This window comes from Colius striatus, chromosome 12 (assembly GCF_028858725.1).
Source record: "Colius striatus isolate bColStr4 chromosome 12, bColStr4.1.hap1, whole genome shotgun sequence".
Taxonomy (NCBI): Eukaryota; Metazoa; Chordata; class Aves; order Coliiformes; family Coliidae; genus Colius; species Colius striatus.
In genome coordinates, this window is record NC_084770.1 from 8,127,712 (window position 1) to 8,199,800 (window position 72,089).

General features: G+C 42.8%; 1 protein-coding gene across 1 annotated transcript; it reads right to left on the reverse strand.

Moving 5' to 3' along the window:
• Positions 1-10,139: 10,139 nt before the first annotated feature.
• GMNC (geminin coiled-coil domain containing) lies at positions 10,140-17,025 on the reverse strand. The gene is made up of 5 exons (XM_062006028.1): positions 16,861-17,025; positions 14,065-14,221; positions 13,824-13,909; positions 12,316-12,432; positions 10,140-10,781 (listed from the first exon to the last, which is right to left on the reverse strand). The coding sequence occupies exons 1-5, from the start codon at positions 17,023-17,025 to the stop codon at positions 10,140-10,142; spliced, it is 1,167 nt and encodes a 388-aa protein (XP_061862012.1).
• Between the last annotated feature and the right edge of the window lie 55,064 nt (positions 17,026-72,089).

The window sequence follows — 72,089 nt, forward strand, 5'->3', positions numbered from 1 at the left end:
TATTCTGTGTGCTCAGTACGGTGCATTGGACTTGAGGGTCTGGAAATGTATTCCCTTGCCAACATGCCTTTCAAGAAAGCAAGGCAAAAAGAAATAACTTCAATACAGCTATCCTGCAAGCCTGGTTCTGCAGAGAATTGTCATTTTTTTGGCACCAAGGAGAGCATTTTAAGCTGATGAGGAAATGCAATAGGCTGATTTACTTGGATGCTTTAGTGTTTCTTTGACTTTAGCCAGGGGAGGCCATAAGAGGGGTAGAGAAAACCAAAATCTAATGCTGTTCAAGGCTTGTTTGTATGCACTGGGGCTTGCAGACACTTGCTGAACTTCTACCTGCACATGGGCCAAGTGGAAAAGGAGGGCGGATTTCTCCAATCAGCTCTTGCAAAAGAATAACTTCCACTGTGAGCAGCCCTGAGTGAGGCCATGCAGCTTGGAAAAGTTTGAGAATAGTGTGGAAGGGGTTTTGCCTGCCTTCACTGTGTTTATGCTTTCTCACAGAGGATTTCAACTGGTCCAGGAGGCCTTTTGGCTGCTCCCTCCTCCTTTTACCCATGGGTGTTGAGATGAGGCTCGCCAGGTGGCACTGGTGAGATGAAGTGTCCTGAAGCAGGGAGCATCAACCCCAAGCTGTAAAAGGATGGAAATAAACCCATTTCTCAACTTTTTGTGAGCAAGCTTTGCTCTCCTCTCCACTAAAGTATTAATTCCAGAGCAAAGCAAAGGGTGTGCAGAGGCACTGAGTGAGGTGCTTCTGGGTAATGTGTTGTTGTCAGGGTTGGACACACTTTTCTGGTAGGAGTGTCCCACTCCTTTATTTTCTGAAGATAGCTGGTTCCTTGGCTCTTTGACCCTTTCAAGACTACAGCGGAGCCCTATAAGCTACTGTGGTGACACTAATTGCTCTTCTGGCTGAAGTGTTTTGGTGGCAGAGGATGGCACAGGCAGAAATGTGGATGTGATGATAAAGTCCTGACAGAAAACACCAGCGAGCAGTAGCATTAGGTATCTCTTAGAAATGTGGAAGTGTAACCCATCATCCTGGCCCAAGAGCTGTCATAAAGGCTTGTACATTAGAAGGCCAAAGAAAGGGTATTGACAGGGTGGGTTCACTGAAGAATGGTGACAGTGATTCAGTCCTTGATGACTGTTGCTGAAGCTGAGCACTGAGTCCATGCATTTGCAGTTGTTTTTCCTCACTGAAAAGGCTATGTCCTTGGAGACTCTTTCAATTTGCAGTGCATTTAGGAAATGAGATGTGACAAAACTCATGTCTCTCTTCCGATGGGGGAGCCCAGCAGTGCATTTCCAGAGTAACACCACATAGAATGGCTGTTCCTGTGGCAATTCTTGGGTCTTTATTAGTATCTGGGGGCTCAAACTCAATAGCACCTGCTCTCTCAGGTTTTTCTCATGTTCTGATCACGTCTTCTGGAGAAGATTGGGTGCTGGTAGCTTCTTCCTTTCTGGCTGATATAGTAAAAATGTCTGGAAGTGCTCTTGGCATCTGGAGTTGTGGAACACTGCTAGTCTTCCTCCTGTGAATACTGAATTTAATTAGGACTTGCTTTACAGGAAATTTTAGGGGATGTTTGCCTGTGTTCACAGCTCAGTTCTTTGGGTGTAGCCTAGCAGTCTGAACAGCCTGTGATTTACTGCCACCAGTGGAATGAAACAGAATCACTTTCTCTGATTTATATTCTCTATTGTAGTTAAATATTTACACAGTATCAAGATCTTAGTAATTGAATGGCTAACAGATAGGTAGCAAGTGTTTATATACCTCTGAAATGGCCACAGGGCCATTGAGGCAATGATATTTCATCCTGATAAAAGGCTTTTTAGTAAGAAGAAACTTAAAGCTCTTTCTGCTCCACTTTTGTTCTCGAGGTAGTAGTAACTCACGCTGACTTCAGTGGGTGAGTTCAGGTTTTACAGATGGCAGAAATTACCTATTTATTTCAGAAAAATACTTCTGTTGAAGCAATTGTAGCTTCTTTCACACAGCAGTACTGTTGATTGCTTCAAGTAGGGAGGCAAGAAAAAAATACCAGGCTAATATCAATCTTTGCAGGAAAATGAAACTGGCAGGTTTAAACAATACCTACCAGTGTTAAATCAGGACTTCTTCATTCACTTGCAGAAAGGTATCATTAAATATTTCATGACCTATAGGTAATCAAAATTAGCCCTGTTTCCTGAAGCAAATAAGGATCCTGTCATTTTCACCTGTTCTGTTTAATTCTATGTCCAATTGAGGTAACTGGAATTTAAAGTATGTGCAACAGTTCTAACTGAGTGTGAATATTACTGAGTCAAATTGCCATTTCACAGCAACATTCAGAACTTGTAACTGACTTGGGTTACACTAGACCGTCTAGGCCTGGCCAGGAGCTTGTACTTTTAGCAAGAGGAGTTACTTGTCTTGGAACCGTGTGAATTTATAACCAAAAAAGTAAACTTCTAAGAGAAGCCAAATGTGCATAAAAGCTTTCTATCTACATAGGGGGTTTTTTTTATACATTGTTTGAAATCAAATGATTTTGTGCTACTGGATATCAAATGGGACTGGATGGGCAAAAGGTAAGAAAGCAGGAGCATCAAGGTAGCTCATTTCTTCTGTTCTGTCTCTTACCGAAAGACATTTTAGCAGCTGTCTGTCATGTAATTCCAGAGTGAATGTTGGGAAAAAGAATAATGCTATGTACTTCAAGTCCCACTTATAATAGTGTAACTTGAAAAAAACTTTTTAGAAAAGAGGGAGGCAATTTGAGAACAGACTCAGTGGAAATGAGAGCAGAATTCACTACAGAGTGGTTAATGGTTTTGAATACAATTTCCAATATACTGGAGGCTCTATTCCTATCTGGATAGTTTACATAACCCTATAACACAGTAATGATTATTTCACTTGTCCAATTACAAAGAAGTTTCTGTAGTATCAAGCTTAATACCTAGAGCTTGATACTCAGTAAAACATGCAGTGCTTCAGAGATTACAAAGGATGCTGCTTCTTAAGGATTTCTTATTTTGTCTACCTTAGCTGGGAGGCAGTTGATAATATCTTCCTTCTGTATCTGGAATAAGATACAATTTGTAACACTGATTAAGGGTAGCTTTCCAGTTTATACTTTCTCCACATGCAGTCATATGTAGTAGGATTCCTGGCTGTGCATGCAACCTCTGGAATGAGCCTGCCAGTTACCCAGCTACCTCACATCCTGAGCAGAAGAGCCCAGCACTGTTTGTACCTATAAACAGTGTCAGTTACATTTACCAAGGATGTAGCCCTGTTCACATAGCTTTCTCTTTGTCATGTCATCAGACAGAGATTATCTCCAGATTAAAGAAAAGTCTTGTGGCCAAGAAGGCCAATGGCATTGTGGGGTGTCTTAAGAAGAGTGTGGCCAGCATGTTGAGAGAGGTTCTCCTCCCTCTCTGTCCTAGTGAGACCTCATGCAAAATACTGCATCCAGTTCTGAACTCCCCAGCTCAGGAGATGGGGAACTTCATAGCCCTCTGTTGGACTCTCTCTAGAAGATGTTCAGGGGACTGGAACATCTCTCTTATGAGGAAAGGCTGCAGGATCTGGAGATGCTTAGCCTAGATAAGAGAAGATGGAGGAGAGACCTCATCAACACTTATAAGTATCTAAAAAGTGGATGTCAAGAGGATGGAGTGACTTTTTTTTTTATATAGTGCCCAGTGACAGGACTTGGGGTAATGGACATAAGTTGGAACACAAAGTTCCACTTAAACACAAGGAAAAACTTCTTTACTGTGAGAGTGAGGGAGCCCTGGCAAAGGCTGCCCAGGGAGGCTGTGTTCTCTGGAGGTTTCAAAACCCACCTGGAAGTATTCTGGTGTGACCTGATCCAGGTTAACCTGCTTTAGCAGGGGGTAGGAGTGGATCTTCCAACCTCTACTATTCTGTGACTTGGTCCCTAACCAAAGGCTATCTTGTGTGACAGTGTCCTTCGAGCTGCAAGTAATCGGGCAGGAGTGTTCCTCCCGCCTTAACTCGTGCTGGTGGCACAACCTTTGGGGCTGATCTCTGGTGCGGACGCTCGCTTGCTCGCCGCGACGCTTTGGCAGCCGAGGGGCGCAGAGGAGGCGGCGGCCGCGGCCGTTTCAGCACCCTGGCCAGAGGCTGCCGCTGCTGCCGCCCCCGGCACACGCAGCCGGGCAGCGTCGGCCCGCAGCCGCGCTTCAGTTGGAAAAGACCTTTAAGATCACTGAGTCCAACCACCAGCCTCACACTGCCAAGCCCATCACTAAACCACATGCCTCAGCAACTCATCTATGCATCTTTTAAACATCCCTAGGGATACATAAATATCTCCCTCACCTCCCTGAGCATCCCAGGCCAGTGTTTAACAACTCTCCCAGTAAAAATTTCTTTCTAATCTCCAATCTAAACCTTCCCTGGCACAACCTGAGAGCACTTCCTCTTGTCCCATCACTTCTTATTTGGGAGAAGAGACTGACCCCCACCACTCTACACTCTCCTAGATGCAGAAAGTGGTCATGTCTCCTCTCAGCCTCCTCTTCTCCAGGCTAAACAACCCTGGTGCTCTTTTTGTATTCATCTATTTTTAAATAAGGAAAATAAGAACTTCAGACCTCCTAGATCTCCATGTCCATACTGATTTTTTTTTAATAACCTGTTTTTTGAGCACCATTATTATACTGATTTCCTTGGACTGCACTCTGTGTAAATATTAAGCCTTGAAATAATTTGATGATGCACAGCTAAAGTAGCAGAGAAATGGCTGAAGAGATGGCATTTTAGAGGAATCGCAGCTCATTCCACAAGTTATTTATAGACTGATATCTCTTTACCATTCTGTGATTCTTTATGACAGGATGTCAGCTACCTGCCATCAAGCCCCAGAGTGTTTATGAATCATCTAGTAGACTCATTGTGGCTCCTAGAGGAGGGCAAAATAGATTAAAGAAGGCTCACTCTGTGTCTGTTCATAAGCAATAAACAAACATTCCAACAAAAAATAGACTTCTGGTCCCAGTTGGTGCATGGTTACTAATAAACCTACCCATGATCAGAAAGGGAAGTTAATAAGTAACACAGCTTTATTTCTGTTGTCAAGTATAGCTGATTAAACAGAGGTTTGAATTCTTTGCTCATGCTTTTCTCTCTCATCTCTAGTCTCTTTACACATCACCTCAGCGTCATTTGATAATTCATTTCAGAGCCAACATCAGGAGTACTCAGAGTACTGTGATGAGCCAGGTTGCCCCAGGATGTCTAGCTGCCTAAGAAAAAAGGTATAATTCTACAAAGTGAGAGCACCTGATACGGCACAAGTAACAGAAGAAAAGCACAACACTTGCCTCTGCCTAAGAATTGTGTTGCATGGAATGTATTTGAGTCAAAACAATAATGAATTACTGCAAGATGCTGTGCAAGCCCAGATTGAAATGAGCATACCTCTGGCTGTTACATCTTTACCTGTGTTATATTATGATCAAAAATTACACCTCCACGTGTGGACTCTTGTGCTTGCAGGAAGTAAAGGTTCCTTTCAGACCTCTGTAGATGGTGGGTATGGTGCTGTGCAGTGTGAGCAACAGCCACATGGTTTAATAGATGCTGAAGTGGGCAGAAAGAATTGTATCAATTAGATGTTAAGTTTTATTGGACATAATGAGACTGGTAAAATTGACATATACATATAATCATGGCCTTTTTCAATCACAAATCATCAACTTCAACATATTAAGTGTTAAATTAACTTTCATTTCTGTTAGCATACCTTTCTAAAACCATGGTTTGTTTTGAGGTGTGCAGCTGCACCTGTTACATTCACATAAAGCAAACTAACTTCAGATAAAAAAATAAAACAAATGTTATACTTCCTCATCCCAGAGCCATCTGGGCCTGGTATTTCTCCTTGGTGAAAGGGAACTTCTCACACAGTTTGCAGCAGCAAGAATCATGTCATCCTGTTCAATTGCTATGAACTGATCCAGTGGTGGATTTCACAGAAACCAAAGCACAGAAATTAAGTGTCATTCTAGAAGTAATATCAGAATCCAGAACTCTGTCTCCTGATGCTCTATTCTAGCTGCTTGGTTTGTTTTTGAAGTACAGTACCAAGCTGAAACTCATTTCTGCTGTCTCCTGGCTACTTATTTGAGATTGCTATGTGAAGAATTGGAGTTTTTTTTCTATTTTCTGCTTTTGTTTTTATTGATCTCTGGCTCCCTCTGTGGCATGAGAATGTCACAGGCTTCCCTGGGCTTTACCTCACACTTTTCATGAGTAGCAGGGTGGCTTTGTCTCTGATTTGCCTACTGGGAATGGATACAAAAGGACAAACAGTCAGCCTAGGGCACAAAACAGGACTGAAACCCCACCTCAAGGCCTAGTCTAGGCTTTTTACAAAGAAGACCTTCTCTCCCATGTCTTCTCAGGCCAAAGAACTATGATGCAAGCTGGACAGTAATTAAAAGCAAATAACCATTTCCAGGATTTTATCCCATAAAGAAAAATATGGTGTGTTAGGCTCCATTTCTGTGCTTGATTTTTACACCCTAAGTTGAATCTGTATCTACACCATGCACCTATGCACTGAAGAGCTCAATTCGGCTTCACTAGTACCACGTCAGCAGCAATGCTGCTGCTCCAGCCTCCATCTAAAGTAGATAAAGATTTTTACCAAGAGGTAAAAGCAGATAAGATTGCAGCAGGACCACAGCTTTACTGTTTTGGGGCCCAAGGAAGCCATGTGGACAGCAGATGAAATCAGCACCAGTCCAGTACTTTTCCTACATATTTGACAGTAATCTGCAACAAGAGGTCTTCAAGTTATTCATCACCTATTACACCTGCATGAACGTAGGTTTTTCAGAGGATTTTGGTAGTTTAGAGGTGAGTAACCTATTTGAGACTAAGTTAAGGCTTTCTCAGAGCAATAAGAGCAAAGTTTGACCAAAGGACCAATTTTGTTGCTGAGACTCATCCTCAATGAATCCACTGAATTCAGTGGGAATCTCCTGCTTTTTTTATTCTCTGTAAAAAAAAAAAGTGTCTTAGTCCTCACCTGGGGGCTGACTTATTTACTGAGGGTTGATGTTAGAGATGGAATGAGTAGCTTACTTCTATTCTTCACAATTCAGAAAATACTTGCTCAAATGATGCTGCTAGGGAAAAATATATCACCCTTAGTTATTTGCATAAATGCTTTGAAGATTTTCTTTCTGTTTCCTTTCCACTCTGCTCCCTTTGCCACAGTGATCTTTGCTCAGGCAGTTGTCTAAATCAGAATTTTAAGTTGCACATGCAAGTCCCGGAGCATTTGTCAGCTGACAGGAGCAGCACCATGGGGTCCTCAATTCAAATGAGCTCCAGTAAGTGAGCTCAGACAGAAATCTCTACCACCGGATTCAACACCTCTATGCTGAGTAAAATCCATAAACCTACATGGAAAGAAGTGGATTCATTCAGATAAATTATTCACTGAGCTATTCAATGACATCTATAATTTATTTGCTGTGAGACAAGGGGCCAGTTATCGCTTTACAAAAGGCTGGTAAAGGTTCAAGCATCAGTTTGATCCTACTGAAACTCTACTTTGAGATTGTACCAAAGACCTGACACTTTTGTTCTTGCTTTCTGTAGAAGTTCTCACATGCAGAGATATAAAAATTTGGAAAGGAAAAGTCTAACAGGTAGCAAGTTTTTCTCTCTCTTTAGAGAAAATAATCCCTTCTTTAATATTTGCTGAGAGGACAAATGTAGGTGTTACTGCTGGTGACTCCATAGGATTGAAATATACACAGAATCACAGAATCTCAAGGGTTGGAAGTGACCTTGAGAGATCATCCAGTCCAAATCTCCTGCCAGAGCAGGACTTCCCGGAGTAGGTCACACAGTAACTCGTCCGGGTGGGTTTGAATGTCTCCAGAGAAGGAGACTCCACAACCCATCTGGGCAGCTCCTTCCAGTGCTCCCTCACCTCAACAGGGAATAAATTCTTCCTTGTATTTCTTTGGAACCTCTTATATTCCAGCTTATACTCACTGCCCCTAGTCCTAGTGATAGGAGTATTCTTTTCAATCCTACCTTCTGCAGTAAGGCAAGAGGAGATTAATAGAAAACATGCCTTAAGCAAGAAGTGAGATGTTTGTAGGACAGGATGTTCCTTCTGTTTTCACTGAAAAGGAGAAAAATGCTCTAGAAACAGTGGTCTTGTCTAACCAGTCTTCATCAGCTGGTCACGTTTTCCTGGCTACAACAAAACCCATGAACAAATACTTTCATTTATTCCATGTGCATTTTTAGGGGGGGATTTTGTGGCCTTTTTTTGTTGATTGATTTTGTTTGTAGGCAATATTGCACTGGACTTTAAAACAATCAATGCTTTCAGATTGCCCATTCTGGAGGTCTGCTGTATCACTGGCTTTAAAGTAACTACCTAGAAATACAGAGGGGTTTTTTTATTTAAAAGTCTTTTGAGAAATTGCTACTGCTCCTGATGGAGAAGCCCAAATACTGCAATTCTAAGGCACAAGAGGCTATTTAGGAGATATTTTTATCCTCTAAAAATAAAGGAATATCCATTTTTCTATAGGAAAATAAGCCACTGGAAGGAGATTCTCAATTATTGTTGTTTTAACTGAAGTACCTCCTTGATGTCAGTGGGACCATTCTGAAAGCAAATCAAACCCCCCCCCCCATACTTAAGCATCAAACTACTGTAAAGCAGAAAACAAAGGTAACACAAAATATTCCTCTATGAGCATACTTCATGTCAGTTGACTTCATATCAGTAGTGTTACTAAAAGTCACGTGTAGTGCTACAGCACCTTCTCTCCAGAGATTTTGTTTGTTTGTTTTTAAAAGCATTCTCTGAGACACGGAGAGGCTGGTGTTGAGGGTTGTGGTTCCCAAAGCCTCACTCTAACCTCTAAGTGATACTCCCTCCCCAAACCAGGAGAAACCTCGCCCATTGGAAGCTTGGGGTTAAGGGAAGAGGAGGAAGCAGCTTGACTCTGGACTGATGTTGGTAGCAGATAAACCTCTGAGTACTCTCAGATCGGGACTAGGAGATCAAGAAGTTGTTCCCTAGAAAGAAAATCATCAGTTTCACACATACAGCTCTTGATGTTGCAAAAGTGCCCCACTGAAGCCACAGAAACTGCTTATGAAGCTAGGAGCAGCTTGTCATAAGGGCTTTCAACATCAGCTAGGAAGACATGGAAGAAAATCCATCAAAAGACTTGTGGAATGCTGCAGGCAAAGGGAATGCATCCTTTGCAGAAGAAAGAAGTGCTCTAAGTGTACAATGCCCACAGATGAGAACATTTCTGCTACCAATACAATGGGCCAGGGCCTTGGCTGGCCATGGCAGTGTCATTACAGCATCTCCAATTCTAGTTTCTGCACCAGGGCTAAATTTTTTTATATTCTTTTTATCTGACAGGTAAAATATGTTTACAATACAGTGTAGTAAACACATTAGTCTTTTAATCACAGCAGAAGATAATCCCCTGAACTTACTGAATTACTTGTTGTCCCCAGGCAATAGAAGCAAATCCTGTTCACTCTGAGGCATTGTCAAAGAATATGACAGCATGTGTGACTGCAAGTAGGTCAGTCTAGTGTAGCACTTTAATGAATACCCATGGTTGCCCTAACCAAGGCAATCTGTGTAGGCAAGAGAGACCTAAATCACTTAGATATTGATGATCCTCTGCCTCCTTTGTCATCTGTGGATATTTTTGAGAGAGGAGCTATTTCCAAACTGTATTCCCAAAATGCTTTCCACTTTGGTGCATGTGTAGACGATTATCAAAGATGAAACCACTCCAGCTTGGAAACTACCAGTCAACAAGGAATAGCTGATGATCAAAAAACCATGAAACAAGTACAAGCAGGTATCTGAACACAAGCACAAGTGAATGCAGTGTGTACATCAGGCCCAGGGCAGAAAATTGTCACAGTGCAATCTGGAGCAACACCTGTGAAAATTGGAGAGGCAATGAGGAGATGGGTGACAGAACAGCATTTAACAGAGCCCAGAAGCTCTCATTTTTTTATGCCTGAACCTGTCTAAAGCATAAGATGAAGTGTTGGTCTCCTACGTGCCCTATGGCTGGCCCTCAGCATAGGTGCATTACTCGGCCTGCTTGGGCACCCAGGTGAATCTCCACCCTCCGTCATCATCCCTGCACACAAAGGCTTGTCCTTGGTGGAAGGTGTGTGTCCTCACATTGCGGTGAGGACTTACAGAGGTTGTGAAGGCCACTTCTGTTTTGTTGGGTGACAAATCGCCAGTCAAATAAGGCAACCCGTAGGTTGGGAGGGAGGAAGTGCTTGGCACTGGTGAGACACATGGTGCTGAAGAAAACTGAGGAAGGAAGGGAGAGTTTTCACTGCATGGATGGGTACTGCTGTTAGCTGAGGGCATGTGGCTGCAGCTATATGCTGCTGCCACTCCTTCACTGTTGTCATAGTCTGTTGCTTCACCAGGGCTCAGGCAGTAGGTGTCTTTTCCAAAGTCTGAAGACAGGGCACTGTAGTTAGCTGAAGTTTCATCAATGGTGTTGACATCTTTTAATCCTAAAGTCTGCAAGACCCAGCTGTCCACAGCAGGGCTGGCTTGCTCTTCACAGGCAGTGAATTCATTAAAGAGGTTCCTTCTAGCTTTGGAAGCATGAGGAGTTTCTTGAGGAACAAAGCAGTAGTCTTCTTTTAATCTCCTCTTGGTACTTTTGAGAATAGCACAGTCTTTTTGGCCATGGCAGGATAGCAGTTTCTATTTAGAAAAAGGTATTAAAAAAACAAACAACAGAGGTGAAGAGAGAAGATTAAAGTCTGAATCTGTAGTTACCAAAAAGCAGCAAGTTTTAGGGCAAGATGATTACTACCGTCTTTATAAAAAACACTTTATTTTTCCAGCCTGTGCTTAAACATATGGATATGACTAATTACTTCATGTCTTTACAGTCTCTGCAACAACCTAGTCTCTGAAAGAGAAGAATTTGACACAGTGTCAATAAGGTCTGGGCTTTGGTTGCATTCTCCCTCAGTACAGCATGAAACGAGAGCTCCCGCCTGGCTGTATGGCACTCCCCTGTGCTGCTGCTGCCAGCACGCTTGGCATAGGGGTGGGGATGGGGGGAATGTGGCAGCTGGACAAAGAGGGAGGATGCAAAGGTAAGTCATACTGAGGAAGGTGTGATCCTGGCCAGGGAGAACTCAGAGCAGCAGACTATGCAGCTTTGAGCTCATTAATCTGCCTTTGTTTGCCATTATCCCAGGACAGGGGCCCTTCAGGCATCCATGGATGATCAAAGAAAGGCAGGAATAAGAAGGAAGCTCCCCACCATGTCATGAATTCACTGTTCAGCCACTTCTCATGACAGTTCCACACTGGACTCTCCTCCATGTGACACAGAGGGGTGACCATGTCTCCCTGCTGTCCCCAACAAAGAAAACCTTTTCTACTGCCAGGAGCCAGGTCTTGGCATGGGAGGGAAGACCTGTCACACTGTCAACTCGCAATAGGATGTGAAAAGAAAGTCTGCTACTTTTTTACAGGCGTTTTTTCCTTATGCCCACCGCCCAGAGCTCAGCAAATAATTAATAATTTGGTTTTATGGGCAAGTAAAATTTTCTGGAATAGTAAAAAATGTCTTTAAGTTGACAAGAAACAACTGCATTTTGGAAAAGATGCATTTTGGACCAAAATATTTCTTAACCCTGTTCACCTTTAGTTTAACAGAACGTTTCATCAACCCAAAGTGTTTCATTTTGTATTCCACTTTTAAAAAGCCCCACAAATTTGTAATTAATAAATTGGAAAAATAATAGATGAGTATTCTAAAGTAAATGAATAAAACATACCATTAGAAGATGACAAAAAAGGCAAGCCAGAAGCCACCCAAAGCATAAAAAAGGGAAAAACAATCCTTATCAAAAGGGACAACTGCCAAACAGACACATTCAAGAAATACATGTTCAAATTTGAACTTTTCACTGAAAAAATGCTTTAGATGGAATAATTTTACCTTGCTTATAAGCTTCACTTCTGTTAACTTTTACTTATAAAATAAATTTAGTTTGCCATGGAGTATAATGTCTCCACAGCCAGAACCAGAAAGGAAGTCATTCCTGGGGGAAAATGTCACCTTAGAGTCCTGACCAGCAATTTGGCACCTCTGTGAAGTTAAATAGATCTCACACTGCAGGCTGTCTACACTCTTTGACTTCCCACATATTTTAATGGCAGGTACCTATTCAACCCATTTCTTCTGCACACGTCTATACAACAGCTTAGAACACAATACCTTGGCTTTTTCTTCTAAACACTTAATCAGGGCAGAATTCAGGTATTGACGGAGGTTATTATTTTCTTCATGTAACCTAGCAAGTTCCTCTTCCTTCTGAAGCAAAGTATCTTGAAGCTGTGGAATAGAGATATTGATGAATAGGTGTTGACTCTGTAACTTAATAGCAACTGCTCTGTGGTACAGGCTGCTTGGATTTGATGATCTGGGTGTTTGCTTTGTGAACTCAACCCACCCCCTCCAGCCTCTTGTCTCTGTAAATCTAAGTGGCTTGACTGTTCAGTTTTCACTTTTGACTTCCTTTATTCTTATTGAGTGTTTAAAAAAAAACTTTACTCTGAAAAAAACCCCAATCTGTAACCATGGAATAATAACAGAAAAGAACTACAGGTAGCCCTGTGAACAGCCAGAAACAGTCATGGGCATGACAGCAGCTGCCAGATATCCTCCTGAGAACAAGCAAGCATCTCTTTGCACCCCTCTTCTATTTATATCAGGCTGGTGAGAAAGAAGAAGGAAGAGCTGCAGACTAACAATTTCTGGTGGTAGAGTATAGAAGGAAGATGCAGCTGCCATTCTTTCTGATGCAGTAGTACTCCATGATCTCTTCAATCCTGGACCCTGTTGTGCCAGTCCCAGTACTTGTACAGAGCTAAAATAATCCCTGGTCCCAAGAGCTGAACAGGTATGTTTTGATTGCAGAAATCTAACATTTTTCATACAAATTCTGTGTATTTGCAGAGAGATTTTTGCCTCCTCATCATTTGCCTCCTCTCATTTTGCTCTGGAGGCTCCTTTAGGAGGACAGAGGATGTTCTGCTAAGGACCCAAGAACCTCAGGTACCTGCTGACCATAGGCTGAAAAGCAGAGATTTAAATGATTGAGGTAGACACTGGTGTCTTGAACTAGGGTTATGATTCCAAGGACAGTGAAGTTAGTAAATAAACTTCCATCAACTTAGGTGTCAAAATATGTATCTGATCAGAGTGATCTGTCTGGGTTTCCTTCATCAAGGACTATTCAGAGTTTCTCTTGCTGCTTGATGGGATTTACAAAAAAGGAAAGAAGAGAGAAAATAAAGCATCAAGGAAATGCTTTGTTTGTCAGAATGGTTGATCCTCCATATAAGCAGATAATTCTGGTGGCATCATTTCTCCTGAAGTTGGTCCTGATGGACTCATGAGGACACACCATGAAGCCAACAGCATGAAGACTGACACCCGTGATGTTCTCTAGCTTCAAGGTAGCTGGTGGAAGATGCTTAAGGAGGGAGGGATGAATAGAGATCCCATTAGGAACGGTTGTTCCATCTTCATGGGACAACAGGGGAGAGACCAATACTTCAAGCAAGGAATAAAACCCACCCAAATAATGAGGTTTGCCACCGTTTTCCCACGTCCGTGCCAGCGTGAGGGAGGCGTCCCCTAAAGCAACCCAGGAGGTGCGGTAGGAGTTCAGGAACCTCAGGAGCAGAACCTGAGGTTGCCGGGGGTCGCGGAGCCTTTACCTGCTTGTTTCGGTAAAGCTGGGAGGACAGCTGGTCTCCTCGCCACGCCGCGTCCTGGGCACCGGGCTGCGGGCTGCAGAACTGCCCTGGGAGGGAGCAGACCCGAGGGGTTAGCCCGCTCCCAGTCCGACCCCCGTCCCCCGCAGCCGGGACGGCAGGAGCGCGCTCAGCCGGCGGCCACTCCGAGCCCGTCGCGTCCCGTCCCGTCCCGTCCCCGCAGCCCCGGCGGGCGCGCACTCACCCGGCGGCCGCTCCTCCCGCCGGCCCCGGCTCGGCAGCGGCTCCGCGGTGCAGATGGCGGCCCAAGTCTCCTTGGAAACCGCAGTGGGGGCGGACCAGGGGCAGGCGCAGCCCGGGTCCCCGGCGAAGCTCGGCTCCGGGCACGGCCGGCCGGTGCTCTGCGGAGGAAAGGGGCCGGTGGCCGTGAGGCGCTCGGCGGATTAGGTCTTGTGTGTTCCCCGTTCCTCTCCTCCAGCCCCGGGCCTCGAGGGGAGGTGGTGTCAGCTCCGCTCCGGCCCCGCCGCATCCCGGCAAAAAAGCATCCCAGCGTCGTGAGCTGGTCCCTGTTCCGCGGGGAAGCTGCGTGCCTGCCCTCCTTCCCTCCCGCTCCCGTCCCGGCTGGGGTTTGCTCAGGTACCTGTCCAGGGGAGCTCCGCGGCCGCCCTTGCCCCCTTGGGAGCTCCCAGCCCTGACCTGGGGACTTGCTTCTCCCCTCCCTCCCCGCTACGTCCCCCGCACCCCCGCAGCAGAGGGGCTCCGAGCAGATGTGTGCCAGGACGGTGGCTGCATTTTCTGCAGTCCCTTGGGAAATTTTCTGCAATTCCTACGGCTCTCAGTGGGTTTCAGGTGAAGGGAGGACCCAGGCTGTCCTTGGCCAGTCCGTTCCTCCCACCCTGGGGGCTTGATTCAGCTCTAAAGCAGAGCAAACCCAGCAGTCACCTCCAAGGCTGTTTACACTCTCCTCTGCCCCTGCAGTTCTGCAGGAGTCCTAGACCGCACGGTAGCAAAGCCTGGGGTTGTCTCTGGATTCACCCCTTTTCCCTCCTCCAAAAAAGCCTCATCTGCGGCAGCTCTAAGTCTCTGTAAAGCAACGGCAGAGCCTGGACCCTCAAGCAGACAACGCACGGGAAGGCACAGCAGCAGAGACTGCTCTTGCAGGTAGAGGAGAGCCCTCTTCCTTTTCCATCTTAAAGAGGGCACAAAACCTACTGCAAGCCCCCAAGGCAAAGGGATCGGCTTCTCCTTTTTTGTCTCCAGGTCAAGAAAAATGCAACGAGCACTTACCATGTTAGTGGCAGGATGAAATGCAGGTCTTGGGAGTATGTTTCTGTTAAAACCCCAGAGAGGTTTAAATGGCTCTGAAGGAGGGGGAGAGGGGGGAGACCGGGGAGGCGAGTTTAATCTAAAGGAGCTCCCAGTGACGCCTCAGAGCTTTCCTGAAACCCAGCGATCTGATTTGGTGTAAAGCTGTCAAACTTGTGACGTGAATAACGGCAAACTTGCTGAAATCAAAGTCATTCTGGCCCCACAAATCAACACAAGGAAGGAGGGAGAAGAAAAGGAGGAGAGAGAAAGGGAAAAAAGCCTCCATAACACTTCAGGACAGCACTGAACCGGTGTGTCTGAGTCTCATTCCAGAAAACAAGCAGGGATCCAGGGAAGCATCCCACACGTTCAGAACAGGGCTGCTGGTGTTGCTGGTGAGTTCTTTGTTTTGTTTTGTTTTCAAGCCTCGTCTGCAGTTGTAAAATCCAGCAGGAAGAAGTAAGTTTGCCCAACATGCCTGGCTAGGGAGTGGATTTTCCACAGCTTCCAAGGGGTGTGTAGAAGTAAATATGATTCAAAGCACTTCTGTGGCCAGTTCTGAGGAAGAAAATGCAGGTTTGAGAACAACACAGTCTGCAATGAGGAGCTCCTGCAAATGTCTTGCTATAGTGGGAATCAGTTTTCTGTCAAGCCCCAGGCTTCCAGAAGAAGACCGCAGGATGCAAGTGCTGTGACAGTGATTTACTATCATAAGGGGCAATGTTGCAAAAGCCAAATGCAGGTATGTGAAAGATGGGGACTGTCTGCATATAGTGACCTCTGATTCACATCAGATTCCCACAGCAATTAAAATCAACAGGTTTGAGGTTTTCCCAGGAAAAAAAACGATCAAACCAAACAGCTCTTTGCTGAGGGTCTGTCTTTGAATAGTGTAGGGGATAGTGGGAATAGATTTAATAAAAAACCAACTGTTCAGTCAGGGTCCTGCCTCCTGCCTTGGCAAAGGGCTACTCGCAGAGGCAACCCGACCTGCCTGGGGACACAGCCTGGAGGCAGCGGGGGGGTGATTCTGGCCAGGCTGCTCTAGGCAATGGGTTTCCACTTCTTCCCAGTACTGTTACCCCAAGGGCTATTTGCCTTCCATCCTTTTATTACTGCCACATTTCCCTAGGTTGCAGCCCAAGGTAAACTGGCAGCCACACCAAACTAAGTCCCTGCCATCTCCCACCTTCATTATGCCGTGGGTTGGGATTTTTTTCCCACAGAGATACTTCAAGAAGGTCTCATGCTCCAAAGTCACACCGCACCCAGCCTTGGGGCACCCTTCAGCTTTCCCAAACCCCAGCTCTGCACAGTGCACTTGACAATTGCTCTGGAAAACAACACTCTTGAGGTGCCAGCCCCTCTCCTGTGTGGCTGCGTGGAGCCGGGTGGGAGCATCTCTTGGTTAACAAGAAAGAGAAGCTGGTGTAACGACTCCGAGCCGCACCGAGGCCCAGCACTGCAGCCCTCCCTGGCTTGGTTCAGCCCCTTTGCCTGTGACTGGAGCGACTCAGGGCTTCCTGCGCTGTAGTGGCAGGGCCCCAGCCCAGGACAGCTGCCTCGGGCCGCTCAGTAACGAGCCAGGGACGGGCCCGGGGAGGCGGAGCCGGTAAAGCCAGGACGAGCCGCTGCCCCGAGGCTGCAGACAGCTGCCAGAGGAGGCTCTGTGCCAGGCGGGCCATGAGGCGGGCAACCCCAGGCTAGGCTAGTGTAGCCCTCAGGGCCGCACAGCAGCCCCGGCAGCCGCCGCGAACAGCGCGGCCTCGGCCCGGGGCCGCTCCAGGCTGCCGCCATCTTGGCTGCCCCAAAGGCGCGGGAGCGCCGGGCCCCGCCATTGGGCCAGGCGAGCCGCCCCGGTGACGTCATCATCTCGCGCCCGCCACCCCGCGGCCATGGCGGAAGGGGAAGCCGTGTCCCTCCTTGCTGCTTGGGACGAGGTTGCTCAGCGCCTCCGCTCCCGGCCACGCGGCCCCGCTCCTGGCGGCTCCAGGCAGCCTGTTAGCATGCCCGCCTGGCCAGGGGTGGGGCAGAGGAAGGTGCAGAAGAGCCTGCAGTGGGGAGGCCTGGTGGGTGAAGGGCAGGGCTGCCCCTGGCTCACCTCGTGTCTCCCTGGGAGCAGAGGGCAGCTGCAGAGAGAGGAGAGATCAGTGAACAGTACAGCTAGGGAGGGACAAGGAGCAGGTCAAAGTTTCCTTCCCACTTTGTGTGGATGTGGGTGTGGGGAGAAGCATTGCTGGTTCAAGGCTGCTCCTGGATGGAGCCATTTGCCTGGCACACTGCTGGTGGCTCTGACTCCGCTTCCTCTTGGCAGGGCTCTGTATGCTCAGGCATGCTGTTTGCCTCTGAGAAGTGGTGGGAGGAGTACAGGCACAGTCTTGGAGCAAAAAGCAGGCATGAAGAGAGCCCATGGTCACTCCATTGTTCCTTCTGCACAGCCAATATCATGTTGGTTTGGGGTTTGATAGTGCTCTGCTTTCTGAGCTCAAGGAATTCATGTCAACTCATGGTACCACTGGAGAGGAAAAGATGGTACATGGGTAAAGGACCACCAGATCAGAGCCCAAGAGCCTCGTAGATATGGGGAGACACATTTTGGGTGACTGTCATGGAAAGACAAATGGTGTCAGTGTGAGAGAGAAAGACCTAATTGTGCAAAGTTGTGCATGGGCGTTGTACACAATGGTAGAAGAGCTTCAAGTCGTCGTAGTAATTACACATTAATGTGTAGTGTAAAATAATCAAGTAACAATCACCTCTAATTCTGTTCATCTGAAACAGCCTCTCTGGAACCCTTCCTGTTTATTGTAATTATTGATGCACTTCAATTGGAAATAAGGGATGAAATGTTTGTCAAGACTACAGACTTCAGTGGGGACAGGATTTCACTTTGAGTGGCATACCAGCTCTTTTCTGAAGCTTTGAGAAGGCACTATCATGCACCGCAGTGTGTGAATCCCCGTGTATTCTTTGTACCTGTACTTTATTTATATGTTGGGGTTTTTTTTCCATGTTGAAGTAAGAGTGGTGAAGGGAATCCTTCAGATTAATAAAACTCAAACAACAAACTTGTATTTTTTTGTGGTTTATCTCTGCCTTGGTGACGTGTGATCTGGAGTCCTGTGTCCTGTTGAGTTCTGGGCTCGCCAGCTCAAGAGGGACAGGGAACTGCTGGAGAGAGTCCAGCACAGGGCCACCAAGATGCTGAGGGGACTGGAGCATCTTCCTTATGAGGGAAGGCTGTGGGATCTGGGGCTGTTCTGCCTGGAGAAGACAAGACTGAGAGGGGACCTCATTAATACTTAAAAGTATTTAATAGGTGTATGCTGGGGATGGGACAACACTTCTTCTGTAATGTCCACTGACAGGATGAGGGGTAATGGACAAAATCTGGAACACAACAAGTTCCACTTCAGGAAAAACTTTTCAAGTGAGGGAGCCCTGGCACAGGCTGCCTGGGGCGGGGTATGGAGGCTCCTTCTCTGGAGGTTTCCAAACCCACCTGGAAACATTCCTGAGTGACCCTAATCGAGGTGGATCTGCTTGAGCAGGGTGGGGTTTGACTGGATGATCTTTAGAGGTCCCTTCCAACCCCCACCATTCTGTGATTCTGTAAAACAGCAGTAGAAGCAGTATTATTTGTATTGCTTACCCTGAAACAGGATTGATTCCTAGGATAGAGGCTTTTTCCAACCACTGTGATTCTATGATTCTAACTGGTAGAAATGGCCCTAAAATTGCCTTTGAACCCTTGTGAACTGTCTCTGAGAAGAGATGATGCATAGAAGAAAAATAATAATATTTTAAAACAGTTGAATTCAACTTTTCCACCAGACTTAGTTTGTTATTTTTCATGTTAACACCTGCATGCGTGTCTAGAGCAAGTCCAAATCCTCTTCACTTATTCTGCCCTATTGCTGCTACAGTGCTTCTTAACCCTCTGAAGAAGATTTGCTGTATCAGTGGCAAAATAGAGGCTCACTTAATAACCCCAGATATTAACCTACACACAGGTGTCTGGCACTTTCCTTAATCTCTGATGATGTTTGTGAACTAAAGGTGTGATTAATTGAACTTGGTGAGACTAATTTGCAAGATGCTTCTGAATGGAAATCTATGCAGATACAGGTTCTGTTTATTCTCTCATCAGTCTTCCCTCTTGAGTGCAGGGACTAAGAGGCACTTCCCAAATCCAGTCCCCTGCTGTTGAGACATTCTTAAACTTTTCAATCTCCCTCTTAAAACTAATTAGGTTATTTTCCTTATGTTATTCCCACTGTGAGGCTATACCATACACTGAGCTCTGATGGCTAGACACTTTCTCAGTTCTAGCCTGAGTGTGTTCATAGCAGGTATAATCCCTTTTGTCCTTGTGCCAAACTCTTGCTTTAGTTTAGACCCTTCTTCTCTTCTAGTGTTTAGCCTTAATGTCTTTGCAGAGCACTGTCACATACTGTCTTTGTTTTCTAGGTCAAAGAAGGCAGGTTCTTTTACAACCTTCACTAACACAAACACACAGGAGCCCATCTCAGAGAATATTCCAGCTGATATTATGCTGCTTTTCAAGTGGATGACCAAAATTAGTCACTGTGCTGTGCATTGCACCAACGTTTGAGAGAAAATCAGTGGCATATCTTTATATTTTTTTTCAGTCTCTTCCTGGTCTGTTTTACCATTTCCATCACTGCCACACCAGTTACTAGTTTGGAATTCATTGTCAGCTGGCAGTAAATACACCTGTGGACTTAATTTGCTGTAAAAGCTGAGTCTTCAATGGGTTTGAGCTCCAGCTCTCCTGTATTGATGCTGTCTAGTACTTGTAGAGTTTTCCAAGTATTTAGGAGCAAACAAATTAAAAAGGTGACTTTGAGGTGGAAAAGCTCTAATGGACCTTTCTGGCTTTACCTTCAGTTGGTGAGTCAATGGATAGGAGCTGTCTTGCTCAACTGCAGTTCTCATGGTGGCTTCACTGGTTTGAAACAGTGGTGTGCTATGTATTTGGGTGTGAATGATTGTTTTTCTGTGTTTTCTGGTATGTACTAGATGAGGTTTATATCTTCACTAGAAGAGAATTTGATACTGCTTGTGTTTGTGTTCAGAAAAGAGTTGGTTGGGTTTTTTCTCTTTCAAGGAAATAAGTTGTATTTTAGCAGCAGTTTGGAAAATAATAACATTTTCTAGTGATCCAGAAACTTGAGTAATGAATATTATCTATTGGATTTGTATGTGTGTGGCTCTATGTAGGCTCCAATTAAATAACAAAAATCCCAGTGAACATCTCTATCAGATTCCATGAATCTTGAATTTATTTGAAACTATTTGTGGACTTCTAGAAAGTGTCTTAATGTGCTCAAAGTGCTGAGAAGTTATATTCCTCCTGATTTTATAGTCATCCTCCCCAGTTATTATCTGGGTAGCAGCTGTGCAAGGAACAGTCCTATGCAGACATCAAGATTTTGAGGGAATATTCTTTATCGAATGTGATTGTGAACTGAAAAAGCCTGTTACAATCATGTCACATTTTCCTGCAAAGATGGAGTTACTTGTTTTTGCAGCCATGTTTTGGTTTTATCTGAAAAAGCTGAAGTTTTTATTCACGGGTTGTGACATTTTTAGGTATAGAATATTCGTGCAGATGACATGTGTAAGGAGTGTGTGTGAATGACTTGGGTGGCATCTACATGTGCCATGTGTTTATATGCACGAGTGCTCACCCATCTGTCATCCCCCCTGTTCTGTTAACAGCTGATCTTGGACAAGATTGCTGCTTCAAAGAGAGATCTGTTAGGAAAAGCACAGTTAGCTACTCATGAAGATTTAGGGCTAGAAGAGACTTCTGGGTCATCTTATCCCATCTCCTACTTTAGTTAAACTGTCAGTTAATAAGATTTGAATTCCAGTCCTCCAATGCTTTCTCTTGTGATACTGGTGCTGATTCTTACTCATTGACTTGAAATGACTAACAGTTCTTACTCATTGTTACAGACTTTAACTTCTGATCTAAATTTATTTGTGGAGATGGATGGCTTTTGTGCCAGTTTAAGACTTGAGCTTTCCATTTTGATGTGTTTATAAACAAAATTCTGTGCTGGTTTTGCCTTTTTTCCCCATTTTCTCAACTATCTGTGAAGCACTTAACACACATGTAGTAGATAGACCTTGTCTTTCATCAGTGTGGGTGACCATTTAGTTTTCCCCACCACTCTAGATTGCAGTTCATTGCATGTGCAGGTACAGGAATGAGGAACCTTCTCCTGAACTGGGAAGACAAGTGGAAAAAAGTGCTGGTTTTATGAAGCACAGAGTGTGTGTATAGAATTCACTACTCCAGAATGTCATTGAGAGTCAGGGCATTGTGTTATTAAATAGAATCATGTTTTTTATCATTGTGGAGTTTTCTTTTGATTGTTTTCATTAATTCTACTGGGTATATTGGTCATGTGTCTGAGGAGGACACTAATTGCACTAGTTTAGTGTCCTGGAGGCATGTTATCTCAGAACATCTCCTAGTCCCTATGTATTACATGTGTCTTGCCCTTTGCTTTTGGATGGCTAGAATTCTGTCTGTCAGTGAAGAGTGAGGAATCCTCTTATATCTTACATTTCTGTAATCAAATTGTTCTCATGCAGCCCCTGGCCAAATGGGTTCCTTTGTTCTTGGCTGGGACTGCTGGGCTCCCCAGGAGCAATATAAATTGCAAGCAGGAAACTTTTCCTGCATTTTGGGAAGTAATGGGTGGGAGTTTTAGCATAAACCTTGATGTAGTTTTGGAACTGATGCCTACTCTTAGACTGGCACCTGCAGCATGCAGCTGCTATATTGATGTTCCTCAATCCAGAGGATACCACTGAACTGAGTTGCCATGCTGCAGCTAAGTAACCTTTTCATCACAGAAGAGTGATTCAGTGGTATAAACAAATACATTGAGGTAGTCCCATGGTTAAATAACAGATGATAGAAACAGTTTCTCTTGACTGTGGTGTGAGCGTTGACTGTCTGGTTTGGGGGAAATTGCTGAGTCTATGAGAGAGAGCCCGGTGTGCTGAAAGCCATGTTTTTTCTCCATGGTGTTTTCTATTGAAGTCAAACTATTTTGCAGGGAGACCTGCCAGAAAAGCTTAGCTCATGGGTTTCATCCAAATTAGGATGAATTTTCATGGGACCAGATGCAGAGCTGAACAGGGCCCCATGTCTAATCGGCCACTGATGCATGCATCTGCCGGCTTCACAACCTGGCCTGTGAGCTCCTCCAATGTGCACTGTGCCCATACCTATGGACTGTACTTCACCTATTTAATAGTGCTTTTCCTCTTGGCTGCTGCTCAGGAGTTGGCAGTCTGGCTCCCCTCCATCTCTTCTTGGGTGCAGAGCTGGGCACTTTCAATTCTTGGCTGGCAGTTGGGAGATTTGGCAGAGATCTCTGATCTGAGTAAATATATGTGAGGGCATTTCTTCATTGCAGAGCTGTATGGCATTGCCTTCCTTAATCAATAGTGAAAGAAAGATCCTAGGATGTGTGGAAATGTGTTGGGGGTCAGAAGGTGAAGGATGTTGGTGTCATGAGCTAAGAAAGATGTCAGGGTTTTTATGCATGCTATTCAAAGGCTGAGTTAAAACAGCAAGTCACTAGGGAGATACTCTAGTAAAAGAGCTCTGCCTGTATGTGTAAAAAACTTCCAACTCCTAGTCCATGCAGGTAGTGTTCGATGAACTGGTGATGAAAAGGAATTAGTTGGCTGGTAATTCATCTAAAAGATTGGCAGAGGATTTTGCAGGCTTACACCAGAGCTGGCTGGAGACAATAATCTCTTTTCTCGAAGAATGCTGAGGTCCTGACGCCCAGCTCGTTGGAATGAAACCTGAATGCTTTTTAATTCTCTGTGAGAGATTTTTTTTTTCTTCCCCCCTCTTTGCTTTTTGTTTTTAGGAAGGAACAAAATGTTTCATTGTGATTTTGTCAATGATTTTGATATAATGGATTAAAAGAGTAAATGTCTTCCAAATCCCAAAGCCTTTTAAAAGAAGAATTCCATTCAAAACACATCAGAGCTGTTTTCTTCCCTCAATTTTTGCTGAAATTTAATTTTAAGCAAATGCTTCCACACTTCAGTGGCAGTGTGGCTTCCCTTGCAGCATTGTTATGCAGTGGAGAATAACTGCAAACAGGATATATTTTTATGTCCACTTATACTTTATGCTATCCTAGAGGTGAACGGGGTGACACGGGTGGGGGGGGAGGTTTGCGTCCACTTGGCAGCTTTGTGCTGTGCCAAAGCAGTGTAAAAGGCCTCAGAGTGAATGAGAAACAAGAGAAATCTTTGGATTTTAACTGCCCCTGGATGAGAGAGCAGGATTCATCGATGCCTTACTGCAATTTTACAATTCTGTTGCAAACTGTAATAATAGAACAGGGAAGGAAAGAAAGAAGTTAGTACAGTGCAACAGCAGGCTTCGGAGCAGAGCCTTTTTTCCTCTTGGCTCAAGGTTCTTGTATCCTAGAGTCCTGATGGGACTGGAACAGACACTTAAATGGCAGCTATTCAGATGCCTAGAAGCTCCCATGGATTCTGTTCTGTGTTTTTTCTTTTTTCTAGTTAGACAGAAGTGAGACCTCTTGTCATCCAGAGTACCCCCAATGACTGGTCTGTCATCCATGGCTAGCAATGAAGCTCAGCAGCCTCCTAACATATGTGTTGGGACCCTTGTTGGCTCAGGCCAATGTTCACCGTCTTCTCAGAGGTAGAAAGGTGTCCTGTTTGAAAAGCAGCAGGTTCATCTGAAATGAACTAATGGAATCTGGGATGCTCCTATTAGCTGCTGGATGTTGTTTTGTGATTCTTCAAATTTCCAGGGAGTTTCTGTTCAGTGATAGGGCTTAGACCTGTCTGTGATCTCCAGCTCTCAGGAGATACTAATCTAGAAAAAAGAGTTTGAGCAAGCACACCTGATTCCTCACACACAAAGAGGATATGACCCTGTGTAACAAACACTGGAAAACTGAAAGGCTCTACAGTGCTCGTTTCTGAGTTAGCTGATGGCCTGCAAAGTGGCCTTCAATAATTCACTTTTCTGTCTGCGTTCACACCAAATATGTGATGAGGAAGATCCTGTATTAGATGTTCTTATTGAAGAGTAGCTGTCTGTAACTGCTGATTGTTTTATTATCAGGAGTAATACTGACAGTAGACTATTCTTTTGAAGATGTGGTTTGTTACCATGAATTCAGAGGGATAGCTTATTGCTGAAAATGGGTTTGTTTTCCAGTCATTTCTGTCTGCCAGTGTGTTTTACAGAAGTATGCAGTAGGTGGACACTAGAGGGCTTGCTGGCATCCCTCCCTCTGCTCCCACCAGAAGGTTGTTCAGAGTCAATCAGGGAACCTTCACTCAGGTTCTTCCAGTTGAAGTTAAGTTGAAATTTTTTTGGGGGGAGGGGTGAAGAAGAACTGAGCAATATAGGAGCATAATGCTCAGCTCACCCTCCATCTGATTTGGTGCTGTGTAAGAAAATTCTGATACTCCAAATACTAAAGCTGGGAGAAAAGTTAGTTTGGATTTGGGAGAGCCTGGGAGCAGCATGCAATTAGTTTTCATTTAGTCACTGAGCACAAGTATTCACCTGATTATTTCCATTAATAAGTCCAGACCCACAGGGTTTTTTAGTTCTCTCTCTTCCCTCCACACTGCCCCAACCCCAGCTTATACTTCCACCAGCATTTTCCAAATCCAAAATAACTGGTGAATTTTGTCTAATGATGTAAATCTGTGTATTTGCCCTCACTGGAGCAATGTTGCTGCCAACCTGCTTTGTGAATAAAAACCAAAAAAACCTTTTTTTTGATAGTGTTATCTGTGTAGAGTATAAATGATACTCCCTGCATCTTGAGGCAAACTGTAGAATAATATTATTGTTTTTACATTTCTATCTCATTGTTAGAATTACAAAAGTCTGAATTTTAAAGGGTTAGGGTTCTTTTGCATCTGAGTCCTTCTCATGTGACATTCTTAGGTAAGTGTAAATATAGTCCCAGAAAATAGAGCTTTAGGATAGCTCTTTAGTATTCTGGAATATCTCTACTAAAAACAAAACAAAACCCAAAACATAGCATGAGAGTAGCACAGAGCTGTGTACTCAGATTCTGCAGACTTTATTTTAGAGTTAAGTTCTGAAGTGTGTATTTTGATAATGATTCAAGATTTAGTAACTTCCTTTCAGTCATGTACTGAAAATAACTTCATGGAAGTCCATTTCTGCATTTCACTGAACTGTCTTATGAAGCTAGTAGCTATTACTGTTAAAAACTACCAGTTCATTTATAAATGCCTTTGAAAAAAATAAAGGAATAGACTTGATAATTAGATTTTTGTGGGTTTTATATTGGGCTCTCAGCTTCCATTTAATCATCATTTTCTTAGGGTCTGCAATTAGTGATTTCTCTTTCTTTGTGAGTGTGGTGTTAATATTGCCCATATACAGCTGCTGTGTTAATACAGTCATTTGGCCGTGTTACTCCCTGATGTGCTTGCTGAACTATTGTTTAAACTGAGCAGAATAGAGATGCCAAACTATCCCTTCCTGCAAGGAGTTCATCAGTGGTCAGATACTCTTGAGATACCAACAACCATGTTGCCATATGCTTTCCAAACTCTGTGCAATACACGCATTTTGTTTCCTCTGGGGAGAAATGAGGTTGTGTTCATCACAGAAGAGCAACCAGGATAGAAAGAAGAATGTCTGAGGCTGAAATGTGCATGTATGGGAGTTTGGCTTTGATAATCATGTTTAACTGATTTCTTGGTGATTGTTTCTGTTTGAGGGTTTGTTTTGTTTTTCCTAAAGTGGAAAGAAGCCTTTGACAAGACTACTTAATGTGAACCAAGGTTAAGGAACTCTTCAAATCCACAGGGTCTCTTTTTTATTTTCTTGTGGTTTTTAGAAGTCTGATTTTTTTGTTTGCTTTAAATGCCATTCAGGTTTTTAAAATTTAACCTTTTCCAGAGCACTGTTCTGTTTGATTTGAATTCAGGCATGTCAGTGACAAGAGAGATCGTGTTAGAGAAAGAATCGCTGCTGGTGAAGTGGCAATAGGAAGCAGTGAGGAAACAATTCTGAAATGTTTGGTTTCCCCTTTCTTGGAGTAAACTGGAAATGTCAGTTAATAAATTTGACAGATGATGTAAAACTTAGAAAAGTTTTGCTAAAATTATATAGGGAACATCCCGGGGGGGGGAAGCCTTTTGGTCTTTTCTCAGTGCATCAAAATGAAGAGCCTTCTGGTAAAGAAGGAATATTCAAACAGGACCAAGACTCCAGCCATTGGTCCCATAGCACTTGTCTGGGAGAGGGGGTTTGGGCTTTATTTCTGCAGTAGCAGCAGTTCATGGGTTTTATATAGTAAATGTTTACTGTAAAATTTAAAAGAGTGCTGGAAGCAGGACACGAGAGTTCTCTTTTTTTTTTTTTTTCCTTTCTGGGCATTCTATCTTGACTATGGGGCTGTGAAGTTATCCTTGCTTTCTTTTTGCTGTAAAGACTTGAATTCCTTTCTCTACATCTTCTGCAAGGAATTTAAGGCGTGCCTGTGGCTTTGCAGCTAGGAGCACTACTCCTGAATCCTGAAAAGGTGGTTGCAGAGTTGAGTATTTCCAAGATCAGGCAGCGGCTTCCAAGACTTTTCAGAAGTAGAGGCTGGATTTGTCACATCATGCATACAGTCTTTTCTGGAGTTTGCCTGAGCCTCAGTTGAGCCTCAGGGATAAACAATTGATTTCATAGGATTTCTGTGTGCACATACACAATGGAGAAGGGAACAGACAAATCCAAGCACCTCCATTGCAGAAGAGGTGCCAGCTTGGTGCCTTCTCAGTAATGGAAAGTAGACTGAGAAGAAGAGAGAAGCCAGCTAGCAAGAGCAGCCAGTTTCTCCTGCAAAGGAGACTGGATGGGCCAGAGCAACAGCAGATTTTCTCTGAGGAGGGAGCAGTTATGGGAAACAGCAGGAAAGCAGGTGGGACAAACAGCCCTGAAGCAGCCCGGGAAGGCTGCTGAAGGGTCAGGGCTGGCAGAGATGGGAGGCTGGTGCAGAAAGAGCAGAAGCAGAGGAAAGGATTTATTTCATGGCTGTAGCTTCATAGCTACATCAACCCTGGGAGGACAATAGCACTTCCTCCACCTTACAGCAACAACCTCTTCAAGGGCATCCATAGCCATATAAAAGTTGCCAATGGGAGCACTGCAAACACAGACTTTGTTTTAGGCAAACCTCCAGGCAGGTGGAATGATTGCCCTAGCAGTTAATTACAAGCATTTTAGACTTCAATAGTGGATGATTTCAGGTTGCCTGACTAACTCAGTCCATGGGGGTTTGAGACCTTAGGACAAATAGGCTCTGGATTCAAGTGTTGTGGATCACTTTCTAGAAGTTTCCAACACTCTGCATTGCATGGACAGAGCCTGGCTTAACACGAGACAGGTATTTCCCAAGCCAGGGATTATCTGATCTTAATCTAGTATCAAGGAACTCAAAATACAGGAGCTTTTTTTTTAGTGTGACAGATCTGGATCATCACTGGACCTATCCTAACTTGCTTTTTTTCATTCATGATTAAAAAGATCCAAAACAAACAAAACCCAAACACCTCCCTTCCCCCCCCCCCAACAAAAAAGGAGGGTTTTTTTGATATATATATATATATATATTAATAACTGCATCTCCTGAGGTCCAGAGTAGAGCAATGAGCAGAGACAGGCCTGCTGGAGGTGGAGTTGTTTGCAGGGCATACCCTAGTCACACCACTGTTTGCTCCAGCACACAGTTGAAGGCAGAGCTTTGTGCAACACACTTGCCTTGAGATGGTGTTTCCAGACAACCAGTCTTACCTTGCTGCTTTTGCTCTTGTTCTACTTCACCGGTATCTAGGCTGTTCCTTAACAATATGTTTGACTGGTTTACAATTATATCACTGGGTCCCCCCCTTCAGCGTGTAACAAGAAACCTTCCACCACAGCACTGAGGAATAACAGGCAGAATGGCTATGAAAGTTAATGTGCTGCCAACAACCAGCCTTGCAGCAATGGCTTAAGTGGGGCCATCCCTACAGACTCTTACCAGACTTTTTTTGAGTTGATTTTTCCCTCTCCTCCCACCCCTTCCTCTGTCTTTCTTTCTCTTCATTCTTGTTCTCAAGTCTCTTTTGATTTCATGCTGGCTTTTTAAATTGAGGATGAAGTTAATTCACTGCACAATGCCGCAGCTGGAATGAAACCCAGCCCGTTGTCTGTGTGGAGGGGCAGGCTCTGTGCTGACTGGGGGTGGCTCATTGCATCTCCTAAGGCCAGTAAAGGCTGTTGGGCTGTTGCTGATTTATTGATAGTGCCTCTAGCGACAAAGCAAGAAGTTAACTAATTACGAACATATGGTTCAGCTCATGCTTGACTCAGCAGCCACCTTGTTAGCCTGGAGCTGGCTAGGTGTTCGGAAGCAGGAGAAGAGGAAAGTTTTGGGTGGAAGGTGTGGTCCAAAGTCCCACTGACAAGCCAGAGGGAGACTTGATTGATCCTAATCTATTCTTTTTGTTAGGAGGCAGCATGCTGCTGTCAGGAACAGCTTGGTAATAACAGATTTGTGGCCTCTAAGTCCTTGTGGTTATAGTCAGCACGCGACACTTGGTCGGCTCCTTGCATGCTTGGTACTTAATTGGTCTCAATGGTGGGGTCTGAAATGAGACGGTAGTTCAAGGTGCAACACATGCTGTACCTGAAATTGCAGCCTGTGAGCTGCAGCACAGATGTCAGCTTTTTACTAGTGGGCTTACCACTGGGGACCCGGAGGGTCTGCACAGAAAGCAACAAGGGATGTCTGAGAGGTCCCTGCAGATTTTCAGTGCTTAGTATGGAATTAATTAGAGGGGAATTTAGTGAGAGAGTGTGACTGGTAGAGGAACAAGGAGGGACACACACAGAACTTGTTAGGAAGTTCATCAAGGTGAATTGCAATTTTGCCTGCGTTGAGTGGTCAGCATGTGTAGTCTGGACACAGGGGCATATTTAATGGGAATTGATACCAGCAAAAGGGGGGAGGAGGGTGTCTCTGTCCATCTGTTGGTCTTTCACAAGTGAATTGGGCTATGACACAGGATTCAAATCAGTGTAGTTAGAGGCTATCTTTTTTTTTCATGGGTGTACGTGGGCTTATTGCCATCTAAAGTTTTAAAACCATTTTAGGGTTCTTACAGTTTGCTTAATTGCTGAGCATAGAAAGATAGTAATAATAATCAGCAGAAAGAATTCCAGGGATTAATAATTTGACATAGCCAACAAACATTTTATGAATGTCTAGACAAAGCAGAAGTAGGCAGAGAAGGCTGGTTATATACCAGGCTGCATTATTAAAGCCACAGTTAGCAGGTTGAAGAGAGTGGTTAATGACCTCTGCTAGGCACTGGTGAAGCTGCATCTGAAGTAGTGCATCCAGTTTTGGTCTCTTGTGAGACCTCACACTGCTGCTGAAGGTGGTTTGAGCTCACCTGGCTGACCATACTGCTCAGAGTTGGGAGCATGGATGTAACTTAGAATATAAATTCCCAGTTTTGAAATGTAAACCTCTAGTTGAAAGACATCTAGAGGAAGTGGAGGAACAAATTCTTAGATTGTTAGAGCAGCTCTTACAGTGGATTTCTGACCAAAGCCTTGCTTTGTGTTTGCCTGTGGGGACCTAGTCTGGCTGAGAGCTTTGCCTGCTACATAACCAAATAGGAATCTCTTATTGAGATCCCTATGTCAGCATCTCTGTTGTGATATGTACATTAAACGAAGAACTGAGACTAAATATTCAGTCTTAAATTCTCATTTGTATCACTCTAATAGTGTGAGAGAGAGATCTGGAAAAAGTGACACTTAATCCCAGCGTAACACCTTATAAGTGTGTCTGTATGGTGCAAAACAACTTTGGAGGAAATAAGAACCAGGGTTTGATGCTTCCCTATTTCTATTTGTATCTGTCTCTGCTCTGCTATTGACTCAGTGAAGCGGCAGTGGGGAGGAAAATCTAAGCGGTACTTTTAGTGTCAACGAATGAGACCAACACATACAGATCAGAGGCAGAGACACTCAGTAGTGTGTCTCTGCAAAGTGAAAACCTGTGTTCTATGCAAGTAACACCATGTTCCTGCTGGAGTGTGTGGGGGACTTAGAGATTCTCTTCTATGAGAGTTAATAAAACTATTTGCCCTCTGGTACAGATGTTGCACAAACATTACACACCTGTAATTTTATACTCGAAAGCCTGTTTCTTTGTCTGAGGGATCTTTACATCACTGTGGGCGAACTCTTCAGATGCCTTCCCATAGATAATTCAACACTATTTCCCCATCCTCTTAATTTCCATCCTCCCAGCTGAAACCTGGATCCATGTTGATGCTCCTGTTTTGATACCAATTGTTGCTCCCTTTCCCGCCAAACACAGATGTAGCCATTAGGATGACTTGCATCCTGCTGCAAGCAATATGTCCAATCTTTACCCTACAAAGGCATTGTTTAGAGGGCTCCGAAGATTTTGAACAAACTGACCTGGCAGGGGGACTTTCAACTTCCCCTCCCTTACGGGTGCAACAGCCTGTGTTTGTAAACAGAGCCTTAGAGGAGTAGTGGGAGCCACTGGAGGACTGTCAGCTAGTTAATTGGATGTCAGCTCCCTGCTGCGATGGAGGCTAATGAGTCATCCAGCACAAAGAGAAAGGCAAAGAATTGGACAGCAATAACCACATCTACAGAGAAGCCCAGGGCCCGCCTGTTGGGATAAAGGCAGAGCAGCATTTGGGGACAGAGGGCTTCCCTGTTTGGATTTTGTTAGACAGAGATTAAGCTGGTTCCGAGTTTGTAAAGTAGAGATGTTATTACTGGTGCATGTGTTTCAACGTGTGCTCATACACATGGGTAAGGGTCTAGTATACAATATAAACACTTTCAATCCTCTATTTTGGTTGCTTTTGTTTTGTAAAAAATGCATAATCATCTTTTCAAAGTAAAGAAATCAAAAGGATATGTTAATGCAGGAATTGGCAAAAGGGAATAATGAAAGGAACATTGAAATACTTACTTCAAACTGGGAAGCTACTGTTTTCATGTGAAAAGATAAGTCAAAGATGAAGGCCTTTCTGATGAAAGAAATCCTGACTTCTAAAATGATGATCTTTTCATTGAGAACCCAGCATGAAAAAAGTGAAGTTTTTTGAAGTTAGCATTTCGTACATAAATTGATTGTATTTCCAAGAATGTTTTCATTGAAAATATTTATCAGTATGGTTACCTGGATAGAGGGAATTGTATTTACATCTTTTTTTGAGAGAAAAGATTGGATACTGGCATTAAGGTGTACAGTAAGAGCATATGTTAACATTAAGAACTCTTTTTTTTTTTGCCAAAGCAAAAGCTAGTAAGAGAGAAATAGTCAGACACACAAAGAAAGGTAATATAAACATTAAAAGAATCATAGAAAATATGACTGTAAAAGGTCCTAGGCCTGTCTCTATGCCCTAAAATGAGCTGCTCTTTGCTTAGAAAGTTCTTAGAAAGGTGAGGAGTGAAAGATCCCCTGCCAACCAGTTCCAGCGTGCCACTGTTCTTACCTGCAGAGATTTTATTTTCTTCATGTTAAATTGCAAAAAGATGATTTAAATGTAAGTGCATTGCTTCATGTCATGCACTCCTTGAATATAAAATTATTTCCCTTTCCTTTTGCAACAGCCTCTTCTAGATTTGACTCTTCTTCAGAGTATACACCATATTTGTTTGGGGTCTTTTTTTTTTTTCTTCTTCCATGGTATCTGGATCACTGATCTTTCTAGTGTCTTCCCACAGGACTTTCTGTATTTGCTATTTATTGTTTTCTGAGCAACCAAGAGAAGGGGCAGGGAAGAAAGATAAAACAGGACCTGCTGTAAAGAATATTTGTTAACCAGGAGAACTTTTGTAGATAGGAGCTACCTCCTAAGTGGAGTTGATGCAGGGTACGGCCAAGCCACAGTTGTCATCCTAAAGTTTCACCAGTTCTGTGTGGCTCACCCTCGCCTTGTCCTCTGTCGCACATAAGTCGTGTGTGGACTGATCCTATTATAATTCCTGATTATAGCACCAGGAAGACCTGTATGCCTCAGTGCTCTTAAGTCATTCAAAAATGGCAATTCATATGGGCTGACAGCCAATTGAGTAAATGAGATATTGGCTTCTCTCCAAATTTATGCAACGTGCTGGATTTTACGAGTGCTTCTCTGCGGTTTTCAGTATAGGCAAAAAAGCAAATAGGGCAAATTGTGTTTCCCTTGGTCTACAGTCATCTTTAAGTACAGTCCAAAATTGTTCTGAAACAGTTGAGGAAATACGTCATCTAGTTTCTAGACTTACTGAAATATTGCATAGTGGTCTGGAACTATGGGACTTCATAAATAGGGAAGTTTTGAAGGCTGTAGATCCCTCAGGAGTGGTGGCAATCATAGGAGCTCCTATTTGTCCTGGACTCCTGGTTTTGTCTTTTAACAGGGTGTTTGTTTTAGAGAGAAAGATTTCTAATGAGCCTATATGTACAAGACAACTTGCAGAGAGCTGGAGGGATAGTGTAGTTCCAGTTACCTAAGGGAGGATGAAGTGCCATGTCACACAGAATCAGAATTGTTTAGGCTGGAAAAGACATTTTTAGATTGAGTCTAGTAATCTAGCACTGCCATATCCACCACTAAAACATGTCCCTCAGTGCCACATCTACATGTCTTTTGAATTACCTTCATGGATGGTGACTCAACCACTTCCCTGGGCAGCCTGTGCCAATGACTGATAACCCTTTCAATGACATTTCTTCCCCCCCCCTTCCCCCCCCAAATATATAATCCAAACCTCCTTCCAGAGCAGTAGAGTGACATTAGCTGGATAGCACTGTTTATTTACCTGGCTGCCAGTCATGCTGGATCTGATCTGTGGAGTAGAATCAAAAGGCTGTCAATCCTGCACCAAATTAAAACAGAATCATGAGAATTAATGTGCTTTATAAATGCAGGTTAAGCACACTATAAGCACACTGTAATTATAGTCAGCTGCCTGGCCAGTGCAACCCAGTAGCACTGTGCTTAGGAATTAAGTTGAATTTACAATTAATAGGAGCTTATATTAAAGGCATTAGGAGAGTTACAAAAGCTTGGTAACAACAGCGTGACCCAGCCTTGGCCACAGACAATGGGGTTTTGTGTGCTATAATTAGTACACACAAAACCTCCCCATTAAATTGACAGTTTTCCATTTGTTCTTTAAAAAACTGAGCAGTGCAAAGTACTCTTGGCCCATCAGAGATGCAAAGTATACGCTCACTATGGAAGTGTAGGGGATCTCAACATTGTCTCCCTTCTGGGCAGCTTGGGCAGTGCCAGCTGATCAACTGAGACACCTAACAAAATAATTTACCTAGAAGGTCAAAGTCTGCCTCACTACCGCCTGGGTGATACCAAGGCCAGCACATAGACTTGTATCCAGCTTTCTGAAGAGCTGCTTCTTTGCCCAAAACAAGTGCACATCAGTGCAGAGGAATATTTTGACCTGTTGCAGGAACTGAGAGTGAAGGAAGAGGGGCAAATGCAGGAAAGAGAATTTTCTGTTACATGAGCTAAAGTATTGGAGGAAATACTGCATTGAATATAAGACCAACGTGGTGGTTTTTGTAATATGTGAGAGCTGGCATCTTTGAGATTACTCTCCAGGTCTAGCATAGAGCTGGAGAAAGATTGGGTGAATTAACGGTAAGAAGCTGCAGAGGTTGTGCTAATGAACAGGTCTATGTAGGACATTTGAACCTGAAGAATGGGAGAAAAGTGGAGTTTGAGGACTAAAAGAAAGCCCTTTGAAGGCGAAGAATGTTCAACAACATTTTATTTGCTTGGGGTCCCACATGCAACTTATAATTAAGATGAGATTTAACATGTAATCTTTTGGCATATTATCTACGACTTGAGGTCCATTTCAACCCTTGAGATTCTGTGGTTCTATGAGTGATGGTTAAGGAAAAAGATTTGTGTTCACCTTCAACTCAATATAGCTGTGCTAGTTAGGTACTGAGGTACTCATGAGACTTGCATCACTAGTGCTGCTGATATTTGGACTGGGCTGTCAGTGTGTGTGGATCTGTGGCTCTGAAGGACATGGCAGGGGCCCTATAGTTGCTAGGATTTACTCAGATTTACTTCCTTCAGCCACTAAAGATTGATTCATCTTCTTGCATTTTAGTAGAATAACTGTGATAAGATTATTTTCCACTAAGTAGAACTTCCCCTCATAAGAGGAGAGATGGATGAGATGCAGTGACAGGGTCTTTCTGTGCTAGGACAAATACCTTGGAAACTTGGTAAACAGATACAGAGATCATCCAGTAAGTAGTGGTTAAGCAGAAGTACTACCTGCTGACTCTTCATTCCCTGTATTTGTTGGAAGTAGAATACAGTTGATTCCTGTCTGCAGGTCTTTCATGGGAGAACCACTTCTGAGATTATTTTGCACTGGTTTGATCTATTTCTTCCCTTCAGATTTGTCTTATGCCTAATGCTCCTTCAAAACCCATCTGTATTCTTAAAGGAAACTGTTCTCTGTCCCTTTTTGCTGTCATTCAGGTCTTAATCCCAAGGAATGTTATTTCTGTCAAAACTTCCCTGACATGTGACTTTGTATGTGGACCTGAAGAGTACTCACCTGAGGCAGAAACATCTGTTTTCAGGGGACAGGTACCTCACAGACAGGGTGAAACAACTTTTGCTATGTAAAAGAACAGCCTCTTGCACTCAGGATTCAAAATTTTGTCAGTTGCAGAAAACTTCTGTGTTTCCAAGTGGCTGCACAGAAAACCAGAACCACTGGATGAAACTAATTCCTTATTGTTTCATTTCTTTTCTATCAACTATGCAGTCTGTGCTGGAGCTTTTTATAAAGAACATATTACTAGCAGGTCTCACTTTCCTGTATTATAGAATCATAGAAAGGCAGGGGTTGGAAGGGACCTTTAGAGATCACCTAGTCCAACCGCCCTGCAGAAGCAGGTTCACCTAGATCAGGTCACACAGGAACATGTCCAGGTGAGTTTGGAACCTTCCAGAGAAGGAGCCTCCACACCCTCCCTGGGCAGCCTGTGCCAGGGCTCCCTCACCTCAACAGTGAAATAGTTTTTCCTTATATTTAAAATAAACTCTTTGTGTTCCAGCTTCTTTCCATTACCCCTTGTCCTGTCACTAGATACCATAGAAAAAGTGATGCCTCAACCTCCTGGCATCCAATATTTAGATATTTGTAAATACTAATGATATCCCCCCTCAGTCTCCTCTTCTTCAGTCTAAACAGCCCCAGTTCCCACAGCCTTTCCTCATAAGGAAGATGCTCCAGTTTCCTGATCATCCCCTGTAGTGTGCTAATATGTAACACAAATGGCACCTGTCATGTTTGATTTGTTCTGATGCTTCAGTTCATGGAAGAAGAGCTCTCACTTGTGATAGGAAGTTTGGAGAATCTCCCTCTGTGTTGAACTGTCTTGCAATTTGTTCTGGTCAGTAAAGAAGGTTGCTCTTTGCTCAGGCCAAAATAAAAGTCCTAATAGTACTCTAATTGCTAGTACTAAATACAAAGGCAATGCTTGTAGAAGTTCCTGAGCTACAGATTCCTTGTGACTAGAAAAAATATATGGCTGAAGTACTGCACTGCTCTTGCATTTTTTTCTCTGAATCCTCTACTGACCACAGAAGTCAGATTGTAGAGCAAAATGCTCCATTTGTACTGTTGTATCTACATATTCATGAAGGTTAAATGATTAACTTTGTCTCTTCCCCTCAAAGTAAGGGTAGATTATCCATGTGATGATGTGTTGTTTAATTTTTCCAGTGTTTGCCACTTATCTTAAAAGTGATGATGGCTGGAGGGTTAATGTTATCTGGGGTTTTGCCAGTTCTGAGTTAGAAAAGATGACTAAACTAGAATGTCCCAGCCTAAGGATCATTTGCTGTCTTATCTTGAGCAGTGAAAAAATTTAAACATCAAAGTTCTGAGTGATATTTTAAAAATTAAATTGGAAAACGTGATTAGATTTGCTTCTTATTTTGGTCTGCCCTACAGATCTGCTCCAGGTTGTCTTAGGCTGTGTCCCTTGGTGCTGCCTGGTTCTTGGCTATCTGTCATGTGTTACTCCGTGCCTGGCATCACAGTCCATACTGGATGTGCAAAGGCTTTCTCTTGTATTGTTCTTGTGACCCATGGTTTGTTTCCTCATTACTTTTTCCCTTTTTTTTAAAAAAAAACCCCTGCCATTGCCTGAACCTCTCAGTTTCTGCTAATTCTACCTTTTGTTCCTTGGTGTTGACAATGAATAATTTTATAAAGCTGTCTGGTGGGTAATTTGTAGAAGGCATAAGCAAAGAAATTTGTCTTGTTTTGTTTAGAATTGTAGGGGAAAGCAATGAGTGTCTAGATACACCTCTGTCCATATAGATCTTAAAAGCATACACTGCTCAATTAAAAAGTGCATGCCCATGAGAGTGTATGTAGCCAATCTGTTTTAACACAGACTTGTGTGCCCTCCCATTGTCTGCCCTGAGTCCAGATAGATTTCACACACATGCTCTGACTGTCTGATCGTTGCTATTATGCTTCAGAGTATGTTTTCAAAAATAATTTCCTGCCACATTCCTGACTGTATTTGTAGGCTGAGTTTATCCTCTTCCCTGCTGTTCCATGATCTGCCCCTAGGTTACTAACAACCCCAACAGACAGCCTGGCTCATGCTACCTGCTGCTTAGACGCAGATTAACTCACTACCAGCCATATGGACTACCGACTTTACAAATTCCTCTCCTTTTGCTTTCTGCTCTCAGAAAAGTTAATGGACAGTTTGCTGGTTTAAAAAACCCCACAACAAGCAAACCATAAAACAAAACCCCCAAACCTGTGACATAATCACCTGGGCTTAACAGAACTGGCCTCTCCATCTGCCTTTACACTGGGATTTGTGCATATAAAGCAGAACATGATGCCGTGTGCAATGTGGGTTCATATTGGTGACTTTCCCTTATGGCATAGGTACTTGTTTGCAATACAATGGAATTGGACAAAGGCATTGTGCATATATTGAATATACATAACCATATAGAACTTTCTATTCTTGAAAAGATCCTCGTAGTGGTGTTGGACTTTAATCAGTAGTGACTCTCATGGTTGTTTCTTAAATGTTACCAGACTGGCAGAATGTATTTCAAGGTGATTTTTCCCAGTGAGTTTACAACATCCATACTTGGGGAAGAGTGGATATGAGGCCAGAAAAACAGATTTTTCAGGGAGTTAAGATGATGTGACATAAATATGGAGAGGACTAGAAGAAAGTCTCTGCTGCACCTCAAGATTTTATCAGAAAACTGAACTTGGAAAATCAGAAAACAAGTACTGACTATAGGGTCCTCTTTCTGAGTATTATTTCCAGTCTGTATTTTAGAACTGGGGAGCCAATATGCTCAGGAACTACTTTACTGCATCCCAGAAGTGCTTAGGGCCAGCATTAGCAAATATTAGTGGTGTGCTCTGCCCCTTCCATGTGGCTGGACCTGTTGTGCTTATGGATCCTGTCCAGATGGAGTGTACATTGAGACTGAGCCCTGATTCACTCTGCATGGGTTTTGTGCTGTCTAGGGCAGAGAAGGACATCTGAAAGAAGTGGCAGCGTTAGCCTACACTCTCAAAAATGTGCCGTGCTGTCTAGGATGCAAGTGAAACATGCCTTAAGCCACCTCAGGCAATTGCTAGTCACAAAACAGCCTTCTGTGGCTGAGACACTCCTGTATTTAAGGCAGGTTACAGGCACACCACGTCCAGTCACTTGTGAATTATAGTTTCTATCAGCAGTTTGTAGCTTATGTTCATCTGCAGTGTGTGCATTCATGTACAGGCAATCTGATATATAGGAGTACATCTATCACATTTATTACTGTTGCTTGGATAGTTGTCTCTGTTGAAAGTTGACTCCTTAATTTAATCCTAAAGATTTACTTTGCATTCATGAGCGTTAGCTTATATAGTCTTTATGTTCCTTTGGTAAAGGACTAAATGGTTATGGAAACAAGGTCATAAGCTAGCCCATTGATACACAACAATAAAATTGATGTAACTGCTGTGACAGTTCCAGCAGTGCTGGGTTTATGAGTGTATACTTTCCTAACTGCTTCTGGAGGGGCTTATTCTTTCAACATTTTGACAAAAAAAGAAACCTAAAAATTTTGGAAGAATCAAGTGAAAAACACAGTATAATATAAACTGTTAAAAATGGAAATAGATTTTTTTCCCCAATAATATCTGACTTTTAAATAGAAAATGTAAACATTTTTAGTCTCTGACTTTCCATGTCTATTGCAGCATAGACATTCAGAGCTATCTTACTGCACCTGACCCAGTGCTTTACAGGCTACTACTTTTCCTCATCCCTCCTCAGATTTAACAGTTTTGGGTTCTCTAGATTTTTCAGTCTTTGGAAAAAGAGGAGGAAAAAACGAGTCCTCAAAATAAGCAATAAAGTATGGTTTCTTCAGTGACAGAAAGCAAGTTGGGACAGAATAAAAGGAAGGAAGACTAAGATATCAATAGTTCTTATTTTCCAAATGCTTGATGGGTTTACATCAAAGGATTTTCAATAATTTTTTTAGGAAAAAAAGAATTCTTTCCAACTATCACAACTTATGATTACCCTTTGAGTTGTCTTGCTGAACATCTATAGAAGAGGCAGGCATCATGGTGACACAAAACTGGGTTGGACCACATGATCCCCAGAGGTCACTTCCAACCCTTACTATTCTGTGATCATGTATGAGAAATACTGAACAAAACATTAGGAGTTCCACATTACATGTGATGTTTCACATTCAACTTGTCTGATGCTTTGGTTCCTACCTTGAGTTGTAGTTGCTACTATAGAAACTAGTGACATAAAATTGATGCCAGAATCAGTGCATTTACTTGAATGTGATTTATAAGTGATTAAGAAGTGAAAATTGTTCTGAAAGAGTATGTATATTTTCATATGCTACATTTTGTAATGTAAACGCCTTTAAGTTATCTATATAGAATCATAGAATGGTAGGGGTTGGAAGGGACCTTTAGAGATCATCTAGTCCAACCCCCCTGCTCAAGCAGATCAACCTAGATCAGGTCTCATAGGAGCATGTCCAGGTGGGTCTTGAAGACCCCCAAGGAAGGAGACTCCAAATGCTCCCTGGGCAGCCTGTGCCAGGGCTCCCTCACCTGAACAGTAAAATAGTTTTTTCTTATATTTAAACTTTTTGTGTTCCAGCTTCATCCCATTACCCCTTTTCTTGTTGCTAGATACCATAGAAAAAAGGGATGTCCCAACCTCCTGACACCCACCATTTAGATATTTGTAACTATTAAAAAGATCTCCTGTCAGTCTCCTCTTCTCCAGACTAAACAGCCCCAGTTTCCACAGCTTTTCCTTGTATGAAAGATGTTCCAGCCCCCTGACCATCTTAGTGGCCCTGTGCCAAGTCAGAACCAAGTCTTTCTCCTGGTTTTATGCAAGCTGGTAACAGGAATGAAGTTAAAACAATGAGCCGGGTCCCAGGTAGAGTCATTGAATGATTCTGCTGGAAGTACATGCTTATTCTTGTCTAACTAGAGATGGGTAGAGCTGTCCTCATTCCTGAGATGCCAGGGAGCTAAATATCTGGGGTCATCCATCCTTTCCAATTGCAGGCTCTGTGACCATAGTATGTCATTCTCTGCAGACGGATCAATTTACCTGTGTGAGTAAAGGACCCTGACTTTTTTCACCTCTGAGCTTGATGTTGAAAATCTTTCACTTGTATCTCAAAACTAGTTTAAACATTTGTAGTGTTCTTTAAAATGGGTAGGACTGTCCTTTGACTTCCCTGTCCTAAGCCAAATGGATATCACCCCCTTGGGTCTACACGACTGTTCTGACTGAGGAAGCAGGGCAGAGGCAGGCCTGAGGGGTAGGTTGGGAAAGAGGAAATACAAATGTCTATCTTTAGCCTTTGAAGGAGGAAAACCCAGACAGTTTCCCCAAGGTGCCAACCCATGGTGTAGCTTTGCAGCTGGTGCAGTAGCATCCAGAGCTGGTCAATAGCAGCAATTCATCTGGTTATTCCACAACATGAACAGCATATGAGGAGAAGGGATTCCTTGCTGTCTGTTGCATTCTGCATGGCCTAGATGCATTCTTAGCTGACTGATGGCGTAGTCAGAGGAATAAACACGACATACAGTTGTAAGGTCTTTGCCTCTTTGATAATACACGTTCAGCTTGAGTCCTCTGTCCCATCCCTGGGTAATGAAAATTTCTCAGCAGGATGGTGGCTTGGGTTGTGGCCTCAGGTCCTTGGGAGGAGGAGGAGGGGCAAGGAGGAGGAAGAGATTTCTGTATCAGCAAATACCTTGAAAGTGGATGCAGGATATTTAGTGAGCACGTGCGAGCCGCCATGAGAACAACGGGGAACCAAAGTCTTAATGAAACCCTTTGACAGGAGGGTAAGGCTGGCTGATGTGGTCACTGGTGCTTAGCTCTGGTACAGACGCCAGCCAGACCCTGCTGAAATAATCCTCTTAAGGAAAGAAAGAGTAGAAATAATTTGCATCTGCTGTATTTTCTCTTTGGATGCAACATTTGCTGTGTCCAAGTCTTCTATGTTTCTCCCTGTCTTCTGTCTGTGAGGCATAGCACGAGATCATTGAGAGCGCTGAAAGTTGTAGCCTTCCTCACTTTGACTTGGATGTGACCGTGGGTGTGGGAAGGAGAGCAAGAGGAATTGGTGTATCTGTGAATCATGTTGAGTATTGGCTGGCAGTCCTTACAGCCTGCCTTGCTGCCTCTCTACATCTGTGCTTTATTCCTCCCAACTTTCTTCTCCAATGCTAGGTCACACTACTTTTCTCTTGTGCTGATTGCATCCTTAAAGATCTTGTGTAGAGTCATCCTGCTTTTCACAAGTTGTCTTCTAAGCTTCTGATGATGGTTTCATACCTCTAGGGACTAAATGGATTCTGAGATGAGTATTCCAGGGTACTTGTTCTGGTACTAAAATCCTGAATCCAGCCCCCTGGGTTTTAATGGAGAGAAGGAAAGCTTTGCTGTCTAGGTCTGAATTTTACTAATCACAATTTGAAAGAAATCATCACCTTTTTAAAGAAGTAATTATAAAATTACATTTCCCACCAGATTTGAAGAGCCTGAGCAGATCTCTTCTCTAGCCACTGTGAAACACAGTCCTGGGGTGATATGCAGTGCCTCAAGATTCTCTCAAAAAAAGGCTCTCAAACCCCCAAACCCCAGGGGTGAAGTTTTGTCATCTTTGATCTAAAAGGACAGGTCTCTGCATGTTTGGGGAACAAATCAAACCTTCACATCCTGCTCTTGTTTCCATTCCATGACTTCTTTTGTTTTGAACAATTATTGACACTTTGTGGCATTCATTTAAAAGGTGTTTAGAGTAATGGCACACCACATCTGTGGTGCACTGTGTGCTTGTTATTCTAGGAGAAGCTGGTCTTGGTCGTGTGATTTTATTTTTCTGGTATTTGTACTGGCCAGGTCGGGTAGAGGAGCAGCATGTTTATTTCAATATTAATCTGTCAGCAGATTATAGCAGTATATTGTAAGGTAAAAGAGGTTCCTGAACATTATTAAGTCTTTAGCTTGGGATTAGGAGGTTTTAAGACAGATTTAATTAAACAGAGCAGGGACACCTTTATGAACCTGAAGTTGAGGTTAATTCAGTCCTCTAATGCGCTCTGTTTCTTGATTACATAAAGATGAAACAAATTCCGTGTCCTACCTGGGGAGCACTGGATGGGAATGTGAAGTTTCATCTTCAGAGAGTTCAGAGCCTGTTCAGTGACAGTTCAGTGAGGCCATGATTAATAACCATTTCAGGCGACTCTTAGTGATGGAATGAAATGAAACTGAGCCATGTCTGACAGTGAGCCAGTGCCACACAGCGTGCTTTCATGGAAATGGTGGTCCTGGCTGAATGGACCTGATAAAAGAAGCCCTTCAGACTTGCAGCAAGTGAGGGAAGAGGGGAGTAGGATCTAAAAGTTGTCAGGAGCTCATGATTAATGGAACCAGAGATAGGTTCTTATTTAAATTTGCCTTTGTACTTGGACTGTGATGAGCCTCTTCACTGAAATGGGTCAGATGCAATTAGAGCTTACCCCAGCTGCCACCACCACAGTAACCAAACACAAACAAAGCTTTTTCAGAGCTGTCTTGAATTTCTGATGTTTTTTTTACTAGGTACTTCTCACTTTTGCTTTTTTCTGGACCCCTTGGCTCACTGGTCAAGTGGCACAAGATTTGCAGATGAGAATACTGTTTGTGCTACACCTTACAAGTTTTTCCTCTTTAAACCTGTATTCATACAGATGTAGAGCTTAGATTTGTTCCATGCCAAATGTATAGTAATAATAAAAAAAGATCAGAGTATTTTCTAAGATGAAATGAATAAATGTATCTGTATATTTGGAGATATTGCAATGATTTTTGTGTTTTGTGGAATCCCATCATTACAGAGCTTTGAACCAAAATGGACCACCTCTGACACCATATAGCTCTGTCAGTTTTCTTCTTAGTTCTCTCTACACTAAGGTTTTGATTGTGATTCAAACATTCTCACCCAAAAGGCACCTCTTTGCACTTTGAATTACTAGGGGAGGGGGTATCTGTATGAGACAGTTCCAGTGTCTAAACACTTGTTATTTAAAGCTTTCACCTTCTTTCCATCATGAGCCGTAGCTTCCAACTGTTCAATGAAAGATCCTGTATGTACCTGGAACTGGAAACATTTTGTTTCTTTAGACTGAACAGTCTGATCTCTCCACCTCTGCCAGGTTACAGTCCTCTCTGGTTTTAGCCAGTAAGTATTATACTTCACCCATCAGTGTCTCTCCAAACCCACAGTCCCTTGTTTTTACACAGAACATCCTCCTTCTCTCCAAAGATCCCTAAACCTTTTCTCTTTTGTCTCAACAGCATAGGAGGAATTTATATTGAGTTTCTTGCCCACTGTGTTCTCCTATTCCTTCTAAGCACCACTGCCATCCAGAGTATTGTACTGTCACTCACCTTAGGTTTGAATAGGCCTAGTTCTCAGAGGGGTTTAGATCCCTTTCTAATGTTTATTACTCAGAGACATCTGCACATTTTAATTACATTTATTTATGTTTTTATGTTTATTACCAGGTTATTGATAAAAGTGCTGAGAAGTATTGGACCAATACTGAGCTCTGTATTGTACTGAGCTCTGATCTGTGTTGCCAGAGCTTGGGATGGTACATTATTTGCAAACTGAGCAGTCAGCACTTGAACTGCCTTTTGCCTTCATATCTCTCTTCTGTGATTGTTCCTCTAGTCTCTAGGCTTGAGCTATATCAAGTCATACTACAAGTCTGATATTAAGCCAAAAATAGATGTCAATCCAAACACACTACAAATGTTGGGCAAGACAAGAGAAAAGTTGATTTTCTGTTTTGTAGTATTAAGTCTGTACTTGAAATGTACAGCTACATACACTCTTAAAAAAGAAAAGTTTCAGATCCTCTGTATGAACTCAAAGCAGATGAACAGGCAAATCAAGTTTATGTATCCTTTGCAACTGTTTTCTCTTTTCTTTTTGCAAGCATCTATCTTAATCTTGTAGGAGTTCCTGCTCTGGGCAATCACAGCTGAACACTGAATCAAGTATGCAAATGAAGCCCAGAATTTCAAAATGTCATTTTAGAAGTCCTCTACAGTTGATGCACTATAAACCTAAGAGTGATGCTTTCAGTCAGACTGCTTTGTGCAAACAGTATTCAGGGAAAATTTCAAGTTGGGAAGGAGTCAGGATTTGGCTTTGTGCAGTGTTCTGAATGCATCTTGGTACACACTTGATTTTCTCCTTGGGATTTTTTTGTTTGTTTGTTTCTGGAATACCAAACAGCTTGTTTGTAGCAAAGTTGTGGTGTTCTTGACATGCAGATCTGGACTTGAGCCCTGTAGATAGTTAAAGAAGGGAAATAATGCCACCTTATGTCCTGATTTGTCACTGCCGAGCCTGAGATTTCATTCAAGTTAAACTCATTAGGAGCAAGGAGTGCTGTGGACTGAGTTCCTCCTGCTTTCAGGAGTTATTTCCACATGGTCAAGAAGAACATGAGATGAATGCAAATCATTTGGTGTGTTAGTGGAGATCTGGCTCCTACTTTGGATGAGTTTTGCAGCATCAAAGCTAAAGGGGTGATTTAGCCTGAAAGTGCTAATATCAAATCCTGTGAATGTGATATTGCAAGTGTTCAAACCTGTGAATATTTACATGAAACACTTCCTGGGTTGTTAGTAGATGAGATACCGTTTATAATTCAAACCACTTTAGGTCAGTGTTGCTGATTTGAAAATTTGCACAACAAATTTAAAAGGTTTTTTAAATGCAGCTCCACTTTGTGGAGCTACATTGGAAATGGACATTTACAGGCAGTGGACTTTCTTTTTTGACTGTTGCTTTGTGTTTCTGATGTTTGATTGGGGATTGCTATAAAAAATGTAATTTTTTTAGGAAATATTCATTCCTACTAAATTTCAGATAACTATTTTATAGAAGTTCAAGTAGTAGGAGCTAATTGAATGCTAATAAAGCCAGATTAAAATGAACATTTTAAAAAGGTCTCCTATTATTGATTTATAGTTCCAGTTATTCAGAAGGGAAAACTGTGTGATTTAAGAATAAGGAATACAAATCAAGGTTTTGACTGTGCACATCAACATGCACATCACATTTCATGACTTTATTCTGCCAGCATAGCAGTTAGCACTAGCCCCTTTTTCTAAACACAGGTCAGGTGATTGGCTCTGAAGTGAAGCATTAAAGAAAATTGGTTAATAATCAGGATTTACTAGACTTTTTATTTAGTATAAGGAAGTAATTATGTTCTAAATTGCTGTAATTTAGGTAAACCTACCTATATAATCTTGGGTTCTTATCATGCAATCAGTATGGGGTATTAGTGGCTGCTCTCTTCAAGACTGGAACGTACTTTTGTAGTATTTCTCTAAAGATGTAGTGTTTTCACCTGTGTGAAAAGGGTTTGGAGACCTGTGGGTGCCAAGTTGATCTATAATTCTATCCATACCAGTGAAAGAGGTGGAAACACCAACTATCTCAATCAGACTTTGGATCTGACTTTACTGATTTCCAGTACTGTGGGTAGTTGCATATCCTTCCTCATCCAGGTCCCAAAGAGAGAGAACTGCAGACATTCACCTCTCTGACATCTAGGAAAGCTTTGTGGATTTGAGGATTTTTCCCTATGTTAGTTTTGCTTTGTTTTTCCCAAAGATCTTTTCCCTCTTTGTAATTATCTCTTGTGTGCAGAATCACAACCAACCAGCATGTTTGTTTTGGTTTTCTGACGTGTTGCTGACAGTGTGTATAGATGCACAGTCAGATGTGAGTTTATTTAGACTTCTCTTTCCTTACTGAGCATTTGATCTTACAGTTCTGAACACAAGTGAAACACAATTGAAGCAAAATAAGCATTTGTATGGGAAGGACTTTGTAACTTGTGAGAATGATTTTGCTTTATTGGTTGTTGCAATATGGAGACATCTTTCTGCTTGCATATTGTTTTGCTGCAGACTTGAGGAACTTTTCAGGTGCAGCTGTTTGTTTGGCTGATGTTGACCATTCACTGGGTGAAAAATGGCAGTGTCTCACCACAGTGTTTTTTCTGAGTTTCTAGTTGAAAATTATGTGGAAGATAATGTGCTGAAAAACCCAGTTGCTTTTTTACTCACAGAAAGGGGACTTAGATCTGCCAAGTGGGTGGTGCTGAAGACATTGCAACTTACTGTAATAAACAGAAGTTGAATGTGATGAGCTCAGGAAGTGGATGGACACATAAAGCTCTTTAAAACATAAAGCAGGACTATTCTTTCTAATACAGACTTCCACACCTTTGGTGCAAAGATGGTTCTTCATATTTCTTTTTGTTAGGGCTGTGGATATACTGCTCAGAGCAACCTCAGGTGCACTTAGATAATGAACAGGTTTAAAAAATAATGCAACAAGACAATAGAATTACGAAAAGCCTAATACTGGAGTACTAAGAGATCACAGCTACAATTTTACAGGTATGGAGCTTGCATTTGAGGAAACTCCATGAAACTTTTAGCAGCAGACATGTGATCACACTGGATCATGGCAGAGAAACTTCTGCGAGGGATGGTGACCTTCAGAAAAGAAAGATGTGTTTCTTGTCAGATGAGTTCAGTCTTGCAATGGGACAGATGTGCACTCGGTTGCAGCTGTATGTGTTGATGTAGGGAAAGGACACCAGAGATTGGGGGCTGTTAACTTTTTGTATTGCCACCTTAGAACTTATTAAAAACAACTGTGCAATATAATAGCTTTAGTAGTCAAATATGATTCCCTGGAGTTGAGACTCAGATTCAGCAGAGGTTCCGAGCAGCACAAGTTGTGCTTCCAGTGCAACTGCCTGCTCTTCCTTTTCTTTTCTGTTTCCTGGGTGCTACATGCTAGATGTCTCACAGTCTGTGGAGGAAATATAGTCCTTTCCCACAGAAATGGGTACTCAAGTAGTATTTAATTTCTTGTGGCTGGTGGAAAAAACCTCCTGATTTTGATCTTCTAATTTTACTACAGCATGGGTTTGTTTTTCCTGGTACACAGATTGCAATGGTAGGGGGTTGCTGTTGTCTAAGCAACTTCTTTGGGATGGAATCCCATAGAGAGAAAGGAAAAAGAATCCACTCACTCTCCTGCATTTGTAATCTTGTTCCAGGGTTTTGGCATCATCTCTTTGTGTCTCTGTTGTGTGGTTTAGAGAACATTATACTCTGCATTTGCTATCTTTATGCCCTTATGGACTCCTCCGTAGGTAACAGCTCCTTTTTGGATCAAGTTCATTTTGTTTGCTTTCCTCCTGAACCCTTATCTTCTTGGTTAAATAGAGTGCTGAAATAGTTGGCAAACTTTGGGAATCTTTAATTATCATTAGCAAATTGTTGAGAACACAGTGAACAATTGATGGTCTGGTCTTCAGAGTGCCATTAAAAGAGATTAGAAAAGGCTGTTTGTGTGCGTTGTACAAATTTGTTTGTTTTCAAGCACTGAGAATATAATGAAAATGTCCCAGCCAGGGTTGGCTGTTGCCGTAGTACCAGTCAAAGCCTGGGATATAAATGTGTTCTGGGTTACCCAGGGCCTCTGGGATACTCAAACTGGCTCTAGTGAGTGGAAGGCTCTAAATAATACAGTCTCAAACATTCTCAAGGGAAGTTTCAGTTGAGGGTAATGAGTGTTCTGCCTTGTTCTCAGAGGCACAGGTGATTAGGTCTTTTTAACTGTTTATCTGGGGGAATTTAAAAATACATTCTCATTTTACCATGTGCAAGAACTCCTCTAAACATTTGGTGTCAGTAATGTCTTAGGTCTGAGGACTATCCCAGGATAAATCTCTCAGTGCCAGAGTGTGTAGAGAGAGCATGGTGAACCAAAAGTCACAAGGGTGTGCCCTGCTGCTGGTTCTGTCTTCTGTCTCAGTTTCAATTCCTATAGAAAGCTCAGCTAAAAATACTGTAGAAAACATCTATATGCTGGGAACATCTGGCTTTTCCCTTTGCATTGCCCATGTGTTTCTCACAATGAATGTCTCTCCACAGGATCACAGAGTCCTGGCTGATAATAAACTAAACATAAGGCAACAATGTGTCGTCATGGCCAAGAGCGTCAATGGCATCCTGGGATGCATCAGGAGGGGTGTGGGCAGCAGGCCGAGGGAGGTTCTTCTCCCTCTCTACTCTGCCCTGGTGAGGCCTCATCTGGAGTCCTGTGTCCAGTTCTGGGCTCCTCAGCTCAAGAGTGATGGGGAACTGCTGGAGTGAGGCCAGTGCAGGACCACCAAGATGATCAGGGGACTGGAGCATCCTTCTTATGAGGAAAGGCTGCGAGAACTGGGGCTGTTTAGTCTGGAGAAGAGGAGACTGAGGGGAGACAATATCTAAATGGTGGGTGTCAGGAGGTTGGGACATCACTTTTTCTATAGTATCTAGTGACAGGACAAGGGGTAATGGAAAGAAGCTGGAACACAAAAAGTTCCATTTAAATATAAGGAAAAACTATTTTCCTGTTGAGGTGAGGGAGCCCTGGCCCAGGCTGCCCAGGGACAGTGTGCAGTCTCCTTCTCTGGAGGTTTCCAAACGCATATGGACATGTTCCTGTGTGACCTGATCTAGGTGGACCTGCTTGAGCAGGGGGATTGGACTAGATGATCTCTAGAGGTCCCTTCCAACCCCTGCCTTTCTGTGATTCAGTGAAACAATTACAAACATGCTGACTTCAAGCTTCTCAAAATCTGGTGGGCTTCATATTATTTCTCATCATGTTCTGCTGAAAGTTTCACAGTTATCTTGGTTGTATGGATATCATTGTCCACGCTCTGCGGAGATACACATTCTAGTGTAAAGGGGAGTCAGTGGGTGTCTGGTGAGGGTTTCCAGCCTCCCTGGCAAAATATGCTCTGTGAACTGTTATTGTGTTTTACTTAGCTGAGCCACCTGACATGCAATAAACTGTGGCAATGCATGTGACAGCTTGGATATGAAGGAGATGGCTGTGATTTCTTGGCACGTAAACTGTTAAGGATTTTTCTTAATAGAGATGACCTGAGAGTTTTCTGACCCTACAAACTGCCAAATGATTATGTACATCACTGCCTGGTATTATAGATAGCACCTGAAGGATCTTCCATGTTAGAGACTGAGGCTCTCCTTGCCAAAAGATGTTGTACAGGCTAAAGTTTTACATGTGTTCAAGGGAAAACTGGAGACATTTAGGAGAGAGAAATCCAGCCAAAGTTTCTAACCACAGAAAACGCTCCTCTGACTTGGGAAGTTCCTGTGCTGAAAATACTTGAAGACTGGAAGAATTTAAGGCAGAAGCTATCTGTCCTCAGGGAAGCCACAACAAGAAAGATGGTAGAGAGGGAAAAATAAAATGCTGGCCTGGTGGCTCTATGAGACAGTAACAACTTATATGAAAATATTTTTTCAGTGACCTCGTGATGTAGGTTTTATTTTTGTCTTATCAAAGTAAAGTTCAGAGGCAGGAAGAGGGTTCAACCAATAGGTCAAGAACTGCATTTTTATCTGTTCTTGCAGGTCTTTGGCCCCATTGCCGCAGCATGTTTTTGCCCACACCTTGGTGGGGCAGAGTGGCTGTTTCACATGGTACTGCATGTGATGTGGTTTTTTGGTCCTTCCTCTTTTTGACCTCCTAATCAATTTTTTCCACTTTCAATTGGGAAGAAAGAAAAGATTGGGGGTAGGGAGAAGCAATTTCCTTTTAATTGCTTGTTTGTCCTTGTCTACACTCCCATCCTTTCAGATTTCTCAGAGCAGGGTTGGGGTTGTTCTGTCTCGCTTTTCTTATTTTCACTGGTATCAATGGAAGAGAATGACATTTTCTGCTTGGATAGAAACCAATCACTTCCCCAGACCCCCTTGAAAAAGCTTAATTTGCTCAACTAGTCAGTATTCCGTCTTCGTTAAAAAGTCCCAGACTGGAATTTGGATTTAATCCTTTGACTCACGTTTTTCCTTCTCTCCCTGGCCTTCCACATCCCCACTTACACTTCCCAAAGTACATTCCTCACCATCTTTTTTTATTATTGTGTATTCAAGTTGCCCTTAGTATGGGAGGAAAGAGAACAAAAAATAACCCCAAACAAAAGCAAATAAAAAAGCCTCTCACCAAAGTAAATAAATAAGTAGAGAAAACAGGCTGGTAGTTCATTTTCTTCTACTTTTCCCTTAAGGCATGAGGTAATGCCAAGCTGTTCAGTATGTGATGCAACTGTTTGATGGACATTCAGAGAATCCCAGCAGCCACAAAAACAGTTTACCCAAGTGTGAGTTGGCAGTGGGACCAATCTCTCCAACAAGAGGCTATTTAAAGACACAATGTGATGCATTTTTAACATTTTTACTCAGCACAGAGTTTAATTGCTCACTGACAAATCACCTAGACATTTTTGCCTGAGTGTTTGTGACTAGAATTTTTTGCTATCTGTGTATTGTTTCAGAACTGTTCAGTCAGCTAAGAGACTGAGGCAGGAATGAGAATATTTCCCCTTAGCACTTGCCGTCTGAAATGGGTCAGGAAGGGTTTTATCCTCTGATATGTCTTACCTCTTCCATTTTTCTCAAGTTGTTTCTTCCCAGCAACCTCTGTCATTTTACTGTCTTGCTCACAGAGAGTGGTGGTGAGCAGGATATGAAGATATACTTGGCTGTGTCAGCTTCACCTAGAAATGAGAAGCTGTAGCATAGAGGGGTTAAATGTCTTGTTGAAGGATGCAGGGATAATCTGTGACAGAATGGGGCATAGCTACAGTTCCAGACTCACAGCCACCAGGATGACTTGGCCATGCAGATGAGCTTTATGCTAGCAAGCTATGCAGAAACACAGCCACAGTATAGCCTACCTGCTAGAGCTCTACAGTTTGTTCCATCTGTGCCCACATCCACTGTAGCTATATATATCCATACACCTTGGTGTTTCAAGCCTTGAATGTCACTTCATGCCAGAAATGTTACATAGACTGCCCATCAATAGCAAGCTGTGATCTTCAATCACCTGTGCATTTCTGTCTTAAATTCTTACCTGCCTTTTGGATGACTTCAGATTGAGTTAACTTTACCAATTAAAGACTGTCAACACTTAAAAAATGTGCTGCATCCAAGTCAAGTGACTCAAAGGCATGTTTTGGCACTCTCGGCAGACAGATGTTTTGACATTGTTGGAAAGGAGCAGCTTTGTTCAAGCCAATGAAGGATGAAAGAGTTGCAGAGACAGCTCGGCAGCTTTATTTCATTAAAGCTATCCAAGCAGATGAGCCATAGCAGTATCTTTTCAGAGGTGTCGGCAGTGAGCTGGTATTTTCAGCAACTAAAGCACCAAACTGGTGGGCTTGTGGGAGTCACTGTATCTTCCAGTGCCTCAGTTTCGCCACCTGCTGAATGGCAGCAGTGATGTTTTTTCTTCATGGAGCACTTGAAACCACTGCTGCTGGGCTCCCTGCAGACAGCTCCCAGGTGCTGATCATGTGTGCACATTGGAGATGCGAAGAGAGTCCAAGAAATCCCAGGCAGCCCCACTCCCAGTAGCCTCCTTTTTTCACGACACAATTTCTGATACTGTTTGCTTAAGTATTAGTTAAGAAATAAGCCAATCCAGAAGCACTTATGTGAGCTGTCCGTTCTCTTGATGCTTCTAGGCTCTTTTTTTCTGTTTGGCTTGTTTGGTTTTTTTTCTTTTTAATCAAGGCAATGTGTTCAATGTGGTGACTGTGTTGACATTGCACAATATAGAACCACCCACTCCTGTGTCAGGTCCTTTCGCTGCCTTTGCATAGGAAGTTAATGCAGAAACATGTTGCCGGGCTGTTGCACTTGATGCCATCTCATTGTGTGGCAGGAGTCCAGGCCAGCACCCGGGAGAGAGGCAATGTATGAGATTAGTTTAATCCTCCCTCCGAATCCTCTGATGGGGAGGGGGAAGGACAATGACCTAGTGCCAGCGTTTATTTTGTCCACAAGTTCAGTTTGAATAGGGAGGAGAAGGTGGTAGTGGTGGGGAGAGGGGAGAGAAAACCCTTCCTGGAGTTCATTGGGTCTGGAGCGGTGCCAAACCCAGGGGGTGGCTCGCAAACGGGGAGTGAAGAAAAGGGGGAAAAGAAGAGCAGAATGATGATTAGAAATCACAAATGAAAGAATCCAGGAGAGGGGGGAGAATTAAAAACAACAAAAAAACTTCACTGCTTCTCTGAATATGTAAAAGGGGGAAAAATGCCTTGCCTTTTCTAAGGGTCTTATTCATTAGCAGATGCACTTGCTCTACTGCCAAGGGAAAAAGAGCACCCTGAACCTCCCCTCTCCTTTAGAGGCACCTACTGGCTCAGCCTCAATGTGAGAGAAAAGACTGTCTCTCCCTTGCTGAAGCTTTTTTGTGCTCCTGTTTCTTTCAGGACTTTTTGGTGTCTATCTCCTTTTACTCCAACCACATGCTCACTGGCTCTCAAAAGTGGATGTGTGCATCTGTCAGCATTCTTTACTTATGTGGGCACTAAGGACAGCTTTTCCAGTCTGCTTAACAGTGCACATTTTGTGAGCAATCCTGGATCGATGTCCCTGTGGTCAGTAAACCACAAGCCTAAGTTGTGTACCTGCAAACACTTGGGCTGAGCGCTATCTGGAAGACCTACTCTGGCTCCAGCAGGCCATGTGCTGGGCTAGGGTCACCACAGCTTAGTCTGGTAGCAGATCATCTGAGCTCAGTCCTTCCTCTTCAGATACCTTGAAAGTATGTTCTACAAGAGAAGAGCCAGTGGTGCCCTCAGGAGGAAGTAGGTTGCAGGATGTGGGTGCTATCCACAGCAGATTTTACAAGGAGTAGAAGTGGCTGCTTTACGATGGGGCTGCTCATGGGCCTACCTTTGGCACAGAAACCTGTTTAAGAGCCAGGAGACATCTCTTCCAGTCTTACCTGTCTTGTGGAGCTATCCACTGAGCATTTTACTCATCTTTATTTTCTGCTGGACAGCTGATGAGTGTCATGTATGCAGGCCCCCAGGGACACGCAAAGAAAGTGTAGCCTTCAGGGTTTAAGAGCATTTTATTTTTCCACTTTATGTCCTTCCAGCTATTCCAAGCCCTTTTAAAATGGGAAAAAGCATTACATATATCCTGCTGTCTCCTTCAGCCAAAAAGCAGCTTTTAGGTTGGACTGCTTTCCCTGGCATGTGCTGATATGCCAAGCAAGGTTCATGGTTCCCCTTTGACAAGCACCTTGAGACTCATCTCTCCCCACTAGTGCTGACCTAGCCACAGGTTCTGCCTCAGAGGCTAGCTCCTGGTGAATGTGGTTTTCTGTTTCTAAAGTGAGATGTTTTCTTCTGTTTCAAAATACCCCCAGGCAAGGTTCATCCCCTGCTTTATGCTGTGGCTCACCGACTAAAGCACACGCCTCAGACACCTCTACATGCTCAGCATCCCATCTCCTGACAGACACTCAGCTGGAGGGTCTCAGGATCAGCAGCCAGATCCCATCTACCTCTCCTAGGTGAACCTTGCCTTCCTGGTTACAACTTCATCAGGAAAACTGGCATTCACCAGTCTCCCCTCTCTAACTCTGACCCTGGATTTCTATTTCTTGGGCAGTGAGACCACACAGTGGGCATGGCAGAGAGCAGTGCTTTCCTTCTGCTTCCTCAGGCAGGGATTGGGGGGTGTTCTGAGGCCATCCAGCTATATGGGCGGGAGGTGAAGCTCAGCACTGATGGACACTGTGGCCAGGCTCCTGCAGGCTCCCAGTCCACGCTCCCAGAGCCCCACCTTGCGGCCCTGCAGCTTGCCAGCCCACAGTCCCTTCCCAGGGGAGAGCGGGTTCTGAGGGGACACCCTTTTCATTTCACACAGCCTTCAGAGGAATGCTCAAAACTGGGGAAAGAACCCCCTTGAAGAGCTTTGAAGGCGCAGCCTTGGACTCTTGCAGCAGCACGTGGAGGGGGGTGAGTCCTTTCTATAGTGTATAAACTCTCTCGTGGCTTTTTCCTGTTTCCCTGGTAACACACATCTCATTTTCTTTGAAAATGTTGTGAACAAAGAAGGAACAAATCGAAAATGTATTATATAGGAAGACTGTTGGTTAAAGGTAAAAGAGATAGCGGTGTTGTGGAGGCCAGGGGAGTGCAGATCTTTGTGTGCAATGTGTGTGTCTTATCTTCCTTTTTTTTCTTAAAACCAGATGTGGTGTTTGGACCTGAACCCAAATCCAGATCTGAATTTCCTCATAGATCAGATTTCTTTTGTTCTGGGACCTTACTTTAGTTTGTGGACAGTTAGAGACAGCAACACGTTTCCTGGAAGCAGTCTGTGTGATGCTGGATCATTAAGTACCAACAGAAACGACTGAAATACCACATGTGAGTGCTAGTGGACATGGTAACAATTGTGGAAAACTGAAGCTTCTTGCTGGAGTGTTAAAAAATCTAATTGTTTAATGTAGTAGGGCAGAATGAAAGTGTCTGGAAGCTGGAAGACTAACTGATGTAGGCCCTTTTTCCTGCTGTTCTCACCTCAGTGTGCTATCTATCAAGCATGCTTATTGCATTGATTTTTGCCTATTCTTTTACATTACTTTTGACTACTTTTTAACATATCACCAGGGCTCTGAGTGATAGACCTGCAGTGGAATAAGATATATGTCTAGCAGGAGAACTGTCTGATGGAAGGGAGAAGACCCTGTGCCCTGGCCAGCCTCTGCTGCTTGCCCTTGTCATGTTCCTTCTGATGCTTTACTCTTCACTGGCAGCAGACTACTGAGGTCCATGTGTTTCCAATTGATATCATTTGGGAATAAGGGATGCACGAGCCTTGTAATCCTGAAGAGAGTGTAGAGACTTTGCTACTGGCAAACAAGTTTAAGTTCATTTGCCCATCAGAATCCCAACTGACAGCCCAGCGATTCACCATCCCCCAGCTGATGGGACCATGTGCATTAACACTTAAATCCAGCACATACTCGTGTGACAATGCAAGACACAGTTATCCTGGGTTTTCAATTACTTTACAGGAAGCTGTCAGAAAAGAAATGTTCCTGGAGCAGACCATTAAGTCTAGTGTTTAATTCCTTGTATATTTTTCTAAAGTGGTCTCAGATTATAACTTGAAAAGTGGAAATTCAGGGAGTGAAGTTTTCCTTACTATAAGCCTGGTCAAGTATTGCAAATGGGTCTTAACATTCATGTTTTTGTGTTGCTTTTTTCATTGATACATTAGATTTCAAAAAACATAGTAGCAGACTAATGCTCTTCATCTTACAGTGGTGGGAACTGAAGCACAAGAAGTATGTTTTCAAAATTGCTTGAGTGGTTTTGGCTTTCAAAAGGCAGATGTCTCCACTCCACCCTGGCTTGCAGAACAGAAACACCCAAATTAGCATCTTAAGCCCCCAAAAGTGTGCAGAGATGAAGCCCAAGTCTGAAAGGAGAATGGCCACACTATCACAGTGCTGTACCCAGGCAAATAAACCCTAATGCACCTCTGCTGATACACTTCCACCTTATATACACAAGGAAAACCTATTTTACTGTTGAGGTGAGGGAGCCCTGGCACAAGCTGCCCAGGGAGGGTGTGGAAGCTCCTTCTCTGGTGATTTCCAAACCTACCTGTACATGTTCCTGTATAACCTGATCGAGGGGAACCTGCTTTAGCACGGAGTTTTACTGGATGATCTCTAGAGGTCCCTTCCAAACCCTACCATTCTGTGAAACTCTCTTAGCTGGGTTATCTCAGCTCCATGTCCCAGTTGCCATGCAGAATCCTTGTGCTGCTCACTGTAGAAAGAAGAGGAACTTGGTCTAAGTATTTGGTTTCTTCTTGGTAGTGCTCTTTGAGTAACACAAGGCTCAAGATATTAAAGCATGAGTATTGAGATTCAATACTTATCTGGCCAGGAATCGGCCAGTTTTCCACTGGGCACCTCTCTCTTTCCCATGAGAGCAAGTGCAGCACTGACCAGCGTAGTACCACACAGGTTCATTTTTTTTAGCACCTATGTCCTCAATATTTACAGGAGTGGCCAAAATCAGGTGAAAGCATATATGTGCTTTGGTGCTATAGAAGGTTGGTGGTGTGTAGCAGAGCAGGGAGCAGCTCACTTGTTGGGTAAATGCTAGTTCTTCCAAATGCATAACAGACAGAAAATACTGCTTTTGAGTTTGGGTGTTTTTTTAAGTTATGGATTGGAGGTTTTGTTTGTTTGTTTGTTTTTAACAGAAGCTTTTCTATGTGCTTAGTGCAATTCTGATGCTTATCCAATGTTCATTCAACCAAGCTACCTTTGGTGCATTTTTTTTTGTGGGAGGTTGGCCATTGACGTCAGCAAAACAGTGATTTCACCCAAGGCCCCTAATGAGATGTGATGGACACAAACCAGGACTCCAGAACAAACTGTTCTGTGTGCTGTGACTCGCCTCCTCTGCCAACCCCTCTCCCTGCACGGCACAGGGCTGAGCTTCAGGATGTTCTGCCTCCTGTGTGGATGCAGCACACTAGAAACTGGAGAGAATGGTAATATCTTGAACAAGAGATATCCATCCATTCATGACTTCATGTGCTGGCTCTGTCCTTGTTCAGGCTTCCATACCCTACAGAACCCTCTGTACCATGCTCCGTGGTTTGCCTGGTGCACCTTTTGGGAAGCAGAGTTTATATGCTCTCCTCTTTATTTGCAGCAACTACTTAGAAAACTGACACAGCCCTGTGTTCTCCTAGCTGAAAAAGCAGAAGCACTTATTTGAAAAGCAAATAACTGAGAAGCGTTTGTAAAGACTCAATTTGATTCTGAGAGGTTAGAAAGCCTTTCCTAAGCTTCATTAAGAAGCTGCTGTGCAAAGGTGGCTGCAGATCTTTGACAATTCATCTCAGGACTGTCACACAAAAGCAGTTTAATGTGAACTGTCATGTATTATTCAGGCTCATGAGTGACAGAGCAAGAGAAATGATGGAAATGAGAAAGGGTATTAAGCCAAGGGAAACTATGTGCTGGGCTTTTGGCTGGTAATGGGGTATGCATAGATCACTCAAATGGCAGACTATTAGACCTATAGGCTGCTTAAAAATAGTAGCATCCTAATAATTTAAGAGAGTATTGGTATTGATACACATGAATTGATCAGAAATAGGCTGATATAATTGTAGGAGCCTTCTGCTGCATGGCTGGACTTGCTGCAGGAGGAGAGGATGTGGGGCATTCTTAAAAACTGGAAGACATCTAGAATAACTTAATTATGGGGAGATTTTCACTTTGTATTAAAGCTGCATGTATTAGTGCACTCATGTTTTAGCAAAAGTGTGGTTTTCTGTTGTTTTTTTAGGTTTGAATGATTGATTCCTAATTTATTAAGACTTGAAAACTGCCACTGGAGGAAAAGAAATATTATTTAGTGCAGACAAAGAACTGCTTTTTTAATTTAAGATCTGTTGTTTTGAGTGATTACATTTGCTCCCTACAGCTACTATACATGCAGGCAAACATAGAATTATGCAGTAGAGATGCTAAGCATTTATTAGTTTTTCAAGGCTAACCACAAAGAGAAAATGAAAACCAGAAGGAGAATAAACTCTTGTTTTGCAGGCTTTTTTCTGATTAATGGAAGGAAATATCTCTGGGCTGGTTAGTGATTCACTCTCCACAAAGAAGGTCCCTGACCCAGCCTTCTAGTTGTGGTTGAAACGTGTCATTGAAGGGATCAGATCTGGCAATTCCTGCTTTCCTTACCAGAGGATGCCAACACAAGATTGTTTGCCCATGTGCTCTCAGCCCTGGCTGCAGCTTCTTCCCCACCATATCCAGAGTGCAGGAATGCACTTCAGATTTCCCAGATCACCACTTTTTGGAAAGTTGGGACAGTACTTCATGATCTTCCTCCTAAAGCTGCTCCTTGGGCTCCAAAGGTACCTTTGCTTCTGTATGTCTGTGCATGCAAATATAACACCTAAAACTTCAAGGGATAGTGAGAACAAAATGCAGATTCTTCAGCTCCAGAAAGTGTCTACACAGCTTAGATGTTTCTCTCTGCTACTTTGGGATCTCAGACATAGAACTCCTTGCTGGATGCCCCTTGCTACCATCCAGGAGAGGGCAATGGTGCACGTGTGCAGCTCCACGCACAGGCGGACGGACACCAATGCCTTGCAACAATGATACTTTGTGTTGCCTGCAAAATCTTTTTCTTCCTTAAGGGTAGTGCGTCTCAGATTTCATTTCATATAAATTGGAACGATTCATGCCAAAGGGATCATGGACCTAATGGAAAAATCAGTCTGGGAAAATGTTTATGTGGAAAGGGTTATTGTCACACCAGAGGGCTGGCATTGCTTTTCTTATTAGATCTGCTAGTGCTTGGGAGTGACGGAGCACTTCACCAGATCAGCAAGATTAAGGCAGCTGAAAGGTTTAGATTTCTCCCTTTGCTCATAGGTGAAAGGCAAAGGAAAGAGATGCTTTGGAGGGAGAGTAGCAAGATGAGAATTTTCTGCTTGCCAACACCAGTTCTGAGAGGGATATGACCAAAATGAAGGAGGACTGTCAGTGACAGATCTCAGCTTTGCACTGGAGAGAGTAGAGTTAATTAGAAATATAGAGCCAGCCTTGCAAAAATTGCATCTGAGTTGTCATTTACATCAAATAACCGAAAAGTGTGTGGTTTGTTTCCATAATAGTGACTTACAGGGCCAAATAACACTTCTGCAAACCTTTGGCTAACAGCCATAAAGTCATCTTTAAGCAGATGCTGTCAACATGAAAAATTATTATATATATTAGTTTGGAGATAGATATCTATATTAACAGTCCTAACCTGTATAACTAAAATAAGCCCTCTTGAATCTTCTCTTTAAGCCTCACTGAGTCTTTGCCATCTTTGTGGTCTGTTTGCCTCAACCCAATTTTGTTTCCAAAATTTGACTAGTCATTTCCCTTTCAGTCCACAAGCCTAATGACAGCATCAGTGAAAGGAAAAATGACAATTCTGTTGCCATTTAATCTAATATGAGACCAGATGTACATTTGAGGTCACTTTCCCCTAACCTGCACATTTTCAGCTCTCCACATGTTAGGAGGTTTTTTCAGTTGAACTGCAACGTTCTTTTTTGTCTGTTGTTTTAGCACCTGGTTAGGTGACAATTACCACATCTCTGAAGTATTTTATTCTAAATTACTGGGTAGTCATTGCTTAGCTCACAGTATCATTTTGTCTAGAATATAAATGAGCTGTTGTATGGGACTGTCAATCATTGAGATTTTTCTCCCCTAACCAACTGAATTCCTTAGTTGGATTTAACTTGATTCTTGCCCCACAAGTTTATAGTCTAAAAGAAGACAAACCAGAAAAAAAAGTTAAAAGCAAGTAGAAAGAGAAACTCTTTTGACTGTTCCTGAAATGTTTGAAAGTAGTTCTTGGCCTTTTCTTTGGAAGGAGAACGCTTGGGCCCATTTCCATATAGAGAGATGTTTTGTGCTATTAACTATACCTGCCCACTGCCTGGTGCAGATTGCATCTACCAGCCCTTTGCTTTTGCTTGTCTGAAGACAGCAGATGCACTGGAAACCTTTCTTGCTTCTTTTCCAGGCTGACAATAAGCTGCATTCTACCATGTGATATTATGGGGAAAGGTAAGACGTGTCAATGTGTCTGGCCAGCACGAGTCTGACCTGCTGTTTTATCTGCTGGACTCTGCCAGTGATTTACTCTGCACCACCCACAGCAGGCTCCTTACCCCTGGACTTCATGGGGAATGTACCTGCAAGTGAGCAGCCCAGCAGCATGGAGAGTTAATGAATATTTGCAAATGTTGTGAGATTTGGGGATGTAAAGCACTGTACGATTTTCTCTGACTGCTTTTGGCTAGGATATCTCAGGATTCAGTTCTTGGCTCTGATTCCTTTTACTGTGTTCACTAAGTCTCTTTCTTCAATTTGCACATTTCTGCACTGGCTGGTAGGGCTCAGGATTTGGAGCTGTGTTGACTTGAGCTGGTCCATGACCAGCTTTTACCCCTGTGAAGTGCAGCCCAAAGTTAGATCTCTTCTTTCGGAGCAGGGGGTCCAGGGACTTTTCTTTGAGACTGCAGCTTGGCTGGGTCTGGTTCCAGGGGCTGCTCACTTATCAGTAGTTTGGGAAAAACTGTTATTCTCCATCACATGAAGCTGCTCCTTGTGCCTATTGTGCCAAGCTGAACTCTGTTGGTCACAGTAATGTCTCCTTGTTCTCCATCCAATTTATTTTGCTGTAAGAAAGACATCGTTGAGCATTTCTCATGCTGTACACTTGCAGGTTAACTCATGACAGTGAGCTTTGCTGGCAGATCTCTCATGGAGAGGAAGCTCTGATGATCTGAGGTGAGGGTCATGTTGTGTTCCCAAGGTCCTTGAATGCAGCAAGGTCAGTGTCTTGAAGGCCCAGAGCTTTCTTCAACACCAATGGGAAGAAGTGAAATCTTGTTGGAAATCCAGAGTGAAACTCCATCTGGCTTTCTTCCCACAGAGGTGGAAAAAGGCTGTTGTCTACCAGTCAACCCCCATTCCCAGCACAGATATTTCTGCAGAAAGTAACACATCTGTCTGAGAGTTACTCCCTTGAGATGTGTGACTGTCACCATAGTTTTCATCCATCATGAAAACAATTGACTTTTTTTTTCTGAGCTATTTTGCTTAGAGAATCACTGTATTTAAATTACAAAAGAATTTCACTTCATATGTTAGAAGAAACACTTCTGAGTGTATTTTCTTACTGAACTGCTAAGTCTAAGGCAAAAGCTACGTGGTAAAGGATATTTTTAACAACGAAAACAAGAGTGAACTAAAAAAGAAAGAGCGAGGGAGACCTTTGAGCTATTCACAGCAACCACAAGCAATACTTTCTTTGGCATCAATTCAGGTAATTGTTGTGACATGTTAGTGACTTACAGTGAAAATTCCAGGTCTGAGAGTGAGGGTGATTAGATAAATGCATATTTATTCTGAGAACAGACCTTGTTAACAGCCTGTGGCATTTATGTTCCTCTTAGATCACTGGTTTATGATCAGAAGCTCTTCAGTGGGAAACACAACCTGTAATTTTTCAATATGCACCTGACAACACTTAGTTTTGATGACTCTTTTTCTGGCTCTGCTGCAGACTGTGTGTTTGCTTTTGGGCATTTCACTTGATCTCTCAGTGGTCTACTTCCCATAAAGCAAGGAACTCTGTCCTCTTTTGTTATCCTTTGGGAGGGACCTGGGAAGGTCGGAGTGCTTTCACCAGTGTGAAGCAGCACAGAGCATGTTCAAATAGCTGTCTTGTCTCTAACTGCAATTCCCAGCAAAGATTTCTTACAGAAAGGCAGTAAAGCTCAGGTATGGATTAATCAAGAAGAATCTGGGATCTCCAGCAGTGGAGGTATTGATCTGGATGGGGCTGACCTTCTAAGATTCTTCCTGCTCTCGTTTAATCTTGGATTCTGTGAAACCAAGGCAAATAGCGACCAGCACAATGATGCCATGCTCTCAGGTTCTCTTACCATTACCATGAAAGAGTTATAACTGGATTGCCTTGAAATGCTATGTTTTCTTTTTGTAAACTGAACCTATCAGGTTTTTTACCATCATTAGCTTTTTTATGCTTATTTGAGACTCTTCATTTCAGCCAGTGGGGCTAGCCACAGATTTAGGAAATCTGTACTACTACAAACTTCTTCATAGCTTGATATTAGTATCTTGGATTTTGGGTAGCATCTACCCTTAATTGCAACAATACCTGATGTCAATGAAATGTAAACAACAATTTTCAACATTGGGAAAGAAAATATTAATGATCTGTCCACCAAACTCCAAAGCTTTGGTTCAAGTTCTGAGTAATGATTCATCTCCATCCTCTTTCTAATTGAATGTGCACCCACCTTGATTGTGACATACAAATCAGATATTCTGAGTGGAGAATGTTTTGTAGACTAAATTAATTATTGCTGTAGCATCTGATTGATCCAACAAATAATTAAAGTTGGCCTCATCGCTGGTTGTAGATCATATGAGAAGGTTATAACTCAGCAAGATCTGAGAGGGTCTTGCACTATCCTTCGTCATTGTGCCTCTGACCATGGACACTCTTGTTTTTACTGTATTTTTTACTCTGACTGCATTTTTTATCTGAAAGAGTTGATAGCTTTTGCTTTGTAGTCATTGTGATGAACTTACTGGAGTGCATATTAGTTTCAGCTTTTCTGCATCAGAGTTTCTACTTCAAGACAGCCAACTACTCTTCTGTCTTGGTATTACACAGCAAAGCCACGTCTATCTTGATACAAACTCTAGCAGTGAGAATAAGGAGGGATAACCTGTTTGGAGGGTGGATAGTAATTTCTTTGCACTAAGAAATGAGTATTGTTTCATATATAATAATTGAAGCTGTATGAACCAAATCTGTTATTGTTCATAGTCTCAAGATATTTTCTCATACTGCCCCTGTAATGCAGGAAAATCTCATCTGATACTGTGTTAATATTACTGAAATGCACCTCTAGTTTTAAGAGGTTTTCTCTAAGTAGTTGTAATTTTATTTTTGAACTGGAACGTTTGTTTTATCATAAAGTTTCAATAGGCATAATAAGTATTTTTATCTTGAGGAAAAAACATTTTATATATAAACAAATTACTTTTGAAATAGTTGATAGCAAAAGAAAAGACCTATCAGCATCAGAAAACCCACTAGATCTTATTGAGTTTATGTAACATCCCACATGGACTGCAAGACTCTGCTCTTCCACCAAGAGTGGTGTCCCTTAAGGCTGAATCACAAAGAGTGCAGTCAAAGAAGTTATCAAGCGCTTGACTGATCTTTCTTTGACTTCATCTAGAAGTGATTCATCAACCCCTTTTTTCAACTGTGGTCTTGCCTGGAGCCAAAGCTCACCAAAGTTCATGGGGTTATTTCTCTTGACTTTAATGGTCTTTGAATTAAGCCCACTAGGGTGGTAGGATGAGGTCTCTACCATGCAATCCATGGAAGTAAATAATATGACTATTAAAGTGCAAAAGCTTGATTAAGAATAAGTTGTGAAATACAATCAGTATTTCACCATGTTTATTTGTGTAACTGTTAGTGCTGTTTTTGTTCCTTTAAGATTTGGTACAGTCAGTTCCCTGTATGTTATCCAACAGATTTGAGGGGATTATAGGAAGTTTCAGTATCAATAGACAACATCTGGCTTTCTGACGTTCACGTCTGCATGAAGCAGGGCTTATTCTGCAATTCAGGAGCATTGTTATAATACTTGTTTCAAAATTTCAAGAGCTTGTGTCTGTTCATCCTCAGTAATTCTGCAGGGATATGCACTGTTTTCACTGTGTTTTTCAAGTTGCTGTGGTAACAAGGAGATATTCCACTTATTATTTCCCATGTGCCAGATCTGTGTCCTGGCTATTGGCCCAATTCTATGAGGTATTTAATACCACCTGAAAGTGTCAGAGTGCTGTCAACTCACACATAACCCAGAAGTTACTGAGGGCATTTAGTCAACCTCAGTGTTGTGAAAATGGTTATACACCTATTGATAGACACAGAAGAATACAAACTTGATGGGCTTTTTTTGGCTGCCAGTACCTGCCAAGTGTTGCAAGCCTCAGCCAGATTAAGAACAAGATGTGGGAGAAATCGGATGGAGTTTTCCTCTGTAACAAGAGAAACAGAGGGAAATTGCTTTCCACCTTTTCTATCTGGATGTTCTTTGTTTCTGCAGGCTGTGTTCTATAGTTTGTACCTGGATTTCTTGAGCAGAATAGCCAACAGACTTAAGTGTCAACAGGGCAGGTATTGCTTTGTGTAGGATCTCTGCAGTTAGAGTATACTTGGAACCCAGAGGCAGACTTCTGAGAGATGCCTTTCACTATGTGGCCACATGATCACACGCAGTAGCTGCTCTGGGCATGATGTGAGATGGAACAGATGCTTGTTCAAGGCCTTGTGTTGCTATTGAACTAAAGTTGCTATCCTCTTTTTGGGAATCTGGTATTCCTGCGTATTTTATTGTCATGTGTCCTAGCACAGCAATGTAGGGTTCACTACCTGAAGCTGAGTGCCAGAGCTTCCTGGGGATTCAGTTATACCATGCATAGGCACTCAGAAAACTTTGTTGACAGAGACATATTCTATAGCAACTTGTACTAATTCCACTCTGTCTTGCCATCCACACTGCTGCTCGCAATAACAGTGTGTTGCAAGACCCACCACCTTTGAATTTGGTCAAAGGAAGATTGAGTCTTTAACTAAAGCATGTTCTGAAGTTGCCTGCAGAATGTTATTCTATCAGTATTGTTACCTCTTCCTAGCAAAAGCTGAGGACGGAATTGGGAGAGACTGTATTTGCTGGGCTAGAGTGAACCAGAGAGCGGGGTGGATGGATGCCTGAGCTGTCAGCTGCCAGGATTATTCCAGCACTGCTTTTACTTTCTGCAAGACTTGTGGAAACTTCTAGGTTCAGATTTCTGGAAGATTTAACAGTGATGGCTATACTTTGGTTGAGATTGTCTACAGTTCACTTTTGACCAGGAAGAGCAAGCACAGTGTGTGGTAGGGCTGGGTTTCACTGGGAGCAATTAAGTGCTATGTTCCTGCAAACTCTAAGCAATAGACATAAATAATAAGGTGTAGTATACCATTTAGAGTATGCTCTAAATGCTGTGATCAGATATTTCATGGCACCAGACAATTCATGGCCTCATATAACTTTGTATTGTGATGAAAGCACCTGACTTCTGACTGATATAAATCACAGTTTTCTTAGCGCTTGACATAGCAGTCAGACTCACAACCTCCTGTTCAGATGTGCACATGCTACAGAACGAGCACTATGAACCCAAATGTCACCAGAAATCCTAGGCTTGCTTTCTTTTCATTAATTACTTACCTGTGCAGAAGAGCTGTATGCTGTAAGGTAGAATAATGATTCTCAGTTGTGTGAAGCTCTTCTGTACTTCCCATTCAAAGGACTGTACAAGCACTTTGATATAATGGAAAATCCGATGAAGTTTTCCCTTGTATAGGAATTGACAGAGTGAGGTCCTATCTAGTCCTGTACACCAAGGCATGCTTTTTACTTTCAAAGTCCAGGAATCCCTGCAGTGAAAATACCATGGAATTAACTATGAACAGCTGAAAATGCATTTTCTTAAAGATGTTAACTTCTAAAAAGTCTCCTTTCAAGCTGCTTTGTTGCAAAGCTGCTATTACTCAGCATTAGTATAGATTCAATGATTTCAGGAGCTGTTTAAATGAATGATGCTTTGAAAACTTCCATGTTGGAGCAATTAGAGAAATATTGGTTTTCTGATAAAAGGCTACACCTGAATGTTATTTTCCATTATCAAATGAGAGAGGAAACACTGGCTTAGTATTTGAAGTTCTGAGGAAACTGTTGCATTCTGCACTCAGTTGTGCTTTGGGTTTCGTTTGTGACTATGGGAAAACTGCTTGGATTTGCATAAATTCTGGCCTTACTGTGGCTCACAAATTACTGCATGTCATCTGAGTCATGATCATTGTCTCCAGGCAGGTGTCCAGCTTTCTCTAGCTGTCAGGTCATGCTGCCCTAGTGAAACTTCCTTTATTGCATGCTGAGATAAATCTTACTAATTTGCATTTGCTGAGAGGTGAGAACCCTCCCAGAGGTGGCTCACCCAAGTCAGGTGGTGCATTGTAGGTTACTGGTGCCTCTGGTCTCTCTCTGTGAAATGTACTTTGAGCATAAATTTACATTTGCTACATGATATGACTGGAGCTACATGCAGTAGAGGGCCAGTCTGAATATAAGCCAAGGATTTGCTCTGTGTGCCTTGTGTTTCTCTGCCTGTGTGAAACATCTGAACTTCAAACTGCATCCAGAGTGTGAGCTGTAGATGTGTGGGTGATAACAGAGCTTGGCCTTGAGTGTGAATTGCCTCAGTTTTCGACCTCTGATTTGAGGAAAGTCACATATTCCCACCTAACACCTGAATTGTGAAGATAAGTGCATAAAAAGTAGTGATTAGAGAAGTGTTAATCGTAGTCTGTCGATACTGTCACAAAAAATTCATCCCATCCCCATCTTGGCTCCTGTGCCAAGGAACAGGCCAGAATCACTCCTGGATGAACTTGGATCAAAAGAAAATATTTTGAGGTTTTTGATTCCCTGATTTTCTACAATGAAAACTCTGTCTTTGCACAGACACTAACTAACAAGCACTGACACAAAACAATCATTTAATTCAGGATTGAAAATGAATGCTTTGAAAAGAGAGTGCCAGCTGCCATGGGAGGGTGGAACAGAAGGTGAATTTAAGACATAATGGACTGTATTTGTATCTAGTCCAGAGTCTTACTGCCAAATTCACTTGGAGAAGGCATTGATTTGAAATACAGAAGCCCTTGGTGGCTGTTCCAGACCAGGTACATGGTCTTAGGTGAGTCACATCATATCCTTCTGCCTCTATTTCTGGTAGGTAATTATATCCCACTGTTGTCAAGTGCTGTGAGACTTTCCAATGAGTGCTAGGTGTCATTCATGATATTTATAGCAAATACACTGTGCACTCTGTTTAGTATCACAGGTACTGTAGTTCCAAAGGCTTGGCAGCCTGCCATTAGAGGTCACTGTAGCTCTTCATGCACTGGATATAAAAATCTACTCAGGCACAGCTATAGTCTCCTGCCTTCCAGTTCAATCTCCTTTTGTGAGTATTTGTACAGAAAAGAATGGAATAGAGTTAAGTGATATGTAAGTTAGTTGAGATCACGTCTGGGGAAGGCACATGTTGAATAAAGATCAACAGTCTCACGTTTGGTTTCCTTAGTGATACTATAAATAGCAAAAACAAGACAGAGAACGTTGCATGAGTGTTAAAACTGTGCTTCTCTCCAATGTGATGATGTGAATCTGTCCTGTTGGGCATGCAGGTGTAGTTTCAGAAAAGCCTTACACATGACCACGGGAAGAGAGTAATACAGCTAATCTAGCTACTACTGAATCCCCTGAACCTGAGGCCTCTTTCTCTAGATATACTCTTGTCTCTTCTGGATTTTATGATAAACTGGATAAACAGGGGACTGGAGCATCTTCCTTATGAGGAAAGGCTGAGGAAACTGGGGCTATTTAGTCTGGAGAAGAGGAGACTGCAGGGGAACCTCCTTAATACTTATAAATGGTAGATATTACTATTAAATGGGGCATTACTATTTTTCTGTTGTTTTTTTCTGTTCTGACAAGGGGTAATAGAAAGGAGCTGGAACACAAAAAGTTCCATCTAAACATGAGCACTGTTGAGGTGAGGGAATCCTGGCACAGGCTGCCCAGGGAGGGTGTGGAATCTCCTTCTCAGGAGATTCTCAGAACCCACTTGGACATGTTCCTATGTGACCTGACCTAGGTGGACCTGCTTGAGCACAGAAATTAGACCAGGTGGTGTGTAAAGGTCTCTTCCAACCCCTACTATTCTATGATTCTATGAAACTGCAGAGTTTGTTGTGATTGGTGTTTTCTACAGTTGTGTAGGAGAAATGGAAAAATAACACTTTTGAAACTTTACTGCCTGGTAGGATGTAGGTGTAGGAAAGTGAAAGGAGAAATGTGCAGGAATAAAAGCATGGTTAAGATGGGGCTGGCGCCATACAAATCCCAAGTATTTGACAATCTTGGTCTTAAAGAGGTTACAATACGGTGAAATTATAATTACAATGAATTAAAATTACCATTTTTATTACAGTACCTTTTTTTGACAGTAAACTGTAGTCACAGTTTCTTCTCTTAACTTGAAAATGCAAGATATAACTTCTATGAACATGTACTTTTACTGTTTTGCATAATAAAAAGTATCTTGATCAAGAGACATTTCTCTTCTGCTAGCATAGCCACTTAGAGATTGGTGAATGACACAGAGATGACAAAACTGCTAAAATAGTGACTTCAGATAATAAGAAGACTGTCAAGTTTTCAGCAGCTTTATGTCTGTTTCATAGTGATTACCCACAAAGAGAAAGAGAGAATTTAGTGACATAGGGAACTTGGGACAAAATAGTTAATATCCATAAAGGATCTGTATTAAAATACCCCCAGTATTGGAGGATAGTACCAAGCACCTGTATGGGCTAGTGTGTACCACGTGGAGTGGGCACAAGTTAGAGAGACCTCAACTAGCCCTGAACAAACTCTTGTACCTGTGTCGCACAGCATCTCATCACATGGAGCCTGTAGCTCTGCCATGTCATCCTGGCCCTGCAGAGGGCTGCTTTATCTTTCAGCAGTACTAACTTGGCAGGTGGAACAAAGCACTGATGTGTTACTATTCCACCTTCAGAGACATCTATTGTGAAACTGTGTTAGCCCATATGGCTGTGGCCTTGACATGGTTGAGTGTTTTTCCCTCTGGTATGAATAAGTAGTGGTAGATATAGTACTGATCAGCAGAGTGGACAATAGAAGTAACAGCTTGTTTGGGTGAAAGCCAACAGCATGTGGTGGGCTGAACTTGTGTAAAGCTAAATTGCAAAACTATGAGATACTCCAGAATAGACCCTGTGCACAGAGCCCAGAAATGGGCAATGTCCATGAGCAGACTAGGGTCTGGTAAGTTATGTCAGATCACAGTGAGTCTGAGTGTATCTCAATTTACAACAACACAGAGGGGAGAACAATGCTGTGCAGCACCATGTGTGCCTCAAGCTGATCTAGCATTTACATCACACCATCCTCATGTCCTGCGAGGTTTTTGCAGTTTCTCATGGTTTCTTCTTGGTGGATATGTTCATCCTCTTTTTGTTGTGACATTAATGAACATATTGCTGGAAATTCTGACAATGATGTGGGAAAATCAATGAAGTAAAGAAAGGCTGTAAGCACTTAGTATGCTTTAGAAGGATGCTGCCTCAGAAGGTCACTGCTAATAGAAGGAATTATTTTCCCCTTTTAGATGGCATGGCTGGAAGCTGTTAGTGTCATGCAGCACTGTACTGGCCTAAGAGGAATGAGTGATGTGAAACCTGCCAAATTTTATTCAAATGGCTGGTGTCCATATCAGAAACAGTGTCACCCCAGTGAATTTATGGGAAGGGGTGAAAAATTAGTGAGAAAAGGGTTTTAATATTATTTATGTGTGGTTGGATTTTCAGCAAATTATCAGGTTTTTAAATGAACTGAAACATCAACAGTGTAGCCTTGGGTGTTCAAAACTGACGCTCACAGGGTGGCTGTACTCTGCCAATGTAAGTACAATTCAGGTGTGTTAGGCAGGTGACACGGGGAGATGGAGATGGTTTAATACCACTGTACAAGATATTGATATTTGGAAATAAAGCTGCAGTGTAGAGTAGTAAAAGCTCTGGAAATTATCTGAGCACATCTGGCAGTGTTTGGGATGGGGAATCAGTGGGACATGAAAGGAAAACCAAGGAAGACAGATCTCAAAAGAAATCCAGGACAGAGCAAGAACAGGTACACTGGGGTGAGAGCCAGTTGGGATGAGAGTGATTACCTTCCTCCACTCTTGAGAATAACTAGGCAGTGCAGAGAGCAGGGCAGGGCTGGCTTGGTGGGAACACTGATCCTGTGGTGAAGGGCTTGAGGAAAAGAGATTGGGCCAGAGCCAAGGTGAAGCTGACAGGGTGTACAAGAGCATCATTACAGGGGTAGGAGAAGTGGAAGCATGTTTGAGATCCCTGTGGTGTAATCACTGATGATTAACAACTCTAGTAGTTCCAAAAAGCATTTGGTGGGTTGGGTCTTTCTGTCCTGTGTTCTTCATGGTGCTATGATAAATACAGTTGTCTTGACCAAAGTGGGAAGTCAGCCTGGATGAGGAAAGAGGCATGAGAAGATGAGAATGAAAACAGGAGATGTGCAGTTCTCAGCCAACCTGCTCTAGAGCTGACAGCCTGTTCAGAGTGACTGCCTTCTGTGAGGCTGGTGGAAGTCTTTTTGGGCCCAGGGAGGTCAGTTATGTAGGTCTGAGCAAACAGCTTTGACTGCAAGTGGAAACAACCTCCCATATTCTTTTCTACACAGCACTTAGGAAAATCTTAGCAGAAAACACTCATGCCATGTCATTCAAAGCCCTGCCCTGCTTTCCCTCTTCACTTGCGGTGCCTTTGAACATACCCCAGACCATTTGGCAGGAAAGGTGAGAGATACAGCTGGAATGCCTGAAGACTCTATGATGAGCTCCTGCCAACCCCGAGAAACAAGGGACAGAGAGCCACCAAGGTCAGAGCTGTACTGGGCAGCTAAGTTATCTTAGAATGTAGACACTTAGACCATGGACATTTTCCCCAGAACTCTTCAGCATCGTGCTTGAATAGTCTCCTGAGCTCCCTGAACACCCGTATATTCTTGCCGAGCATCTTGAAAGCATTTTGGTCAGCACCACAGGTAAAAATTCCCTTCTGTTACCAATCTTCTTTTTCCTGCATTTTAATTTAATTTCCCCTATCATTCCTTCTTTTTTTCCACTGCACATTTCCCCTCGACAGCTAAGATTGCCCAGGCGTATGTATGTTCTTCCTCCCCAGGCACACGTAGCCTTTTCTCTGCTGTTTGAAGAAATTAATGTTTGGGCTGAAGTGCACCTGCAATTCCCATTAATGTAACTAAATGAAATCAATCTGCTGGTAGGGAGAAAAAAACTCTGAACTCCCTTCTCCTGACAATGTATCTCAGGAGAGGAAAAGAAAAAGACCCAGAAGATGGTGGGGAAGTCTACTTGCTAAGCAGTAGTAGTGCACGGAGTATGCTGTTTGCTGGTGGAGCCTGCATGGCCAAATCCTGCTCATGCACTTACCATTAGGTGCTTTGCTCTGAATGACCCGATTTCTTGCTTGGGTGTTTAGTGCTGTATTGGTATCATTCACAGATAGCTCATCTATCTGGCTCACCTAAGAACTGCAAATCAAACTATGTATGCTGAAGCTGTGTAGAGTGGAGGAAGAGGAAAAAGGAGGGGATAGGAGGAGGGCAAATGCCTTCTTTTGAATTTGATCATCACGTTCTACTGTGGTTCTTTATGTCCTGATTATCTATGTATGGCATTTTAGATCTTGCCCTACAGCTATAGTGTAGGATTCCAGTGTGGACAGGAATATGTTAAATACGGGTGAAGAAGTCTGAAGCAAAGAGAAGGCATGCAAAAGGAACAGTGAGGAAATGGGAAGTTTGCTGCTTAATAGTGCAAAGCTAGAGAATCCTTCTGGTCCCTCAATCCGATAAAACAAGTGAAATCCTGACAGAAGCTGTTCATCAAGAGCATCTCAAAAATAAAAGTTTTAAAAAATTTAGGTACCATGTTCTGATCAAATTATTCTTAGCAAAGTGAATCAAGTTATTTATTAAGAGTAATGTTCATGAGGAAATACCTTCTCTATTTTTTCCTCATCTATCTGTTATTGCCTTGGATTCTTCTTGTTTGCCAAACAATTTGGAGAAGCACATATGTAGCATACTTCTGCTTTTGGTCATGTAGGCTGTTCCTTGTTTGATATTTGTGGCATGTCCAGATGACAGAGTATTTTCTTTCTTTCTGAAAGGAGTGACTGAGGTGTTGTGAAACTGGGACATAGTCAGTAAGGCTTACACAAGAACACATTCATTTGGATGAAGAGTAAGAAAAAGTCTCCAAAGAAGACCACAGATTTCGAATGTTTTGCACACTGTGTCCTGTCAATAGATCAAGCACTGAAAAGTCATTGAGGGGAACAGGAGATGGGGGAAGGATGGTCATACCATGCTGTGCAATGTTCATCTAGACTTTGCCTTCCAGTAAGCCATTGCTTTCCTGCTCTCCAACAGGATTGTGAAAACCCATCTGGTTTTTAGCTGCCTTGCCAGATCTGGTTACTAAAGATAAAACCATTAGATAGGACGAGATTTGTCTTATCTGAATGGTGGATCTATTTTGCTTTGGGTTCTGCAGGAGCTGACTCATGAGGAAAAGATGAAAGAGTTAAGAAAGGACAATAGCAGGTAACTGATTACAAAGTGGCTACAGTCTTTTGCAAGAGTTGCAGGATGTGGGAATTTTCAGTCTGTCTATCTGGTGTCTTGTTCTGAGAGCATGAGGACTGTGTGTTTCCTTTCAATCCCTTTGTCTGTTAGTTCATGTTAATGAGATTCTGTGTAAGAGCTCATTTCCTTCAGCTGCAGTTTCTCACAACCTTCTGTGTGATTACTACCTGTTAGCATCTGTAATGTCCTCCTCCCACTCTAAACTTTCCTCTTGGACCTCTGCTGCTGGCAGTGCCTCACGATTATTACATGAAAGAGT

Bases quoted from the DNA above. Each gene is read 5' to 3' on its own strand.
- GMNC (XM_062006028.1), bottom strand. From the start codon at position 17,025: ATGGCCGCGGGGTGGCGGGCGCGAGATGATGACGTCACCGGGGCGGCT. The intron at 12,433-13,823 runs GTAAAGGCTCCG...TCTATTCCACAG, and splicing joins AGCTTTACCGAAACAAGCAG to CTTCAAGATACTTTGCTTCA. The intron at 10,782-12,315 runs GTATTGTGTTCT...TTTTCTAAATAG, and splicing joins GTTTAGAAGAAAAAGCCAAG to AAACTGCTATCCTGCCATGG.